General features: G+C 37.9%; 5 protein-coding genes across 6 annotated transcripts in view; 1 reads left to right on the top strand and 4 right to left on the bottom strand.

The window, feature by feature from the left end:
* The window catches only part of LOC130712615 (rhodanese-like domain-containing protein 11, chloroplastic), a 14444-nt gene extending 9176 nt beyond the window's left edge, over positions 1-5268 (bottom strand). The window contains exons 1-9 of one of the 2 annotated variants that reach the window (XR_009010897.1): positions 4997-5268; positions 4810-4902; positions 4328-4435; positions 3855-3951; positions 3693-3732; positions 3536-3610; positions 3218-3305; positions 3027-3094; positions 2547-2691 (exon numbers count right to left, since the gene is read on the bottom strand). Coding sequence is in view for 1 of the 2 variants with exons in the window: in XM_057562461.1 (XP_057418444.1) it covers positions 3027-3094; positions 3218-3305; positions 3536-3610; positions 3693-3732; positions 3855-3951; positions 4328-4435; positions 4810-4902; positions 4997-5134 (707 nt within the window). In the remaining variant the exon portion in view is untranslated. The remainder of the gene's footprint in view (positions 1-2546; positions 2692-3026; positions 3095-3217; positions 3306-3535; positions 3611-3692; positions 3733-3854; positions 3952-4327; positions 4436-4809; positions 4903-4996) is intronic. The other variant, XM_057562461.1, reaches the window with a different exon arrangement.
* Positions 5269-27223: 21955 nt separating this feature from the next.
* Positions 27224-29360, bottom strand: LOC130737925 (uncharacterized). The gene is made up of 3 exons (XM_057589802.1): positions 28828-29360; positions 27517-28717; positions 27224-27424 (listed from the first exon to the last, which is right to left on the bottom strand). Exons 1-3 carry the CDS (start codon positions 29358-29360, stop codon positions 27224-27226), a joined length of 1935 nt encoding a protein of 644 aa, XP_057445785.1.
* Positions 29361-29411: 51 nt separating this feature from the next.
* Positions 29412-30233, bottom strand: LOC130737919 (uncharacterized). The gene is made up of 2 exons (XM_057589794.1): positions 30084-30233; positions 29412-30005 (listed from the first exon to the last, which is right to left on the bottom strand). Exons 1-2 carry the CDS (start codon positions 30231-30233, stop codon positions 29412-29414), a joined length of 744 nt encoding a protein of 247 aa, XP_057445777.1.
* Positions 30234-31124: 891 nt separating this feature from the next.
* On the bottom strand, positions 31125-32420 carry LOC130737916 (protein MAINTENANCE OF MERISTEMS-like). Its single transcript, XM_057589779.1, has 3 exons — positions 32294-32420; positions 31451-32211; positions 31125-31370 (listed from the first exon to the last, which is right to left on the bottom strand). Exons 1-3 carry the CDS (start codon positions 32418-32420, stop codon positions 31125-31127), a joined length of 1134 nt encoding a protein of 377 aa, XP_057445762.1.
* Positions 32421-33355: 935 nt separating this feature from the next.
* LOC130737908 (remorin-like) lies at positions 33356-33987 on the top strand. The gene is made up of 4 exons (XM_057589769.1): positions 33356-33422; positions 33497-33584; positions 33733-33816; positions 33921-33987. The coding sequence occupies exons 1-4, from the start codon at positions 33356-33358 to the stop codon at positions 33985-33987; spliced, it is 306 nt and encodes a 101-aa protein (XP_057445752.1).
* The last annotated feature ends 37592 nt before the right edge of the window (positions 33988-71579 follow it).

The following is a 71579-nucleotide window of genomic DNA, read 5'->3' as shown; positions in this document are numbered from 1 at the left end:
CTCGTGTTTCAACTGATTTGACATTAAAAATCTTTGGTTGCATAGCCTTTGTTCATGAACATAAAAATGTTGGAAAACTTGAACCACGTGCTATAAAATGTGTTTTTGTTGGATACTCCCCAACCCAAAAGGGGTATAAATGTTTTGATCCAAAAAACAAGAAAATGTTTGTCACTATGGACGTTACGTTTTTTGAAAATAAACCTTTTTTTAATGACACTCATCTTCAAGGGGGGGATATAAAGGAAGACTCGTTTCAAATTGAGGACATGAGTTTTTTAAATAAATTATCTTTGCCTGTACCACAAAGCTCTAAGACTTATAGTTCTGCACCAACAGAAAATGGCCAAGATACTCTATCTGATCCTACTCCTGTTATGAGTAAGGAACTTGAGGAATCAGAGCCTACATTTTCTCATGAAGAAACCAATGAGAATCTTGACAATAGGGATGATGATGATCTAATTAAAATGCCACAAAATAATGAGTCACTTAAAGAGAACAGATTTGAAGTAGGAAACAGGACTTGGAAAGGGAAGGTTTATGTGAAAAAGCACCACAAAGAAAGGAATGAGTCCACATCTCAACACTGTCAGGAATCTGAACCGGGGAATGATCAACCTCCTAAGAAAATGAAAGGTAAGTCTATCTCTGTTTCTGAGAGTCGTATTTTGTATCCTGATATAGATGATCCTGTTGCCATTAGAAAACCTGTTAGATCTTGCACTAAACACCCTATTTCCAATTTTATATCATATTCAAATTTGTCTTCATCTCTGTCTGCCTTCACCTCAAAATTGTCTAGTGTAGAAATTCCAAAAAATGTCCAGGTTGCTCTAGAAATTCCAAAGTGGAGGGAAGCTGTACTTGAGGAGATGACAGCTCTTGAAAAGAACAAAACTTGGAGTGTTATGACACTACCAGATGGCAAGAAGACAGTTGGATGCAAATGGGTGTTTACTGTGAAGTATAATTCAGATGGGTCAATTGAAAGGTACAAGGCTCGCTTGGTGGCGAAGGGCTTTACTCAGACCTATGGTATAGACTACTCAGAGACATTTGCTCCTGTTGCAAAATTGAACACTGTCCGAATTCTCTTATCTCTTGCTGCCAACCTGGATTGGCCCCTACATCAATTGGATGTTAAGAATGCGTTTCTTAATGGTGATCTAGAAGAAGAAGTATATATGGAGATTCCTCCTGGCTTTGAAAGCAAATTTGGATCAAATGTATGCAAACTAAATAGGTCTTTGTATGGATTAAAGCAGTCCCCTAGAGCTTGGTTTGAAAAATTCACTCAGTCCATGAAGAAACAAGGGTACACTCAAGGACAGGCTGACCACACCTTATTCACAAAATTCTCCCATGATGGGAAAGTTGCTGCCCTGATTGTTTATGTTGATGATATTGTCCTTACTGGAGATGATACAGTTGAAATGGCAAGAGTAAAAGAGAAATTAGCAGTAGACTTTGAAATCAAGGACTTAGGACCCATGAGATATTTTCTTGGAATGGAGGTTGCTCGATCAAAGAATGGTATTGTGGTTTCACAGCAGAAATACATTCTAGACTTATTGAAAGAAACAGGAATGAGTGGATGTCGTCCAGCAGATACCCCTATGGATCCTAATGCTAAACTTTGGGAAGAAGGTAGTGTTCCCGTTGATACTGGAAGATACCAAAGATTGGTTGGGAAACTGATTTATTTGTCACACACTCGACCTGATATTGCTTTCTCAGTTAGTGCAGTGAGTCAGTTCATGCATTCTCCTTTTGAGGAACATCTTGAGGCAGTCTATAGGATACTGAGATATTTGAAGGGAAATCCCGGAAAAGGCTTATTTTTTAAGAAGACTAGTGAAAGAAATGTGTCTATCTTCACCGATGCTGATTGGGCAGGCTCAGTCACAGATAGAAGATCAACCTCTGGATATTGTACCTATGTTTGGGGTAATCTTGTGACATGGAGGAGCAAGAAACAAGGAGTTGTGGCAAGAAGTAGTGCAGAAGCTGAGTTTAGAGCTATGGCTCAAGGTATTTGTGAAGGATTATGGATTCATAGAGTCCTAGAAGAACTTAAGATGAAAATTGAGCTTCCATTGAAATTATACTCCGACAGTAAAGCTGCTATTAGCATAGCTCATAACCCAGTTCAACATGACAGAACCAAGCATATTGAGATTGATCGACATTTCATAAAGGAGAAGTTAGATGCTGGAATCATATGTCTACCTTTTGTGACTTCGAGTCAGCAAACTGCGGATATCCTGACCAAGAGCTTGGCAAGACCTACCTTTGAGCATTTGATAGGCAAGTTGGGCATGATAGATATCTATGCACCAACTTGAGGGGGGGTGTTGGAAAATATATCAGTATTTAGTGTTTTCCAGTCAATTCTAGAGATTCTATTATTGACTTTTTTATATGTAATAATTTTCTCCTTAATTCAAGGAGTAGTAATTCTCTCCTTAATTCAAGGAGTAATAATTGTATCCTCTCTATAAATACCAGCCTTTGGCTGAGGAATAAAATAGAACAGCATTTACCTATTATTTTTCAATATTCTGGATCTCGAATTCCAGAGGCTAGGGTTCTTGTTAGTGTTCTTGATTCTTCTGTGTAATTCCTGAGAATTCAACCTCAGTACTTGAGGATTGAGTCTCTGTTTTCTTCAATAAACCAGTAGCATTTCTGTGTGTTCATCAGGAGGTTAATCCAGATATAACAAAATCAATTCAGAAATGATAGTTACAGAGCAGACTTATTACCAGAAGAAATCACCAGAAAGTTTATCAACATATGAATAACATAAAATTTCTCTTTTGCCCTTGATTTTTTTTTAACTGTGAAGGAAGCATAATGTCCTAAGATGAATTCATAGTAAAAACATTGCAAAAAGTATAAATTATAAAATAATTTGTAAGTCATCCAGTAGAGAAAACTCCAACATACAATGCCAAAGTAGACTTCAATAACAATATTTACTACATGCATTAGAAGGAGAGAAAAAGTGATTGGATACTCACCCAAGAAACTCAGAAACGCCACCAATTCCAGCAAACTTAAGAGGCACTGGACCCTCTACAACGAGATCCTGCTCCACAGTAGTATTCGGGGTGAAAAAATAATAAGCTCACCGGATAAGCTAAACTTTATATTCCTACATTTGACAGTAAAGCACAATGGAAATTTCACACAAATGAATTGGAAAACATGCCTCATCTTCAGCAGCCTCTAAGCCTCCTTGAACCCAGAACAGATTTTTGTAGCCAGCATTATACAGTAGTTCACAGGCAGCTAGTGATCTGGTCAGAAAATGACGCTTAGAACAAAACAAGAGCTAAGTATTTTATTTCACACTGGTGAAACGATCAGATAATCTCTTTCATCCACCAGAATTAGACACACCAATGATTAGAAAATAGAAATAGGATTTAAACATCAGGGGAAGTACTGAATGCATTTAAAAGGAAACAGAAAATTAGAATTTGAAACAGCTCAATTCAGCATGCAATCAATTGAATGTACAGTTCACCTCACTCCCTTCTGGCATGCAACGATTAATTCTGTATCTTTGGGAAACTTCTCCTCAACTTTGGCCAAGAACTGGCTGTTAAAGAAAGCAGATAAATAGATTATAAAATTTATGTGTGCAAAGAAAGAATAAAAAAACTAATGAAAGTTGTTGATACCTTTCGTAAGACAGTGTAGGCATGCCACTCCACCAACCTCCTGTTCAACACAACATCAAGCCATATGTAGTAGATGTCAAACAAAATGTAGCTTATTGTTTTATGAATTTAGAATTATGGTGAAAACTAGTAATGAAATATCCAGGTCGGATCTTTTAATACCAATAACAAAATTTGTGATTTTTCTGGGAATGGTTCCAGCATCTAGTGTATGATCAACATCAAATATTGGAATCCAAGTTGAACCTCTCACCCATGCCTTCAAAACATTCAAATAGAGTAATCAAAGAACACAACAATGAATATTACACTGTGCAGATTGTTTACTAGAAGATCAAGTGAAAGAGTCGGATTACTTATTTGTAATAAGAACTAGTATTACAAAAGTTAAATAAAATCAAATGTATAGAAAACGCCCATTTGATGCTTTCAACAGCCACCAATATAAATTACTCAAGATAAGTGATAACTAGCAACACAAATATCTGACCACAACAATTACATGTTTAAAATGTCAAAGTGCTACCCTTATCCCCTCATACAAGAGGTTTAAATAACTAAATTATGTGAGCAGTATACTTGCAAAGGTTAAGAAAAAAAAAAGAAGAAAGCAACAGCTGCATTAGAAGAAAAACCTTGTAGTGTTCATTTGAGGGGCGAACATCAAGAAGGGGCTTGTTAGAAAGTTGAACTGCATACCCAGCTTCCCTTGGGGTAAGAACTTTAACTTTTCCATCCCTGATCTACAACACAAGCAAGCAAACCCCATTAAAATCCTAATGCAACATAGATAAGAGAACATAGATAACATACATGTGAATCCACATCATGGCCTAAAAGGGGGTTGATCATAGATAAGAGAACATCCTCCAATAATATACACTTCATTATACATGTTATTATAGATGCTCAAGCCAAAGCTGTCAAGAAATCTCCATAACCACTATGTATACCACTAATAAATTAGCTCAACTGAGTAGTCAATTTAAAGCAGGATAAATAATTATGAAAATTCACTTCAACATGGAACTCTAAACCTGAATTTTACTCATAGCAGACATAAAGCTTCAAAGTCAAGAACGTTACCAAAAAGTTGAATGATATTGAATTGACATACCAGAGCTTCCCATCTCTTTCTGGCAGCAGCCATGTCCCTCATTTGCTTCAATTCAAAATCCTCACTCTCAGCTTGAACTCGAACAACACCCTTCTGCAAAGGAAGCTCATTTAACAGAAGGACATAGAAAACCACAAGCCCATCAATTATTACAACAGTAATAAAAAAAGAGGAAAAGAATGAATACCCAACATAGGGGTGTGGATGTGGAAGAAGGAGAGAGTTGTAAGGAAGAGAGTGAGGCATAATTAGTAGAAGCAGTCAGAGAAATGTAGTTAGCTTTGGAATTGATAAGAGTGTTTATGGGAAAGGATAGTGTTTCCATCACTGCAGAGCTCAGAATGCAGAAACAAAGTCGAATTCTTCCGATTCCTATCCTCTGCACTCACTCTACCCATTACCCAATCTCCCCATCATGCAATCTCAAACGGCTAAGTCAGTTCTTACTCTTATCTCCAAGTAAATATGCTCATTGTATTATTTTTTTTAGTCTACTTTTTTTTTCAAATGAGTCTGCTTTACTTTAAAAGGAATCTAATTATTTTCCGATTTATATAAAAAAAAAAGGAATCTAATCTATATCTATATAATAATAATATACTAAAACAAGTTTTTTTTTAGAATGTTCTGTCACGTAGCACTCATATATATCATCCCAATTCCCTCCAAAACAAAAAATCTTATATAAAAAAACTTAATTCTTAAAACTAATTAAATCAGACAGCAAATAATATTCTAATTAATTGATTACACTTTTTCTACTTATATTTTTACTAAATAATATAAATTCTTTAAAAAAAAACAAAATAGGAAATATATACCCATTATTTAATAAATAAAAAAACCTATATGCAAAGGTAAAATCACTTTTTTTTTATGAGAAACAAACAAGTGCTATATTTATTAATGTGGGTGGAAAGACGTCACCAAAAGCGACAGAGACGGAGAACTTGTACGACAAAGGAAAGCTGGCGATGGAGTATGCGAATGGAAACTCTCTGCTGCCAAAGATCCATATTGCTAAATCTGTACTATTTGATATGACTATGTTTGGCATGCCATTTCAGCTAGCTTATAACTTATTTGACTAGCTTAAAGCTTATTTGAGCTTATTTGACTAGCTTAAAGCTTATTTGACTAGCTTAAAAGCTCTATAAAAATGTTTGGTGAAGGAGTTTATTTCAGTAGCTTAAAGCTTTAAGTTATAAGCTATCTCAAGTAGCTTAAAGCTTAAAGCTTATAGCTTATTAAATATATTCTCATTTTATCATTATTATTTTATCAAAATTTCACCTTTAGCCTTATATGTTTTTTACTAAACCTACCTACTCATTTTCTGATGTACCAAAAAAAAATTTATTTATTTATCAGTTATCACACTTGTCTCATATGTACATCGTTCCCGCACAGAAATAATTACTACTTCAGAATAAAATAAATAATTTTATGTTACAAATTACAAATTATTTGTTTTATTCTATTTAATTTAATAAGAATATAGAAAATTAAATAAGTAAAAATTAATATTATATTTTTAAGATGATAAATAATCTGAGTGAAATTAAAATATTTATAATAACTTTAATATTAATATCATATATGTATTAATGTGAAAATAAAGTAATGTTAAATATAAAAAGAATTATACAAGTATGTCAATTTACAATTTCAGCTTGTTCAACAACTAGTTTTACCAAACACTTCTGTTCAAATTACATAGCTTTTCAGCTATCAGCTTTCAGCTTTCAGCTAGCTTTTCAGCTATCAGCTAGCTTTTCAACTTTCAGCTAGCTTATCAGGTAAACGTGTCAAACATAGCCGATATCTTAATTGTGCAAATTTATGTTGATGATATTATATTTGGATCTGCTAATCCATCTCTTTGCAAGGAATTTTCTGAGATGATGCAAGCTGAATTTGAAATGAGTATGATGGGAGAACTTAAGTATTTTCTGGGAATACAAGTTGATCAAAAACCAGAAGCAACTTATATCCATCAGAGCAAGTACACAAAGGAACTTCTTAAGAAGTTCAATATGACAAAATCTACAATTGCTAAGACTCCAATGCATCCTACATGCATTATGGAGAAAGAAGATGCTAGTAGCAAAGTGTGTCAGAAGCTCTATCGTGGTATGATAAGTTCACTTCTATACTTAACTGCATCTAGACCAGATATTCTGTTTAGTGTACACTTATGTGCTCGATTCCAATCAGATTCGAGAGAAACTCACTTAACTGCTGTTAAGAGAATTCTCAGATATCTGAAAGGTACCACTAACCTTGGCTTGATATATAAGGAAACATCAGAGTATAAGCTTTTAGGTTACTGTGATGCTGATTATGCTGGAGATAGGACTGAAAGGAAAAATACTTCTGAAAATTGTCAATTTCTACGAAGTAATTTAGTCTCATGGGCAAGCAAGAGGCAATCTACAATTGCACTATCCACTGCAGAGGCAGAATATATTTCAGCAGCTATTTGCAGCACTCAGATGCTCTAGATGAAACATCAGCTAGAGGATTATCAAATCCTTGAGAGCAATACAATGCTGCTGCTATCTCACTCAGTAAGAATCCAATCTTACATTCAAGGGCAAAACACATTGAGGTAAAGTATCATTTTATTAGAGATTATGTTCAGAAGGGCGTACTTCTTCTGAAGTTTGTTGATACTGACCATCAATGGGCAGATATCTTTACAAAGCCCTTAGCAGAGGATAGATTTAATTTCATACTGAAAAATATGAATATGGACTTTTGTCCAGTATGAGGATGGATCAGAACCTTTGACTATGATGCTTCTTTATCAGAAGATGTCTAGTTCAGAAGGTAACTTTGTCAGATGCTGAGTACCCATTGGTGCTTACTCCGAGACAAGACAGCAAACGTGTGTCGGTCTTCTCTGATGCCTCGTTCCTTGTGCCCCTCCGGACAATCTGTTGTAATGAGTGTAGATGTGCTTATTCTCCACCGTGTGTTTTGTGTATTAACTGTTCATAATCATGTCTTTAATTTCTAACCGTTGATTTTACTTTTGCTTTACAACCACCAACGTTTACCTTCAAAACCACTACGCACACACGTTCTCCACAACTCTCTATTTTCGCCTCTCTCTTATTTGCAAAAACCTAAAAACCTCCCTGTTTCATTTTCTCTTCTCTCTTTCGTTCAACCATTTTTCTACCCAAACCTTCATCACCATGGATAGATCAGAAAGGGCTGATTTTGCTGATGGAAGAGTGTTTCCAAATTTGGTAGTGGGTCTTCCAACCGGTCAAGTTGGTCCTGCTCCTCCTTCAAGATCCACTGAGTCTACTCAAGCCGTGAATCAAGAAACTGGGAATGTTATTCCAATTGCTCAGAGAGGTTGTGCAGTTACCTGCAATTCTCCTCCAGAAGAACTTCAAGTTCTTTCTGGGATGCGTTTTGACCTCAACAACATAGCAACAAATGAGTTTGATCTTCGTCCTGCAGTACAAGCTCAAGGCTGGGAAGGGTACTTCTCTAGACGTACCAGTCCAGTCTACTACAAATTGGTGAAGGAATTCTGGAAACATGCTGATTGTGATGATCTTCAAGTGGTCTCCTACGTGCTGGGCAAAAAGATCATCATCACTGAGAGATCTATTGCTCTGCTTCTGGGTGCAGAAACCATCAATGGCTTCAGGTTTCAGACAAGCGAACCCAAGACAAAGGGAACCAAAGAAAAAATCAACAAGGCGTTGTACTCTACCTGGAAACCGGGTAAAGGTGATTGCAAGACAAAGGATCTTCATCCTGATTTAAGAATTTGGCACAAGATAATATTGAAGTGTTTCAATCCCAGACCAAAGGGAAGTTCTCCAGACTATATCAACTTCAATCATAAGGTGATGCTGTACTTCATTAAGGCTCACAAGAAAATTTGTCTTCCTTGTTTCTTGTTCACCTATCTCAAGGACTGCATCAGAAAGTTGAGAACAACTGCAGCCTCAACCAAGCCCTCAATCAAGTACATTCCTTTTGGAAGGCTACTATCTGATATCTTCATTGAGAGCAAGTTGATAGAAGCTCTGACCAAAGCAGGATGCTCTGAAGATCTCTCAACTACTGTTGGAGATGCCTTCGCTCCTACATCAGTGAAGAAGATGGGTTTGATAGATATGAAAGTTGAAGCTGAATCTGCTGCCACAACTGATGAAGTCAAAAAAAGAAGAGTCCCTTTCACAGACTACCCCCTCTGGTCAAAGGCTGATGATCCAGAGGCAATCATGTTCTATCTTGATGATCTAAAGAGGCAAGGCTTTGAAATTGATGTGGATGAATTCTTCAGAGTTCTGCCAGAAGCTCCTGATTTTGAATCACCCAAGAAGAAGAAAACCAAGAGGAAGCAAGAGGATACTGCTGAAACAAATGATGACTCTGATGGTGATGATGATCAGTAACCACCTCAGAAGAAGAAAAAGAAGGTCATAATTGCTACAAAGGTTATTCATCTGGATCCTACTCGAGCAGCAATTACCTCCAGAGTTACCAGATCTTCAGTTAGGAATTCAAGTAAGTTCATTGTTCCTACTGATGAAGATGAATCTGATGTTGTTGATGCTATGTCTAATCCCACTCCAACCTTAGCTTTACATTCTCCTATTCCTGAATCCACACCAGTTGTCCAAACAACCACTCACATCTCACCACCTAGACCCTCATTCTTTCAGCCATCCATTGAGGAAGAACCCCTCTGGCAAATGCTTCAAAATCCCAAACCCTCTGAACCAACCTCACCCATTATACTTCCATATAATCCACCAACCTCTAAAACACAAGCTTTTGAAACACAAACCTCTGAAAAGCCATGCTCTGAACCAAAATCACCTGATCACTCTGATCGAGAAAATATCTCTCCCGCTCCATCTATTTCCTTTCCTACCAATACTCAAATTTCCTCACCATCCAACAAATCTGAATCTAATCGCCAATTCATTCAAATTGCAAGTGAAAGGATCTCAGAGATCCCTGAGCATTTCATCCAAGTTCCTAGTCTAAACCGCTATCCTGGACCTAGACCAGAACCTCTGGTTGCTCCTGATTTTCCAATCAATGTGGTCCCTGTGAACTCCGCACCACCTCCTCCTCCCTCTCCTCCTTTTTCTCCTCCTCCTCAGAAGGAAAAGGATCACTCCAAAGTGTCCCTTTCAAATCTCTCTTCAGTCAAGTCTGCTGATTTTGATTTTCCAAATGTTGACACTGGCACTTCAAACCAAAACCCAGAGACCAATACCACTGCTCCTAAGACTCTGGATATTGGTTTTCTCAAGGTACCTCTGAAGCCACTAGTAGTAATCATCCTCCCTCACCTGAAACCAATCTGTCCATCATCCCATACACTTACCCTAAACCAGACACTCTGCTTGATTGCCTACACCTATTTCATGATCAAGCATCAACACGCATTCGCAACCTGTATGGTCAGACTGACCACAGTGAGAAACCCAACTTGGTTGCTGAAGACTGGAGTCGTCTGTGCAATTGGATGCACAACCAGATTGATGAGATGAACTCTACAATGAAGAAAGAGAGGCCAAAATTAATGCTGCCAGATAGAGATTTGAAGCCAGAACCAGGAGAAGACAAGCTCTACATGAAAGACGCTTAAGGGAAAAGCTCTACACTAATATAGAGGAAACAAGAAAGAAGAAAGAGGAAGCAGAAGTCGCTGCAAGGCATGAAGCAGCTCTACGTAAGTCTGCTAGGCTTGATGCTCTGGAGTCCAAGAGTAAGATGGCTCTAAAGACCAAGTTCTTTCTACTCTGAGGTCCAGAAGCAGAAGTTACGAAGGTCAGAGGATCCAAGCTTCCCTCTGACTCTGATCACCAAGCTTCACAAGTTCCAACATGAAGCATCGCTCTGATCAGAAGTCAACTAGGATAAAGGTCACGTCGCTGTCCAAGTACAAAAGCAATTGTACTATCCTGACGACCTTACCTAAGATATTTCAGCCACAGTAGAATCTGGAAGTTACAGATTTGCCCTCCAACGGTAGCAATCCATGCAACGGATACAACCCTAAACCTTGGAGTATATAAAGAGGCTGAAGATGAAAGATGCCGTCTAAGAAACTTTGTTCAAGCTCAAGCAATATTTTTATTCTCTTAGCAATCTTTCTTCAAACCGATCTTATTGTGTTTACCTTAGCTTTCTGAGAAGCATTTCATTGTAAATCCAAACATTCAAACAGTTAGTTTGTTTTTCCTTAAGGGACTGAGGTTGGTCAGATCCTTGAGAAGACTAAGAGAGTGATGTAAGATCAAGTTTTGATCAAGTAGTACAACTCTATGTTTTGATGATTACATGTTAACTATTTGTGTATGAACAATTATGGTACTCTAACGTTGTTTTCTGAGTGTTTTAATGACAGACTCTGACTCTGATCTAACTACACATAAATCAGAAGCACTATGATCAAAGAGTAACCTCCGCAACGCTTTCGCACTCACTATGTTCAATCTGAACAGTAGAATAAGCTTCAGAAGATCTGAAGATAGTAAAGCTCTGATATGGATTCAGATCACTTGAAGTTCTGAAGGTCTAGAAGCTCTGAAGGTCCAGAAGCTCTGAAGGTCTAGAGGCTCTGAAGGTCCAGAAGCTCTGTAGGTCTAGAGGCTCAGAAGGTCCAGAAGCTCTGAAGGTCTAGAGGCTCTGAAGGTCCAGAAGTTCTGAAGGTCCAGAAGTGGAGAAGTGAAGACTCTGAAGTCCAAGAGTAAGCTGGCTCTGAAGACCAAGTACTTCTCCTCTGAGTCCAGAAGCAGAAGTTACAAAGGTCAGAGGATCCAAGCTTCCCTCTGACTCTGATCACCAAGCTTCACAAGTTCCAACATGAAGCGTCGCTCTAATCAGAAATCATCTAGGTTAAAGGTCAAGTCGCTATCCAAAGTACAAAAGCAACTGTACTATTCCTGACGACCTTACCTAACTTATTTAGCCACAGCAGAACCTGGAAAACCCAGATCTGCCCTCCAACGGTAGCATTCCATGCAACGTCTAAACCCTAATCCTTGGAGTATATAAAGATGCTGAAGATGAAAGATGCCGCCTAAGAAACTTTGTTCAAGCTCACGCAATATTCAAATATTCTATTAGTTATCTTTCTTCAAACTGTTCTTATTGTGTTTACTTTAGCTTTCTGAGAAGCAAGTTGATAGCTAAGTAAGTATTGTTAGTCACTTTGCAGGTTGCAAGTGCAGGGTTAATAAAATCTGATTAGTGGATTGCCTTCATTCTAAGAAGGAAGAAATAATCTTAACGGGTGGACTGGATTAGCTTGAGGGATTTATCTAGTGAACCAGGATAAAATCATTGTGTGCTTTCCTCAACTCTTATCTTAGCACTTTTATCTTCCGTGTTTAAAGAGATTTGTTAAAATCTCAAGTGGGAAAAGTTTTAGATTGAAAACGCTATTCAAACCCCGGGCCGATGTGAAAAACTGAGATGGCTACCACCATTGAAGCGCAAAAAGATGTTTACAGTGCAAAGCCTCCTATGTTTGATGGTCAAAGGTTTGAGTACTGGAAAGACAGAATCGAAAGTTTTTTTCTGGGCTTTGATGCAGATCTCTGGGATATCATAGTGGATGGCTACGAGCGTCTAGTTGATGGTGATGGCAAGAAGATCTCCAAAACAGAGATGACTGCTGAGCAGAAAAAGCTTTACTCACTGCATCACAAAGCTAGAACTATTCTTCTCAGTGCTATTTCTTATGAAGAATACCAAAAGATAACAGATCGTGAGTATGCTAAGGGTATCTTTGACTCCTTGAAGATGACCCATGAAGGAAACAAGAAGGTGAAAGAATCAAAGGCGTTGTCTTTGATCAGGAAGTATGAATCCTTCCAAATGGAACCCAGTGAGTCCATTGAGGATATGTTTTCCAGATTCAGTTGTTCATTGCTGGAATAAGACCCCTCAACAAAAGCTACACCACTGCTGATCATGTCATGAGGATCCTTAGAGGTCTTCCTGAAAGCTGGATGCCTTTGATAACTTCCTTGGAGCTCACAAGAGATGTTGAGCAGATGAGTTTGGAAGAACTCATAAGCATACTGAAGTTTCAAGAACTGAAGCGTGTTGAACATCAGGATCAGAAGAAGAAGTCTATAGCCTTGAAATCCAAATCTGAAAAGGCTAAAGCTCTCCAAGCTGAAGCAGAAGAATCTAAAGAAGCCTCTGAAGATTCTGATGAAGATGAGCTAACCTTGATCTCCAGAAAGCTCAACCGCATCTGGAAGCACAGACAGAGCAAGTACAGAAGCTCTGGAAAGAATGAATCCTCTTCTGGTCAGAAGAAGTCTTCATCAAAGGAAGTCACATGTTTTGAATGCAAAGAATCAGGGCACTACAAGAGTGATTGTCCAAAGCTGAAAAAGGACAAGAAGCCACAGAAGCATTTCAAAGCTAAGAAAGGTCTCATAGTGACTTTTGATGAATCAGAGTCAGAGGATGTTGACTTTGATGGAGAAGTTGTTGAAGGACTCATGGCTATTGTCAAGGACAAGGAAGCAGAGTCAAAAGAAGCAACTAACTCTGAATCTGCATCAGAGGAAGATCTAAACTCTGACGATGAAAATGAGGTATTCGCTTCCTTCTCAACCTCTGAACTTAAATGTGCTTTGTCTGAAATCATGGATAAATATAACTCTCTCCTGACTAAGCATAAAAAGTTGAAAAAGGATCTCTCTGCTTTTTCTAAGACTTCTACTGAACATGAGAAAAACATTTCTGAGTTAAAAGAGAATAATCATGCTTTAGTAAACTCTAACTCTGTGCTCAAAAACCAGATTATTAAGTTAGAAGAAGTTGTTGCTTGTGATGCCTCTGATATTAAGAATGAATCTAAATATGAAAAATCTTTTCAAAGATTCCTAGCTAAAAGCGTAGACAGAAGCTTGATGGCTTCAATGATCTATGGCGTAAGCAGAAATGGAATGTGTGGCATTGGCTATTCTAGACCCAGTAGAAATGAGCCTCCTATGCCTAAGGTTAAACCTCTGCATGAACATTTTGTACCCTCTGGTACTATATTGCCTGAACCATTGCCTGTTAAAGTTGTTGACCCCCCTCTCAAAAAGGGAACCTTCTCTATGCTTAAATATCATGCTCAAATTCCGTTACATTATCATGTTGAGAAACCCAAGGTTGTCAGAACCTCTGAGGTAACTAACAAGAAAGGACCCAGAAAATGGGTACCTAAGGATAAGATTATCTATGTTGCAGATATCCTTGATCGCTCTCCACTGAAACACCAATCATGGTATCTGGACAGTGGATGATCGCGTCACATGACGGGAGAAAGGCGTATGTTCCAAGAGCTAAAACTTAAGCCTGGAGGCAAAGTTGGCTTTGGTGGCAACAAGAAGGGTAAAATTGTTGGTTCTGGTACTATTGGTGTTGATAATAGTCCATGCATTGATAATGTTCTGTTTGTAGATGGTTTAACTCACAACTTATTGTCAATAAGTCAATTAGCTGACAAGGGTTATGATGTTATTTTAAATCAAAAGTCTTGCAGGGCTGTAAGTCAGATCGATGGCTCTGTTCTGTTTAACAGCAAGAGGAGGAACAACACTTATAAGATCATATTATCTTAGTTGGAAACTCAGAATGTAAAGTGCCTTCTTTCTGTTAATGAGGTGCAATGGGTATGGCATAGACGGCTAGGGCATGCCAGTATGAGAAAGATTTCTCAGCTGAGTAAGCTTGACCTTGTCAGGGGCTTACCCACTCTGAAGTTCTCTTCAGACGCTCTTTGTGAAACATGTCAGAAAGGCAAATTTACAAAAGTCCCTTTCAAGGCAAAGAATGTTGTTTCCACCTCAAGGCCGTTGGAACTTCTGCATATTGACCTTTTTGGACCAGTGAAAACTGAGTCTATAGGTGACAAGAGATATGGGATGGTCATTGTTGACGACTATAGCCGCTGGACATGGGTAAAATTTCTCCCCCGCAAGGATGAGTCTCATTCTGTGTTCTCTACCTATATTGCCCAAGTGCAAAACGAGAAGGCTTGTAGGATTGTGCGTGTCAGAAGTGATCATGGTGGAGAGTTTGAGAATGACAAGTTTGAGAGTCTGTTTGATTCCTATGGAATTGCACATGATTTCTCTTGTCCTAAAACTCCTCAACAGAATGGTGTTGTTGAGAGGAAGAATAGAACTCTTCAAGAGATGGCTAGAACCATGCTTCAAGAAACTGACATGGCAAAGCACTTATGGGCTGAGGCAGTAAACACAACATGTTACATTCAGAACAGGATCTCTATAAGACCAATTCTGAATAAGACTCCTTATGAATCGTGGAAGAAAATAAAGCCCAACATTTGTTACTTTCATCCTTTTGGTTGTGTTTGCTATGTTTTGAATACTAAGGATAGATTGCATAAGTTTGATTCTAAATCTTCTAAATGTCTATTACTTGGTTACTCTGATCGTTCTAAAGGCTTTAGAATTTATAATACTGATGCTAAAACTATTGAGGAATCTATTCATGTTAGATTTGATGATAAGCTTGACTCTGATCAGTCAAAGCTAGTTGAAAAGTTTGCAGATATGAGTATAAATGATTCTGGTAAAGGCAAAGCTCCAGAGGAAGCTGAGCCAGAGGAAGAATCTCCAGAGGAAGTTGGTCCCTCTGATTCACAGCCTCAGAAGAAGAGCAGAATTGTTGCCTCTCATCCTAAGGAGTTGATTCTGGGAAACAAAGATGAACCAGTCAGAACCAGATCAGCATTCAGACCCTCTGAAGAGACTCTGCTTAGTCTGAAAGGATTGGTATCCTTAGTTGAACCAAAGTCAATTGATGAAGCTCTTCAAGACAAAGACTGGATTCTGGCAATGGAAGAAGAACTGAATCAATTCTCCAAGAATGATGTTTGGAACCTTGTCAGGAAACCTCAAGGTGCTCACATCATTGGAACCAAATGGGTCTTCAGAAACAAGCTGAATGAAAAAGGAGATGTAGTCAGAAACAAAGCAAGGCTAGTTGCTCAAGGCTACAGTCAGTAAGAAGGAATAGATTATACTGAAACATTTGCTCCAGTAGCAAGATTGGAAGCTATTAGACTGCTGATCTCATTCTCAATGAATCACAACATAATTCTTCATCAGATGCCTTCCTGAATGGATACATCTCAGAGGAAGTGTATGTGCACCAACCTCCTGGTTTTGAAGATGAGAGGAACCCTGACCATGTTTTCAAATTGAAGAAATCTCTATATGGTCTGAAGCAAGCTCCCAGAGCATGGTATGAGAGCTTTAGCTCATTCCTTCTGGAAAATGAGTTTGTAAGGGGTAAAGTAGATATTATAATTGTGCAAATTTATGTTGATGATATTATATTTGGATCTGCTAATCCATCTCTTTGCAAGGAATTTTCTGAGATGATGCAGGCTGAATTTGAAATGAGTATGATGGGAGAACTTAAGTACTTTCTGGGAATACAAGTTGATCAAAAACCAGAAGCAACTTACATCCATCAGAGCAAGTACACAAAGGAACTTCTGAAGAAGTTCAATATGACAGAATCAACGATTGCTAAGACTCCTATGCATCCTACATGCATTCTGGAGAAAGAAGATGCCAGTGGAAAAGTATGTCAGAAGCTGTATCGTGGTATGATAGGTTCACTCCTATACTTAACTGCATCTAGGCCAGATATTCTGTTTAGTGTACACTTATGTGCTCGATTCCAATCAGATCCTAGAGAAACTCACTTAACTGCTGTTAAGAGAATTCTCAGATATCTGAAAGGTACCACTAACCTTGGCTTGATGTATAAGAAAACATTAGAGTATAAGCTTTCAGAGTACTGTGATGCTGATTATGCTGGAGATAGAACTGAAAGGAAGAGTACTTCTGGAAATTGTCAATTTCTGGGAAGTAATTTTGTCTCATGGGCAAGCAAGAGGCAGTCTACTATTGCACTATGCACTGCAGAGGCAGAATATATCTCAGAAGCTATTTGCAGTACTCAGATGCTCTGGATGAAACATCAATTAAAAGATTATCAAATCCTTGAGAGCAATATCCTAATCACCTTTGACAATACTGCTGCAATCTCACTCAGTAAGAATCCAATCTTACATTCAAGGGCAAAACACATTAAGGTAAAGTATCACTTTATTAGAGATTATGTTCAGAAGGGCGTACTTCTTCTGAAGTTTGTTGATACTGACCATCAATGGGCAGATATCTTTACAAAGCCGGACAAAAAGATAAAGAGGCCTACATAAAGCTTTTGAGTGGAAAAATGCCTCTTCAATGACCAAAACCGTCTCTGTAGCCAAAAACAAGTTTAAGCTCATGGTATTCCTCCATCGAATGTGTTACGAGTTCGTAGAGCTCAACCTACACATACTACAAATCGAGAATTGAAACGAAAAAAGTAGAGTAGGACCAAATGATAAATAGGTCTTAAACGAAACTTTTGAGTGGAGCAATTCCTCTCTTAAGATCAGGACCGTCTCTATAGCCCAAAATAAGTTTAAGATCAAGATATTAATCGATCGAATGTCATACGAGTTCGTAGAGCTGAGCTTAAACTTACTATAAATGGAGAATTGCAACGAAAGAAGCAGAGTAGGACAACATATAGCTTTTAAGTGGAGGAATTCCTCTCTAACGAGCAAAACCATCTTGTTGTCCCAAAATAAGATCAAGGTTATGATATTCCTCCATCGAATGTGATATGAGTTCGTAGAGCTCAATTAAAACTTAATAGAAATTGAGAATAGTAACGAATGAAGTAGAGTAGGACAAAAGGACAAAGAGGTAGATAAAGCTTTTTTAGAAATGGAGAATTGTAACAATTGATGTAGAGTAGGACAAAGAGATAAAGAGGCCTACATAAAGCTTTTGAGTGGAGAAATGCCTCTCCAAAGACCAAAACCGTCTCTATAGCCTAAAACAAATTTAAGCTCATGATATTCCTCCATTGAATGTGTTACGAGTTCGTAGAGCTCAACTTACACATACTACAAATCGAGAATTGAAACGAAAGAAGTAGAGTAGGACCAAATGATAAATAGGTCTTAAACGAAACTTTTGAGTGGAGCAATTCCTATCTTAAGATCAGGACCGTCTCTATAGCCCAAAATAAGTTTAAGCTCATGATATTAATCGATTGAATGCCATACGACTTCGTAGAGCTGAGGTTAAAATTACTATAAAAGGAGAATTGCAACGAAAGAAGCAGAGTAGGGACAACATATAGCTTTTGAGTGGAGGAATTCCTCTCTAATGAACAAAACCATCTTGTTGTCCCAAAATAAGTTCAAGGTAATGATATTCCTCCATCGAATGTGATACGAGTTCCTAGAGCTCAAGTAAAACTTACTTGAAATGGAGAATTACAAGGAATGAAGTACAGGAGGATAAAAGGATAAAGAGGCCAGGAAATAGCTTTTGAGTGGAGAGATTCTTCTCTAATTACAAAAGCCGCCTAGTTGAACCAAAATAAGTTTAAGCACATGATATTCCTCCATCGAATGTGATACGAGTTCGTAGAGCTCAATTAAAACTTAATAGAAATTGAGAATAGTAACGAATGAAGTAGAGTAGGACAAAAGGACAAAGAGGTAGATAAAAGGTTTTTAGAAATGGAGAATTGTAACGAATGATGTAGAGTAGGACAAAAAGATAAAGAGGCCTACATAAAGCTTTTGAGTGGAAAAATGCCTCCCCAATGACCAAAACAGTCTCTGTAGCCTAAAACAAGTTTAAGCTCATGGTATTCCTCCATCGAATATGTTACGAGATCGTAGAGCTCAACCTACACATACTACAAATCGAGAATTGAAACGAAAGAAGTAGAGTAGAACCAAATGATAAATAGGTCTTAAACGAAACTTTTGAGTGGAGCAATTCCTCTCTTAAGATCAGGACCGTCTCTATAGCCCAAAATAAGTTTAAGATCATGATATTAATCGATCGAATGTCATACGACTTCGTAGAGCTGACCTTAAACTTACTATAAATGGAGAATTGCAATGAAAGAAGCAGAGTAGGACAACATATAGCTTTTAAGTGGAGGAATTCCTCTCTAACGAGCAAAACCATCTTGTTGTCCCAAAATAAGATCAAGGTTATGATATTCCTCCATCGAATGTGATATGAGTTCGTAGAGCTCAATTAAAACTTAATAGAAATTGAGAATAGTAACGAATGAAGTAGAGTAGGACAAAAGGACAAAGAGGTAGATAAAGCTTTTTTAGAAATGGAGAATTGTAACAATTGATGTAGAGTAGGACAAAGAGATAAAGAGGCCTACATAAAGCTTTTGAGTGGAGAAATGCCTCTCCAATGACCAAAACTGTCTCTATAGCCTAAAACAAATTTAAGCTCATGATATTCCTCCATTGAATGTGTTACGAGTTCGTAGAGCTCAACTTCCACATACTACAAATCGAGAATTGAAACGAAAGAAGTAGAGTAGGACCAAATGATAAATAGGTCTTAAACGAAACTTTTGAGTGGAGCAATTCCTCTCTTAAGATCAGGACCGTCTCTATAGCCCAAAATAAGTTTAAGATCATGATATTAATCGATGAATGTCATACGACTTCGTAGAGCTGAGCTTAAACTTACTATAAATGGAGAATTGCAACGAAAGAAGCAGAGTAGGACAACATACAGCTTTTAAGTGGAGGAATTCCTCTCTAACGAGCAAAACCATCTTGTTGTCCCAAAATAAGATCAAGGTTATGATATTCCTCCATCGAATGTGATACGAGTTCGTAGAGCTCAATTAAAACTTAATAGAAATTGAGAATAGTAACGAATGAAGTAGAGTAGGACAAAAGGACAAAGAGGTAGATTAAAGGTTTTTAGAAATGGAGAATTGTAACGAATGATGTAGAGTAGGACAAAAAGATAAAGAGGCCTACATAAAGCTTTTGAGTGAAAAAATGCCTCCCCAATGACCAAAACAGTCTCTGTAGCCTAAAACAAGTTTAAGCTCATGGTATTCCTCCATCGAATATGTTACGAGATCGTAGAGCTCAACCTACACATACTACAAATCGAGAATTGAAACAAAAGAAGTAGAGTAGGACCAAATGATAAATAGGTCTTAAACGAAACTTTTGAGTGGAGCAATTCCTCTCTTAAGATCAGGACCGTCTCAATAGCCCAAAATAAGTTTAAGCTCATGATATTAATCGATTGAATGCCATACGACTTCGTAGAGCTGAGGTTAAAATTACTATAAAAGGAGAATTGCAACGAAAGAAGCAGAGTAGGGACAACATATAGCTTTTGAGTGGAGGAATTCCTCTCTAATGAACAAAACCATCTTGTTGTCCCAAAATAAGTTCAAGGTAATGATATTCCTCCATCGAATGTGATACGAGTTCGTAGAGCTCAATTAAAACTTACATGAAATGGAGAATTACAAGGAATGAAGTACAGGAGGATAAAAGGATAAAGAGGCCAGGAAATAGCTTTAGAGTGGAGAAATTCTTCTCTAATTACAAAAGCCGCCTAATTGAACCAAAATAAGTTTAAGCACATGATATTCCTCAATCGAATGTGATACGAGTTCATAGAGCTCAATTAAAACTTACTAGAAATTGAGAATAGTAAGGAATGAAGTAGAGTAGGACAAAAAGATAATTAGGCCTACATAAAGCTTTTGAGTGGAAAAATGCCTCTCCAATGACCAAAACCGTCTCTGTAGCCTAAAACAAGTTTAAGCTCATGGTATTCCTCCATCGAATGTGTTACGAGTTCGTAGAGCTCAACCTACACATACTACAAATCGAGAATTGAAACGAAAGAAGTAGAGTAGGACCAAATGATAAATAGGTCTTAAACGAAACTTTTTAGTGGAGCAATTCCTCTCTTAAGATCAGGACCGTCTCTATAGCCCAAAATAAGTTTAAGATCATATTAATCGATCGAATGTCATACGGCCTCGTAGAGCTGAGGTTAAAATTACTATAAAAGGAGAATTGCAACGAAAGAAGCAGAGTAGGACAACATATAGCTTTTGAGTGGAGGAAATCCTCTCTAATGAACAAAACCATCTTGTTGTCCCAAAATAAGTTCAAGACATTCCTCCATCGAATGTGTTACGAGTTCCTAGAGCTCAATTAAAACTTACTTGAAATGGAGAATTACAAGGAATGAAGTACAGGAGGATAAAAGGATAAAGAGGCCAGGAAATAGCTTTTGAGTGGAGAAATTCTTCTCTAATTACAAAAGCCGCCTAGTTGAACCAAAATAAGTTTAAGCACATGATATTCCTCCATCGAATGTGATACGAGTTCGTAGAGCTCAATTAAAACTTAATAGAAATTGAGAATAGTAACGAATGAAGTAGAGTAGGACAAAAGGACAAAGAGGTAGATAAAAGGTTTTTAGAAATGGAGAATTGTAACGAATGATGTAGAGTAGGACAAAAAGATAAAGAGGCCTACATAAAGCTTTTGAGTGGAAAAATGCCTCCCCAATGACCAAAACAGTCTCTGTAGCCTAAAACAAGTTTAAGCTCATGGTATTCCTCCATCGAATATGTTACGAGATCGTAGAGCTCAACCTACACATACTACAAATCGAGAATAGAAACGAAAGAAGTAAAGTAGGACCAAATGATAAATAGGTCTTAAACGAAACTTTTGAGTGGAGCAATTCCTCTCTTAAGATCAGGACCGTCTCTATAGCCCAAAATAAGTTTAAGATAATGATATTAATCGATCGAATGTCATACGACTTCGTAGAGCTGAGCTTAAACTTTCTATAAATGGAGAATTGCAATGAAAGAAGCAGAGTAGGACAACATATAGCTTTTAAGTGGAGGAATTCCTCTCTAACGAGCAAAACCATCTTGTTGTCCCAAAATAAGATCAAGGTTATGATATTCCTCCATCGAATGTGATATGAGTTCGTAGAGCTCAATTAAAACTTGATAGAAATTGAGAATAGTAACGAATGAAGTAGAGTAGGACAAAAGGACAAAGAGGTAGATAAAGCTTTTTTAGAAATGGAGAATTGTAACAATTGATGTAGAGTAGGACAAAGAGATAAAGAGGCCTACATAAAGCTTTTGAGTGGAGAAATGCCTCTCCAATGACCAAAACTGTCTCTATAGCCTAAAACAAATTTAAGCTCATGATATTCCTCCATTGAATGTGTTACGAGTTCGTAGAGCTCAACTTACACATACTACAAATCGAGAATTGAAACGAAAGAAGTAGAGTAGGACCAAATGATAAATAGGTCTTAAACGAAACTTTTGAGTGGAGCAATTCCTCTCTTAAGATCAGGACCGTCTCTATAGCCCAAAATAAGTTTAAGATCATGATATTAATCGATCGAATGTCATACGACTTCGTAGAGCTGAGCTTAAACTTACTATAAATGGAGAATTGCAATGAAAGAAGCAGAGTAGGACAACATACAAGCTTTTAAGTGGAGGAATTCCTCTCTAACGAGCAAAACCATCTTGTTGTCCCAAAATAAGATCAAGGTTATGATATTCCTCCATCGAATGTGATATGAGTTCGTAGAGCTCAATTAAAACTTAATAGAAATTGAGAATAGTAACGAATGAAGTAGAGTAGGACAAAAGGACAAAGAGGTAGATAAAGCTTTTTAGAAATGGAGAATTGTAACAATTGATGTAGAGTAGGACAAAGAGATAAAGAGGCCTACATAAAGCTTTTGAGTGGAGAAATGCCTCTCCAATGACCAAAACCGTCTCTATAGCCTAAAACATATTTAAGCTCATGATATTCCTCCATTGAATGTGTTACGAGTTCGTAGAGCTCCACCTACACATACTACAGATCGAGAATTGAAACGAAAGAAGTAGAGTAGGACCAAATGATAAAAAAGGCTTAAACGAAACTTTTTAGTGGAGCAATTCCTCTCTTAAGATCAGGACCGTCTCTATAGCCCAAAATACTTTAAGCTCATGATATTAATCGATTGAATGTCATACGACTTCGTAGAGCTGAGGTTAAAATTACTATAAAAGGAGAATTGCAACGAAAGAAGCAGAGTAGGACAACATATAGCTTTTGAGTGGAGGAATTCCTCTCTAATGAACAAAACCATCTTGTTGTCCCAAAATAAGTTCAAGGTAATGATATTCCTCCATCGAATGTGATACGAGTTCGTAGAGCTCAATTAAAACTTACATGAAATGGAGAATTACAAGGAATGAAGTACAGGAGGATAAAAGGATAAAGAGGCCAGGAAATAGCTTTTGAGTGGAGAAATTCTTCTCTAATTACAAAAGCCGCCTAGTTGAACCAAAATAAGTTTAAGCACATGATATTCCTCAATCGAATGTGATACGAGTTCATAGAGCTCAATTAAAACTTACTAGAAATTGAGAATAGTAAGGAATGAAGTAGAGTAGGACAAAAAGATAATTAGGCCTACATAAAGCTTTTGAGTTTAAAAATGCCTCTCCAATGACCAAAACCGTCTCTGTAGCCTAAAACAAGTTTAAGCTCATGGTATTCCTCTATCGAATGTGTTACGAGTTCGTAGAGCTCAACCTACACATACTACAAATCGAGAATTGAAACGAAAGAAGTAGAGTAGGACCAAATGATAAATAGGTCTTAAACGAAACTTTTTAGTGGAGCAATTCCTCTCTTAAGATCAGGACCGTCTCTATAGCCCAAAATAAGTTTAAGATCATGATATTAATCGATCGAATGTCATACGACTTCGTAGAGCTGAGCTTAAACTTACTATAAATGGAGAATTGCAATGAAAGAAGCAGAGTAGGACAACATACAAGCTTTTAAGTGGAGGAATTCCTCTCTAACGAGCAAAACCATCTTGTTGTCCCAAAATAAGATCAAGGTTATGATATTCCTCCATCGAATGTGATATGAGTTCGTAGAGCTCAATTAAAACTTAATAGAAATTGAGAATAGTAACGAATGAAGTAGAGTAGGACAAAAGGACAAAGAGGTAGATAAAGCTTTTTAGAAATGGAGAATTGTAACAATTGATGTAGAGTAGGACAAAGAGATAAAGAGGCCTACATAAAGCTTTTGAGTGGAGAAATGCCTCTCCAATGACCAAAACCGTCTCTATAGCCTAAAACATATTTAAGCTCATGATATTCCTCCATTGAATGTGTTACGAGTTCGTAGAGCTCCACCTACACATACTACAGATCGAGAATTGAAACGAAAGAAGTAGAGTAGGACCAAATGATAAAAAAGGCTTAAACGAAACTTTTTAGTGGAGCAATTCCTCTCTTAAGATCAGGACCGTCTCTATAGCCCAAAATACTTTAAGCTCATGATATTAATCGATTGAATGTCATACGACTTCGTAGAGCTGAGGTTAAAATTACTATAAAAGGAGAATTGCAACGAAAGAAGCAGAGTAGGACAACATATAGCTTTTGAGTGGAGGAATTCCTCTCTAATGAACAAAACCATCTTGTTGTCCCAAAATAAGTTCAAGGTAATGATATTCCTCCATCGAATGTGATACGAGTTCGTAGAGCTCAATTAAAACTTACATGAAATGGAGAATTACAAGGAATGAAGTACAGGAGGATAAAAGGATAAAGAGGCCAGGAAATAGCTTTTGAGTGGAGAAATTCTTCTCTAATTACAAAAGCCGCCTAGTTGAACCAAAATAAGTTTAAGCACATGATATTCCTCAATCGAATGTGATACGAGTTCATAGAGCTCAATTAAAACTTACTAGAAATTGAGAATAGTAAGGAATGAAGTAGAGTAGGACAAAAAGATAATTAGGCCTACATAAAGCTTTTGAGTTTAAAAATGCCTCTCCAATGACCAAAACCGTCTCTGTAGCCTAAAACAAGTTTAAGCTCATGGTATTCCTCTATCGAATGTGTTACGAGTTCGTAGAGCTCAACCTACACATACTACAAATCGAGAATTGAAACGAAAGAAGTAGAGTAGGACCAAATGATAAATAGGTCTTAAACGAAACTTTTTAGTGGAGCAATTCCTCTCTTAAGATCAGGACCGTCTCTATAGCCCAAAATAAGTTTAAGATCATATTAATCGATCGAATGTCATACGGCCTCGTAGAGCTGAGGTTAAAATTACTATATAAGGAGAATTGCAACGAAAGAAGCAGAGTAGGACAACATATAGCTTTTGAGTGGAGGAAATCCTCTCTAATGAACAAAACCATCTTGTTGTCCCAAAATAAGTTCAAGACATTCCTCCATCGAATGTGATACGAGTTCCTTGAGCTCAATTAAAACTTACTTGAAATGGAGAATTACAAGGAATGTAGTACAGGAGGATAAAAGGATAAAGAGGCCAGGAAATAGCTTTTGAGTGGAGAAATTCTTCTCTAATTACAAAAGCCGCCTAGTTGAACCAAAATAAGTTTAAGCACATGATATTCCTCCATCGAATGTGATACGAGTTCGTAGAGCTCAATTAAAACTTAATAGAAATTGAGAATAGTAACGAATGAAGTAGAGTAGGACAAAAGGACAAAGAGGTAGATTAAAGGTTTTTAGAAATGGAGAATTGTAACGAATGATGTAGAGTAGGACAAAAAGATAAAGAGGCCTACATAAAGCTTTTGAGTGGAAAAATGCCTCCCCAATGACCAAAACAGTCTCTGTAGCCTAAAACAAGTTTAAGCTCATGGTATTCCTCCATCGAATATGTTACGAGATCGTAGAGCTCAACCTACACATACTACAAATCGAGAATTGAAACGAAAGAAGTAGAGTAGGACCAAATGATAAATAGGTCTTGAACGAAACTTTTGAGTGGAGCAATTCCTCTCTTAAGATCAGGACCGTCTCTATATCCCAAAATAAGTTTAAGATCATGATATTAATCGATCGAATGTCATACGACTTCGTAGAGCTGAGCTTAAACTTACTATAAATGGAGAATTGCAACGAAAGAAGCAGAGTAGGACAACATATAGCTTTTAAGTGGAGGAATTCCTCTCTAACGAGCAAAACCATCTTGTTGTCCCAAAATAAGATCAAGGTTATGATATTCCTCCATCGAATGTGATATGAGTTCGTAGAGCTCAATTAAAACTTAATAGAAATTGAGAATAGTAACGAATGAAGTAGAGTAGGACAAAAGGACAAAGAGGTAGATAAAGCTTTTTTAGAAATGGAGAATTGTAACAATTGATGTAGAGTAGGACAAAGAGATAAAGAGGCCTACATAAAGCTTTTGAGTGGAGAAATGCCTCTCCAATGACCAAAACCGTCTCTATAGCCTAAAACAAATTTAAGCTCATGATATTCCTCCATTGAATGTGTTACGAGTTCGTAGAGCTCAACTTACACATACTACAAATCGAGAATTGAAACGAAAGAAGTAGAGTAGGACCAAATGATAAATAGGTCTTAAACGAAACTTTTGAGTGGAGCAATTCCTCTCTTAAGATCAGGACCGTCTCTATAGCCCAAAATAAGTTTAAGCTCATGATATTAATCGATTGAATGTCATACGACTTCGTAGAGCTGAGGTTAAAATTACTATAAGAGGAGAATTGCAACGAAAGAAGCAGAGTAGGACAACATATAGCTTTTGAGTGGAGGAATTCCTCTCTAATGAACAAAACCATCTTGTTGTCCCAAAATAAGTTCAAGGTAATGATATTCCTCCATCGAATGTGATACGAGTTCGTAGAGCTCAATTAAAACTTACTTGAAATGGAGAATTACAAGGAATGAAGTACAGTAGGATAAAAGGATAAAGAGGCGAGGAAATAGCTTTTGAGTGGAGAAGTTCTTCTTTAATTACAAAAGCCGCCTAGTTGAACCAAAATAAGTTTAAGCACATGATATTCCTCCATCGAATGTGATACGAGTTCATAGAGCTCAATTAAAACTTACTAGAAATTGAGAATAGTAAGGAATGAAGTAGAGTAGGACAAAAAGATAATTAGGGAGATTTGGATTTCCCACCCCAAGTATTAGATTTGCCACCCAGCATTTTAAAAAAAATGCCAGGAGTACCCTTCGGAACATAAACTTCCGAAATATGTTATGTTCAAAAGATAAAGTTCCGAAACTCTTCGGAACATAATCTTCCGAAATATGTTATGTTCAAAAGATAAAGTTCCGAAACCAACACTATTTCAGAAGATTAACTCCCGAAACTATTATTCACAGCAAACGTTGGATTTTTAAGATTCGGATCATTAAGATTCGAAACCAATCAAAATAAGTTTCGGTAGATAAACTTCCGAACCTGTTTAACAGATGCACACACAGTAGCAGAACACAAACCAGAAACACCTCAATGAAGCAATGAAACAAATAAAGCAATTGAACCACATTATGAATCAAAATACCTTAAATTAATAATTAGAGGTCTTAAACATAGTCTTGAACATAGGAAAATTTACATAAATCTCATTCATTGACACCAATTTACAAACATCAATCATTAGTCTTTTGTGATGTCTATGTAGTCATTCACATTTGGAACAAGAGGTCCACCAATAGCAGCCCTCCAAGCAGTGTGTTCAAGCGCAAATCTGGCCATACGGTCTTGATTTGGGTTAATCCATTCGGTCGTGGGTGGTAGGACGTTGTATGGCCATTGGGGAGCAATATACGGAATAGGATGTCCATGCAACAACTTAAGCTACATTTGAGAGAGTATAACAATAAAATTAGATAACTAACATAAATTATCTAGCAATAAAAATAAATTAGGGTACATAACAAAAGATATACCTGTACATAGTGGTTGGGCACATGACCAACAGCTATAACTGTGTGTACCTCTGGTGGGGCGCCTATCAATGGAAGGTAAGTGTAACTTGATCTTTCCGAAATGGAGATAAATACCACCTGAAACCTTGTAGCAATGAGATACCCCATCTCCGGTAAGGGCATCCATTTGTCGTCAGTGGCCATCTGATCATGAGGGAGGGTGAGACGAAAGTGCAAGGCCTGAACTATATCAAAACCCCACATTGTGTTATATAAATACTGATGATGTTCGAGTTCTTCCATCAACTTTTCCCTAATCGAATGCCAACCATTCTGCCCTTCCGGATGCCCCAGCAATGCAGCGACCGCTCTATAGCCACAATTACCATCTCCAACAACATCTATCACTTCATCTATATATGGTAGGAAAAAAGATGGCAAGTACCCCAAGTAGATGCTGGGGGGTGGAGACTTCCCGATAGAATTCTTGTTCTTTGACTTACTAGCTTGTGATGAACGATTCCTAGACCGTATAGTTGGTGGAGGACATTTGGCAAGCGTAGGTGTTGCGTTGCTCTCATTAAGTTCCCAATGTGAAGGCTCCCGCCTCAAGGATCCTATTGGTTCACATGTAGGTGGCTTACTCCCCTTGGCTTTGGATGACTGCTTGGTTTTTATCTTCACTTCAGGAGGACATAGTGAACTACTCTGAGGACAATACAACTCTTTAACCTTCCTCCTCAGCATACTTTGGCCTGCATCATCCAGAGTACTGTAATGAGCAACCAAGGCCTCAATGTCATACTGAATGTCTCCACGGTTTGAGGTTTGTCTATCCGGAACAGGCACTTGTTCCCAAGAAAGTATCTTCCAGAACGGATCCACTACCTTATACGGAATTGAAACATAACTCTGAAGTGCACAGGTGCAAGGTAGTCCATGAGTGACTTTCATCAAGCAACCACATACCTCATCCCGACCCCACCCTCTGTTTTGTTCATCATGCATGAGCTGAAGGGCTTTTTCAGCCACGAACCCCCTTACATTCACATACATTTTAGACTTGAAACGGTGCTCTACAATGTTAATGCTGCGCTCAAAAGATGCTACAATTTCATTGTGCCTCACAGTTGTCAACCTATCCACTGCATCCCATGAATCGCACAAGTTACCCTTGCTGTTCCTTAGCATCTTCTTGAAGGCTGCATGTGCACTTTCAGCCCTGCATACAAACATTGTAACTCTGAATTGCCCATTTTCAAACATGAAACAATAAATGAAGTCGTTTAACAAATGTAAAACATATCACAAGTAATAAACTGTGTGTATTACCTGTTACTTGTTGTGTTTCCAAAATGCATCACATTGTTTGTCCATGCCTTCACAAACTTCTCCTTGTGAGTTAACCATGTCTCAGAAATGTACTTTGTGAACTTTGGGTGATCTTTACACATGGCACACATGTTCCTCCATTCCTTCTCATATTGTTGCTCTGTTTCCGCATTCACCAAATCTGTCCATTGCTCCATTACTATATCTTTGAAATCGTCTTTGGCAACCCACAATTTGCACTTTGCCTCAACAGCCTTCTTTATGTGGAACAAACATAATAAATTGCAAGAGGTGGGAAAAGTTTGCGAAACCGCATTCATTAAAGCCAATTCTTTGTCAGTGACAATAACACCAGGTAATCTGACAGGGTCGGTAAGCAGAGATTTCATGTAGTCCAAGGCCCAAACATAGTCATGTGTGCGCTCTTGAGTCATGTAGCAAAATGCTATGGAGAAAGTCTTACCAGTAGAAGTCAAGCCAACCATCTCAAGCAAGGGGATCCGGTATTTATTTGTCTTATACGTGCAATCCATGACGACCACATGAGGGAATGTGTTGAAGAGTTTGATAGCATCAGGATGAGCCTAGAAAACATCTCTAATGACATCCGAATCGTCAGCTTGTCTTTCAAAGTGAACATAGTTGGCTTCTGTCAGCTTCTTCATCAAAAATTGCATTTCTGTCAATGGTCCCTGGGCTTCTTTCTTGATTGTTTTGCAGCAAGTGTACACTTGAGTGATTGTAGTCAAGTTACCTAGATTTTGTTCCTTCAAAGCCAGTAGCATGTGTCTCGGTGCAACCCAAGACTTATGCATAGTTGACAACTGCCCCTTCTCTTCCCCCGTTAGTCGACCAACGTAGGAGTGGCCAACTAGTGATCTAGCTGGTTCATGGTTGTGCTTCCCCCACATCACTTTCAGCCACCAATTTCTATCACCCTCCGTAGGTTGTCCTTTTAGTGTAAAAGGACAATTGCACTTTTTTGATCCGGTGGTGTTGTACTTGAACGTTTTCGGGTCCTTATAGGGCACGTACACACCATTCCTCCCGCACAACAAAATAACTTTTATAGCTCCGCCTTTTGTTCCTTTGTTGGACCTTCCGATCACTATCTCGTATCCATTCTCCTTTCCAACATTCCGAACCCAATTCAGAAGGTCATCACGTGTATCAAATATCTGTTCAAAAGTAAGACATATCATATCTATCACTTCAGATTCGCTAAACAATACTGTCATACTATATTCAATCAATACCTGATCAGTTGTAAATAAATGTGTGGTATCCACACTTATAGTTGGTGGCACAAACGGAGTGATACTTGTAGGTTCAACATTCCCAGCATCATATGCATCATATGCAGCTTGAAGCAGCACTACTTCATCAAAAATGAATGGGTCTGTCATCTGCCTGCAAAATGCCACTGCCACGGGTTTAATTACATAGTTTCGGCAGTTTATGTTCCAAAGCCATTCGGCAGTTTAAGTTCCAAAGCCATTCGGCAGTTTAAGTTTTGAAACATCTTGGAACTTTATGTTTTGAAACATATGTGCAGATGAAGCACGATACAGAAATAAATAAAGAACATACATTAAAATAAAAAATGTGGTGGGAAATTTAAACAACTGTGTGTAAATCTGGTGGGAGAGAAAGAGAACTTACCAACCAACAACCTTGAAACTTGAAGATCTGGAACTTGGTGGTGGTGGCACAATGGTGAAATGGTGGTGGTGGTGTGTTGTGGTGGTGCAATGATGGTGGTTGGGAAGAAGGCAGGAAGAATAAAGAGAGAAGTAGAGAGGGTTGGTGGTGGAGGAGGGTAGTAATAAATCAGTAGAGTAGTAGGATAGGTGGAGGAGTGTGGGAGAAGGCATGGTGGCAGGGTGGCAGGGTGGCAGAGTGCACCTTTAATTTCGGAACTTTAAGTTCTGTATGCTTCCGGTGATTTATGTTCCGAAACAGTAAAAATGTAGATTTGCCACCCCTTATTTGTAAGGTTTTGGAACTTTATGTATCGAAAGGTTTTGGAACTTTAAGTACCGAAAGGTTATGGAACTTTAAGTACCGAAAGGTTTGGAACTTTAAGTACCGAAAGGTTTGGAACATTAGAAAGTGAAACTTATAATGTCTGAAAACTGATGTTGTCCCAGAATATCACCTGCTTCTTAATTGAAAAACTAAACTCAGAAATTATGAATACCGGTGATCATAAAACTCATAAGTCATGAAATAATAACGTGAAATACAATAAAAGTACTACATCTCATAAAAGTACTAAACATAATGTCAAAGCTACACTATCCCCTACCCCTACGGCCTCCTCTACCCCTACGACCTCCCCCTCCTCTACCGCCTGCCCTGCCTCTAACTCTGGCTCTGACGCCTAGTCTCTCAGCAGCAAAAGCAACGCCTTGGGTCCCGGCCAAGTTTCGGAAGACCTCGAGTGCCCGATCAACTAAAGTGCGGGAGACTGAGTCTACTGAGGGAGCATCATCAACCTCGAGTGACTGCTCAAGCAAGTCCACACCCCTACGCAGAGCAGCCTGAAAATAAATAAATACACATGTTAGTAAATGACATACACAAAATCGCAAGTGTAAAAGAAAATAGTTTTCATACTTACAACGGCACTGAGTTCCGCCCTCTTCGTATCCGGGATGATGAACCGATGAGAAACCATGCTGTACCAGTCCATGTAATTTGACGATGTCTGTCCACCTACAGTAGCAGGGACGCCCTCAGGAACTAGGTACTGCTCATAGGCCGCGAACGCTGCATCAACATCCTCAGCACTAGGAGATCTCTCCATCACGACAGAAGGGTGCCTCGGGACGGTCTGCACGGATCCAAACTGCCACAACACCCGCTCCGGAAGATGAGGTCGCACAGCCGGCTCGTAGGGAGTCCGGATGTATCCCGAGAACAAAGCCCTCGCATCCTGCGGTCGCACAGACCTGTGCGCCTCATATGGAGTCCAGATGACGTCAGCTGACGTCATCTCATCAAATAGGACTCGCCTCTCCTGCAACCTAGCATGTCCCGTCCGTGACTCGATCCACCTGCACGCTCTAGGCTCGGTCTCCACGTAATCCCGGTTCTGATACCGGCGTACAAGGGCGTCAGGGAAGTGCTCGTAGGCCCATGCTAACAACAAGGATGTGTAACCGCTCATCTGTCTGGTAGCGCTGCGTGAGGACCGACCAAGCTGGTCGTACAAAGTGGCAAGCGCAATGGCGCCCCACGCAAACTCATGTACCCGATCAAGATGCTCCAGCATGCCAATCCAGTGGATCGTGGTGTAGTGTCCTCCACTCTTGCAGGCGAACAACGTCGCACCGAGGAGATTCAGTAGGTACAACCTGGCTGCATGGTGGTACCGCCTCTCTACAATGCATAAAACAAACAGTTATCATTAAGTAAACTGAGATAAAAAAAAGAGACAAATTAAATAATTATTAAGACAAACCTGTAACAGCGACCTCATAACTCTTCTGCAAGAAGCAGAACCGCAGCCCCTGAGTATTGCATGCATCAAACTCCTCGCTGTAATAAAAGCTCTGCCCCCCCAGCAACCGCACGCAGGTCTCAGCCATCTCTAGTCTACTAAGAGCTGCCGGAGTATAGAACCTCCCACTGGTCGGGAGATGAAGAAGGGCCGACACGTCGTCCAGGGTCACAGTCATCTCCCCAAACGGCATGTGGAAGCTGCTGGTCTCCTCGTGCCACCTCTCCACAAGGGCCGAGACAAGTCCAGAGTCTGTCTCCTGATAACTGGACCTGACGAGATGAAGCAGTCCGGTCGCCGCCACAAGTGTCAGTACATCCCTATGAGCATCGCCCTCCAATGGCATTTTCGCCAGCTTTAACCCAACAGTGGACACCTTCAACTCAAGTCGTCCTCGTAACGATCGTCAGTGGTGCCTAAAATGGAATGCCACGTCCACGGCGCTATGTGGTCCGGGTAACGGTGTAAGAGAGACAGCTCAAGCGGCCCGCCAGCAAACGGTGGCTGTCTGTGGATGGTCGGCTTCGTCTTAACCTGGGGAGCCTCCAACTCTACAGCAACATCCTCTGACTCGCTACCACTGTCAGACATAGACTCACTGCCAGACCCAAACTCACTGCCTGACCTAGACTCACTGCCAGACTCCTCAGGAGTAGGGAGGGGAGGAACCTCATGAGTCTGCTGAGGAGAAAGCTCAGGAGTAGGGAGGGGAGGAACCTCAGCAGTCTGCTGAATAGAAGACTGAGGAGTAGGGAGGGGAGGAACCTCCGGAGGCGAAGCAGCCCTCTTAGCTCCCTTCTTAGATCCCTTCGTAGCTCCCTTCCGAGGTCGCTTCCGAGAACTCAAAACATCCTCATCATGCTCACCTCGCCTATGAGAAGCGTGGAGATAGGCACGGCGATCGACAACTTGTTGTTTCGTTACCCGGTTGCTCCCCTTCGTCCTCGGCATCTATTAAAACAAAAAGGACATAAGGCAAATTAGTGATATGTCAAAATTAGAGCAAATTTTAACTTGAACAATATGGAAGTTAATCAAATGCAAAGCAAATCCAATGAAACAGACAATACAAATACTTCAATTGATAGAGGTTGTTTTCCAAAACGTTTGCAAGGCCTTGATTTAAAAAAAAAATAGATTATAACTTAAACTTTCCATCATCAGATGCTGTTCTTGCAAGGGTTGAATCACAGAAAAGATTGGCTTTGATTAAAGCATGGGAAGAAAATGAGAAGACAAAAGTAGATAACAAGTAAGATGACATCTTATGGTTTGCTAATTCTATGATTATCTTCTAAAAAAATATAAACCATTCAATTTGAGAAGATGTGTTAATTAATAGCTTGCTTATATAAATTTTATATCATGTTGAACTTGATGTATGTAATGCTGTCAAACAGGGCATATAAGTTGCAATGTGCTGTTGATATATGTGGGAGAAAACTAAGAAAGCATCTACTCAAGCAAAAATCAAAAAAATTCAGGTCACATAAGCTTCCAGCAATTCCCTTTATATGTATGGGAAAGACCTGCACTATGGAAATGATCTATATCTATGACACAATCTAACCCTTTTCTTTTCTCACAGGGCAAAACTACAAACTCTAGGATTAAACAAAACAAATAGTTACTCCAAAATTCTGGAAGCACAGTAATTTGTACAGTGCTACATCCCTAGGAGGGCCGGAACAAACCATAGGCTTAGCCTATGGATATACTCATATCATGTCATAGTTAACTAAAGTTCAATCCCTAATGCAGCAGGCAAGACATTCCTTCATTATGTTACCCAAAAATGGCAACAGAAGAAAGATATATCTCTGCCTGTATAAGAATCCCATGCATATGTTCATTAGAAAGGGTACCTACAGCTATATTAACACGAAACAAGACTTGAAAGTGCTGTGGTAAATTTTAAATGTTAGTAAATCAACAAGCCAAAGGGTACAAAATGAATATCTTCCCACATAAAATTACTAATGTTCAATATACCTGAGAAAAATTGACTATGACAGGAAGAATATGTGCTACACATTCTTGAACTCCAAAGCTTGTATAAACTACTAAATCAAAACAGCAAAAAACTAAAAAAGACTTTGTATTCAGAACAGTTGAATCAATTTTGAACGAACCCTAGAAATGAAATTGGTCGATTCTGGAACAAAAACCGAACCTTTCTTTCTGTGAGAAAGCAACAAAATAAATTTCCTTCTGAAAGTGAGAATGAATGGGAGGAAGTGGAATTGGCACTGGGAAGTGGAACGAGGAGGAGATAAAAATGCTGGTGCAACCTTGAGGTAACGCGGAGCCTAGTCACGACAACCATGACATGGAAACAACGAAACATATCCAAATTGTCTTAACATGATTATGGTTCGTTGGATGAAGAGGATAAGGAAACCGAATGAATAAAGATTGACCGGAGAATGGTTTGAAAAGGCAGATGATGCATCATAGCATAGCATAGCAGACAGTAAATGTTGTAAATAACAAAAACCCCAAAATGCAAGAACCCTAATCTACGAAATTTGATGAAGGTAGGGTTCAACTCACCTCTACACTTGATTTCTGACGAAGATGATGAGGCTCGATGATGAGAAACCTCCCCGCTGATGATGAAAGTTGAAGAGGTCGAATGGAGCTCGCCGGAATCTCCTCCTTTCAAGGTCGGAAAGTCGAAGAGGGAGAGGATGTCGAAGAGGAAGACGATGGGGGGAACTGGTTTGGAATTGAAATGAAATTGAATGGTTTGGAACTGGGAATTATAAAACCGATTAGTTTCGGAACTTAAAATACCGAAACCTTTCGAATATTTATCTCCCATAAAATAACACGGACATTTTAGTAATTCCCCACTTTAAGTGGGGTGGCAAATCTAAATCTAGGAGTGGGAAATCCAGTTCTCATAATTAGGCCTACATAAAGATTTTGAGTGGAAAAATGCCTCTCCAATGACCAAAACCGTCTCTGTAGCCTAAAACAAGTTTAAGCTCATGGTATTCCTCCATCGAATGTGTTACGAGTTCGTAGAGCTCAACCTACACATACTACAAATCGAGAATTGAAACGAAAGAAGTAGAGTAGGACCAAATGATAAATAGGTCTTAAACGAAACTTTTTAGTGGAGCAATTCCTCTCTTAAGATCAGGACCGTCTCTATAGCCCAAAATAAGTTTAAGATCATATTAATCGATCGAATGTCATACGACTTCGTAGAGCTGAGCTTAAAATTACTATAAAAGGAGAATTGCAACGAAAGAAGCAGAGTAGGACAACATATAGCTTTTGAGTGGAGGAATTCCTCTCTAATGAACAAAACCATCTTGTTGTCCCAAAATAAGTTCAAGACATTCCTCCATCGAATGTGATACGAGTTCCTAGAGCTCAATTAAAACTTACTTGAAATGGAGAATTACAAGGAATGAAGTACAGGAGGATAAAAGGATAAAGAGGCCAGGAAATAGCTTTTGAGTGGAGAAATTCTTCTCTAATTACAAAAGCCGCATAGTTGAACCAAAATAAGTTTAAGCACATGATATTCCTCCATCGAATGTGATACGAGTTCGTAGATCTCAATTAAAACTTAATAGAAATTGAGAATAGTAACGAATGAAGTAGAGTAGGACAAAAGGACAAAGAGGTAGATAAAAGGTTTTTAGAAATGGAGAATTGTAAAGAATGATGTAGAGTAGGACAAAAAGATAAAGAGGCCTACATAAAGCTTTTGAGTGGAAAAATGCCTCCCCAATGACCAAACCAGTCTCTGTAGCCTAAAACAAGTTTAAGCTCATGGTATTCCTCCATCGAATGTGTTACGAGTTCGTAGAGCTCAACCTACACATACTACAAATCGAGAATTGAAACGAAAGAAGTAGAGTAGGACCAAATGATAAATAGATCTTAAACGAAACTTTTGAGAGGAGCAATTCCGCTCTTAAGATCAGGACCGTCTCTATAGCCCAAAATAAGTTTAAGATCATGATATTAATCGATCGAATGTCATACGACTTCGTAGAGCTGAGCTTAAACTTACTATAAATGGAGAATTGCAATGAAAGAAGCAGAGTACGACAACATATAGCTTTTAAGTGGAGGAATTCCTCTCTAAAGAGAAAAACCATCTTGTTGTCCCAAAATAAGATCAAGGTTATGATATTCCTCCATCGAATGTGATATGAGTTCGTAGAGCTCAATTAAAACTTAATAGAAATTGTGAATTGTAAGGAATGAAGTAGAGTAGGACAAAAGGACAAAGAGATAAAGCTTTTTAGAAATGGAGAGTTGTAACAATTGATGTAGAGTAGGACAAAGAGATAAAGAGGCCTACATAAAGCTTTTGAGTGGATAAATGCCTCTCCAATGACCAAAACCGTCTTTATAGCCTAAAACAAATTTAAGCTCATGATATTCCTCCATTGAATGTGTTACGAGTTCGTAGAGCTCAACTTACACATACTACAAATCGAGAATTGAAACGAAAGAAGTAGAGTAGGACCAAATGATAAATAGGCTTGCACGAAACTTTTGAGTGGAGCAATTCCTCTCTTAAGATCAGGACCGTCTCTATAGCCCAAAATAAGTTTAAGCTCATGATATTACTCGATTGAATGTCATACGACTTCGTAGAGCTGAGGTTAAAATTACTATAAAAGGAAAATTGCAACGAAAGAAGCAGAGTAGGACAACATATAGCTTTTGAGTGGAGGAATTCCTCTCTAATGAACAAAACCATCTTGTTGTCCCAAAATAAGTTCAAGGTAATGATATTCCTCCATCGAATGTGATACGAGTTCGTAGAGGTCAATTAAAACTTACTTGAAATGGAGAATTACAAGGCATGAAGTACAGGAGGATAAAAGGATAAAGAGGCCAGGAAATAGCTTTTGAGTGGAGAAATTCTTCTCTAATTACAAAAGCCGCCTAGTTGAACCAAAATAAGTTTAAGCACATGATATTCCTCCATCGAATGTGATACGAGTTCATAGAGCTCAATTAAAACTTACTAGAAATTGAGAATAGTAAGGAATGAAGTAGAGTAGGACAAAAAGATAATTAGGCCTACATAAAGCTTTTGAGTGGAAAAATGCCTCTCCAATGACCAAAACCGTCTCTGTAGCCTAAAACAAGTTTAAGCTCATGGTATTCCTCCATCGAATGTGTTACGAATTTGTAGAGCTCAACTTACACATACTACAAATCGAGAATTGAAACGAAAGAAGTAGAGTAGGACCAAATGATAAATAGGCTTAAACGAAACTTTTGAGTGGAGCAATTCCTCTCTTAAGATCAGGACCGTCTCTATAGCCCAAAATAAGTTTAAGCTCATGATATTAATCGATTGAATGTCATACGACTTCGTAGAGCTGAGGTTAAAATTACTATAAAAGGAGAATTGCAACGAAAGAAGCAGAGTAGGACAACATATAGCTTTTGAGTGGAGGAATTCCTCTCTAATGAACAAAACCATCTTGTTGTCCCAAAATAAGTTCAAGGTAATGATATTCCTCCATCGAATGTGATACGAGTTCGTAGAGCTCAATTAAAACTTACTTGAAATGGAGAATTACAAGGAATGAAGTACAGTAGGATAAAAGGATAAAGAGGCCAGGAAATAGCTTTTGAGTGGAGAAATTCATCTTTAATTACAAAAGCCGCCTAGTTGAACCAAAATAAGTTTAAGCACATGATACTCCTCCATCGAATGTGATACGAGTTCATAGAGCTCAATTAAAACTTACTAGAAATTGAGAATAGTAAGGAATGAAGTAGAGTAGGACAAAAAGATAATTAGGCCTACATAAAGCTTTTGAGTGGAAAAATGCCTCTCCAATGACCAAAACCGTCTCTGTAGCCTAAAACAAGTTTAAGCTCATGGTATTCCTCCATCGAATGTGTTACAAGTTCGTAGAGCTCAACCTACACATACTACAAATCGAGAATTGAAACGAAAGAAGTAGAGTAGGACCAAATGATAAATAGGTCTTAAACGAAACTTTTTAGTGGAGCAATTCCTCTCTTAAGATAAGGACCGTCTCTATAGCCCAAAATAAGTTTAAGATCATATTAATCGATCGAATGTCATACGACTTCGTAGAGCTGAGCTTAAACATACTATAAATGGAGAATTGCAACGAAAGAAGCATAGTAGGACAACATATAGCTTTTAAGTGGAGGAATTCCTCTCTAAGGAGCAAAACCATCTTGTGGTCCCAAAATAAGTTCAAGGTTATATGATATTCCTCCATCGAATGTGATACGAGTTCGTAGAGCTCAATTAAAACTTTATAGAAATTGTGAATGTTAAGGAATGAAGTAGAGTAGGACAAAAGGACAAAGAGGTAGATCTAGCTTTTTAGAAAAGGAGAATTGTAAAAATTGATGTAGAGTAGGACAAAACGATAAAGAGGCCTACATAAAGCTTTTGAGTAGAGAAATGCCTCTCCAATGACCAAAACCGTCTCTATAGCCTAAAACAAATTTAAGCTCATGATATTCCTCCATTGAATGTGTTACGAGTTTGTAGAGCTCAACTTACACATACTACAAATCGAGAATTGAAACGAAAGAAGTAGAGTAGGACCAAATGATAAATAAGCTTAAACGAAACTTTTGAGTGGAGCAATTCCTCTCTTAAGATCAGGACCGTCTCTATAGCCCAAAATAAGTTTAAGCTCATGATATTAATCGATCGAATGTCATACGACTTCGTAGAGCTGAGCTTAAACTTACTCTAAATGGAGAATTGCAAACAAAGAAGCAGAGTAGGACAACATATAACTTTTAAGAGGAGGAATTCCTCTCTCGGAAGCAAAACCATCTTGTTCTCCCAAAATAAGTTCAAGGTTATATGATATTCCTCCATCGAATGTGATACGAATTCGTAGAGCTCAATTAAAACTTTATAGAAATTGTGAATTGTAAGGAATGAAGTAGAGTAGGACAAAAGGACAAAGAGGTAGATCTAGGTTTTTAGAAAAGGAGAATTGTAAAAATTGATGTAGAGTAGGACAAAACGATAAAGAGGCCTACATAAAGCTTTTGAGTAGAGAAATGCCTCTCCAATGACCAAAACCGTCTCTATAGCCTAAAACAAATTTAAGCTCATGATATTCCTCCATTGAATGTGTTACGAGTTCGTAGAGCTCAACTTACACATACTACAAATCGAGAATTGAAACGAAAGAAGTAGAGTAGGACCAAATGATAAATAGGTCTTAAACGAAACTTTTGAGTGGAGCAATTCCTCTCTTAAGATCAGGACCGTCTCTATAGCCAAAAATAAGTTTAAGCTCATGATATTAATCGATCGAATGTCATACGACTTAGTAGAGCTGAGCTTAAACTTACTCTAAATAAAGAATTGCAACGAAAGAAGCAGAGTAGGACAACATATAGCTTTTAAGTGGAGGAATTCCTCTCTAACGAGCAAAACCATCTTGTTGTCCCAAAATAAGTTCAAGGTTATGATATTCCTCTATCGAATGTGATATGAGTTCGTAGAGCTCAATTAAAACTTACTTGAAATGGAGAATTACAAGGAATGAAGTACAGGAGGATAAAATGATAAAGAGGCCAGGAAATAGCTTTTGAGTGGAGAAATTCTTCTCTAATTACAAAAGCCGCCTAGTTGAACCAAAATAAGTTTAAGCACATGATATTTCTCCATCGAATGTGATACGAGTTCATAGAGCTCAATTAAAACTTACTAGAAATTGAGAATAGTAACGAATGAAGTAGAGTAGGACAAAAAGATAATTAGGCCTACATAAAGCTTTTGAGTGGAAAAATGCCTCTCCAATGACCAAAACCGTCTCTGTAGCCTAAAACAAGTTTAAGCTCATGGTATTCTTCCATCGAATGTGTTACGAGTTCGTAGAGCTCAACCTACACATACTACAAATCGAGAATTGAAACGAAAGAAGTAGAGTAGGACCAAGTGATAAATAGGTCTTAAACGAAACTTTTTAGTGGAGCAATTCCTCTCTTAAGATCAGGACCGTCTCTATAGCCCAAAATAAGTTTAAGATCATATTAATCGATCGAATGTCATACGACTTCGTAGAGCTGAGCTTATAATTTCTATAAAAGGAGAATTGCAACGAAAGAAGCAGAGTAGGACAACATCTAGCTTTAGAGTGGAGGAATTCCTCTCTAATGAACAAAACCATCTTGTTGTCCTAAAATAAGTTCAAGGTTATATGATATTCCTCCATCGAATGTGATACGAGTTCGTATAGCTCAATTAAAACTTAATAGAAATTGTGAATTGTAAGGAATGAAGTAGAGTAGGACAAAAGGACAAAGAGGTAGATAGAGCTTTTTAGAAATGGAGAATTGTAACAATTGATGTAGAGTAGGACAAAAAGATAAAGAGGCCTACATAAAGCTTTTGAGTGGAGAAATGCCTCTCCAATGACCAAAACCGTCTCTATAGCCTAAAACAAATTTAAGCTCATGATATTCCTCCATTGAATGTGTTACGAGTTCGTAGAGCTCAACTTACACATACTACAAATCGAGAATTGAAACGAAAGAAGTAGAGTAGGACCAAATGATAAATAGGTCTTAAACGAAACTTTTGAGTGGAGCAATTCCTATCTTAAGATCAGGACCGTCTCTATAGCCCAAAATAAGTTTAAGCTCATGATATTAATCGATTGAATGTCATACGACTTCGTAGAGCTGAGGTTAAAATTACTATAAAAGGGGAATCGCAACGAAAGAAGATGAGTAGGACAACATATAGCTTTTGAGTGGAGGAATTCATCTCTAATGAACAAAACCATCTTGTTGTCCCAAAATAAGTTCAAGGTAATGATATTCCTCCATCGAATGTGATACGAGTTCGTAGAGCTCAATTAAAACTTACTTGAAATGGAGAATTACAAGGAATGAAGTACAGGAGGATAAAAGGATAAAGAGGCCAGGAAATAGCTTTTGAGTGGAGAAATTCTTCTCTAATTACAAAAGCCGCCTAGTTGAACCAAAATAAGTTTAAGCACATGATATTCCTCCATCGAATGTGATACGAGTTCGTAGAGCTCAATTAAAACTTACTAGAAATTGAGAATAGTAAGGAATGAAGTAGAGTAGGACAAATAGATAATTAGGCCTACATAAAGCTTTTGAGTGGAAAAATGCCTCTCCAATGACCAAAACCGTCTCTGCAGCCTAAAACAAGTTTAAGCTCATGGTATTCCTCCATCGAATGTGTTACGAGTTCGTAGAGCTCAACCTACACATACTACAAATCGAGAATTGAAACGAAAGAAGTAGAGTAGGACCAAATGATAAATAAGTCTTAAACGAAACTTTTTAGTGGAGCAATTCCTCTCTTAAGATCAGGACCGTCTCTATAGCCCAAAATAAGTTTAAGCTCATAATATTAATCGATTGAATGTCATACGACTTCGTAGAGCTGAGCTTAAACTTACTCTAAATGGAGAATTGCAACGAAAGAAGCAGAGTAGGACAACATATAGCTTTTAAGTGGAGGAATTCCTCTCTAACGAGCAAAACCATCTTGTTGTCCCAAAATAAGTTCAAGGTTATGATATTCCTCCATCGAATGTGATATGAGTTCGTAGAGCTCAATTAAAACTTAATAGAAATTGAGAATAGTAACGAATGAAGTAGAGTAGGACAAAAGGACAAAGAGGTAGATAAAAGGTTTTTAGAAATGGAGAATTGTAACGAATGATGTAGAGTAGGACAAAAAGATAAAGAGGCCTACATAAAGCTTTTGAGTGGAAAAATGCCTCTCCAATGACCAAAACCGTCTCTGTAGTCTGAAAGAAGTTTAAGCTCATAGTATTCCTCCATCGAATGTGTTACGAGTTCGTAGAGCTCAACCTACACATACTACAAATCGAGAATTGAAACGAACGAAGTAGAGTAAGACCAAATGATAAATAAGTCTTAAACGAAACTTTTGAGTGGAGCAACTCCTCTCTTAAGATCGGACCGTCTCTATAGCCAAAAATAAGTTTAAGCTCATGATATTAATCGATCGAATGTCATACGACGTCGTAGAGCTGAGCTTAAACTTACTCTAAATGGAGAATTGCAACGAAAGAAGCAGAGTAGGACAACATATAGCTTTTAAGAGGAGGAATTCCTCTCTAGGAAGCAAAACCATCTTGTTCTCCCAAAATAAGTTCAAGGTTATATGATATTCTTCCATCGAATGTGATACGAGTTCGTAGAGCTCAATTAAAACTGTATAGAAATTGTGAATTGTAAGGAATGAAGTAGAGTAGGACAAAAAGACAAAGAGGTAGATAAAGCTTTTTAGAAAAGGAGAGTTGAAACAATTGATGTAGAGTAGGACAAATCGATAAAGAGGCCTACATAAAGCTTTTGAGTGGAGAAATGCCTCTCCAATGACCAAAACCGTCTCTATAGCCTAAAACAAGTTTTAAGCTAATGAGTTCCTCCATCGAATGTGTTACGAGTTCGTAGAGCTCAACCTACACATACAACAAATCGAGAATTGAAACGAAAGAAGTAGAGTAAGACCAAATGATAAATAGGTCTTAAACGAAACTTTTGAGTGGAGCAATTCCTCTCTTAAGATCGGACCGTCTCTATAGCCCAAAATAAGTTTAAGCTCATGATATTAATCGATCGAATGTCATACGACTTCGTAGAGCTGAGCTTAAACTTACTATAAATGGAGAATTTCAACGAAAGAAGCAGAGTAGGACAACATATAGCTTTTAAATGGAGGAATTCCTCTGATGGGAGCCAAACCACCTTGTTCTCCCAAAATAAGTTCAAGGTTATATGATATTCTTCCATCGAATGTGATACGAGTTCGTAGAGCTCAATTAAAACTGTATAGAAATTGTGAATTGTAAGGAATGAAGTAGAGTAGGACAAAAAGACAGAGGTAGATAAAGCTTTTTAGAAAAGGAGAGTTGAAACAATTGATGTAGAGTAGGACAAAAAGATAAAGAGGCCTACATAAAGCTTTTGAGTGGAGAAATGCCTCTCCAATGACCAAAACCGTCTCTATAGCCTTAAACATGTTTAAGCACATGATATTCCTCCATCGAATGTGATACGAGTTCGTAGAGCTCAATTAAAACTTAATAGAAATTGTGAATTGTAAGGAATGAAGTAGAGTAGAACAAAAGGACAAAGAGGTAGATAATACTTTTTAGAAATGGAGAATTGTAACAAATGATGTAGAGTAGGCCAAAAGGATAAAGAGGCCTACATAAAGCCTTTGAGTGGAGAAATGCCTCTCCAATGACCAAAACCGTCTCTATAGCCTAAAACAAATTTAAGCTCATGATATTCCTCCATCGAATGTGTTACGAGTTCGTAGAGCTCAACCTACACATACTAAAAATCGAGAATTGAAACGAAAGAAGTAGAGTAGGACCATATGATAAAAAGGCTTAAACGAAACTTTTGAGTGGAGCAATTCCTCTCTTAAGATCAGGACCGTCTTTATAGTCCAAAATAAGATAAAGCTCATGATATTAATCGATCGAATGCCATACGACGTCGTAGAGCTGAGCTTAAACTAACTCTAAATGGAGAATTGCAACAAAAGAAGCAGAGTAGGACAACATATATCTTTTAAGAGGAGGAATTCCTCTCTAGGAAGCAAAACTATCTTGTTCTCCCAAAATAAGTTCAAGGTTATATGATATTCCTCGATCGAATGTGATACGAGTTCGTAGAGCTCAATTAAAACTTTATAGAAATTGTGAATTGTAAGGAATGAAGTAGAGTAGGACAAAAGGACAAAGAGGTAGATCTAGCTTTTTAGAAAAGGAGAATTGTATAAATTGATGTAGAGTAGGACAGAACGATAAAGAGGCCTACATAACGCTTTTGAGTAGAGAAATGCCTCTCCAATGACCAAAACCGTCTCTATAGCCTAAAACAAATTTAAGCTCAAGATATTCCTCCATTGAATGTGTTACGAGTTCGTAGAGCTCAACTTACACATACTACAAATCGAGAATTGAAACGAAAGAAGTAGAGTAGGACAAAATGATAAATTGGTCTTAAACGAAACTTTTGAGTGGAGCAATTCCTCTCTTAAGATCAGGACCGTCTCTATAGCCAAAAATAAGTTTAAGCTCATGATATTAATCGATCGAATGTCATACGACTTAGTAGAGCTGAGCTTAAACTTACTCTAAATGGAGAATTGCAACGAAAGAAGCAGAGTAGGACAACATATAGCTTTTAAGTGGAGGAATTCCTCTCTAACGAGCAAAACCATCTTGTTGTCCCAAAATAAGTTCAAGGTTATGATATTCCTCCATCGAATGTGATATGAGTTCGTAGAGCTCAATTAAAACTTAATAGAAATTGAGAATAGTAACGAATGAAGTAGAGTAGGACAAAAGGACAAAGAGGTAGATAAAAGGTATTTAGAAATGGAGAATTGTAACGAATGATGTAGAGTAGGACAAAAAGATAAAGAGGCCTACATAAAGCTTTTGAGTGGAAAAATGCCTCCCCAATGACCAAAACAGTCTCTGTAGCCTAAAACAAGTTTAAACTCATGGTATTCCTCCATCGAATGTGTTACGAGTTCGTAGAGCTCAACCTACACATACTATGATACGCCCCAAGTTGATGCAAGGGCTGCAATGGATCGTCTAGGATCGATCTTGGATGATGAGAACTCTGAAATGTGAGAGAGAAGAAGAAGAATTTCGTGATGGAAGGGAAATGGACAGAAAAGAGGGGAAGTTTTAGTGAAATGGAAGATGAAGACTTCACACAAAGGTGGTGACAAACCCTTGATAAGCCTAATTCTTGAATCACTCAAGAACTATGAGAATCACTCTCACAAATCTGAATCACTCAGAAAAGAAAATACTAATTCATTCATAATCTGTCTATTACATTGAAGGAGTGGTCCTTATAAAGAAGAAGGAAATTCAGCCTAGTTACAAAAAAATGATGAGGTGTAATTTCTCTAGAAGAATCCTAGGCTAGGAGTTACAAATTAAAAGAGGAAGATAGTGATATGCTTCAGCCCTGAACGTGTTTTTAGTGGCTGATTGCTTCATGTAACTCCCTTTCTTGATTGTTATTCTGACCAGGGAATATAGCATTCAATGCTCTTTATGAACTTAATTTCCCTTTCTTTGTAACTCCATTCTTGGCTTTGAAAGCTCTTCAATCCTTTGACTTTGCTGATGTAACTCCTCCATTCAGAACTTATTGAAATTCAAACACAGTCAAAGAGTTTTAAGAAAGGAATGGATCCCTCCTTTAAGCCCTTCATGCGCCACATGCAAACACACACCACTTGAAGTGGATTAAACACACTAAAATAAAATTCAGCAACATAATGCATTTGGATCCAACTTATTCAATTGGTCCTTTGCATTTTTATTGAAATAAAATAAAACAGAACATCACATGGCAGCCCCTATGCGTGGGCTGGCTCTTCTTCTTGGGCCTGAATGATCATCATGATTTTTGGTTCCATCTCTTCTACCACTTTGTCTTCAAGAATGGTTGCCACTACTTGCTGAAGAGTCTCTTTGGCCTTTTTAGCTCTAGCCCTTGTCATTGGTCCTCCAAGTCCTTTTAGTGCTCCATGACCCTTGTCCTTGTCCTTGTCCTCATCATTCCCTCCCTCTTGAAAAGGATTTGACCTCAAATCAAATTCTCCGCCATCTGCATCAAAGAGAGATAAATCAGAGACATTAAAGGTTGAGCTGATGTTATACTCACCTGGAAGCTCTATTTTGTAGGCATTGTTATTGATTCTCTCAAGCACTTGAAAAGGTCCATCCCCTCTAGGTTGGAGTTTGGATTTCCTTTGTTCTGGAAACCTTTCCTTCCTCATGTGCACCCAAACCCAATCTCCGGGTTGGAACACCACCTCCTTTCTTCCCTTGTTAGCTTGCCTAGCATAACTCTCATTCTTTCTCTCAATTTGAGCCTTCACACGCTCATGCATCTTCTTGACATATTCAGCTTTGCCCTGTCCTTCCTTGTGCTTGAAAACAGAAATGTTAGGCATAGGCAACAAATCAAGAGGAGTCAAAGGGTTAAACCCATACACTACTTCAAATGGAGAGCAATTGGTAGTGCTATGGACAGCCCTATTGTAAGCAAATTCAACATGAGGCAAACACGCCTCCCAAGCCTTTAAATTGGCCTTAAGGACAGTCCTAAGCAAGGTGCCTAGGGTCCTATTAACCACCTCAGTTTGCCCATCAGTTTGTGGGTGGCAAGTGGTAGAGAACAAAAGTTTGGTGCCTAACTTCCCCCATAAAGTCCTCCAGAAGTGACTTAGGAACTTGGTGTCCCTATCACTAACTATGCTTCTAGGCATCCCATGAAGTCTTACAACTTCTTTAAAGAACAAATCAGCAACGTGACAAGCATCATCAGCTTTCCTGCAAGGAATAAAGTGAGCCATTTTTGAAAACCTATCAACAACCACAAAAATGGAATCCTTACCATTCTTTGTTCTAGGGAGGCCTAAAACAAAGTCCATAGACAAGTCAACCCAAGGGTATTCAGGGATTGGCAAAGAAGTATACAAACCATGTGGCATCACCTTAGACTTAGCCTTCTTGCAAACAATGCAATGTTCACAAAACTTGATCACATCATGTTTCATTTTGGGCCAATAGAAATGTTCCTGTAAAGTTTCTAGAGTCTTTTGGACTCCAAAATGACCCATTAATCCCCCAGCATGGGATTCTTTAACAAGCAGTTCTCTAATGGAACTTTTAGGCACACACAACCTGTTTTCCTTAAATAAAAATCCATTGTGCCTATAAAATCCATTTTGAGAAACTTTCTCACAAGCCACAAAAATTTCAGCAAAGTTATCATCTTTTTCATACATTTCTTTCACATGTTCAAGTCCTAGCAATTTAGTCTCTAACATGGAAAGCAACACGTGTCTCCTGGATAAAGCATCAGCCACAATGTTACTTTTCCCTTTTTTGTGTTTTATGACATAGGGAAATTGTTCCAAAAATTCAACCCATTTGGCATGCCTTTTGTTCAACTTACCTTGCCCCTTCAAGTATTTCAGCGACTCATGATCACTATGAATCACGAATTCCTTGGGCAAAAGATAATGCTGCCAAGTCTTCAAAGCTCTCACCAAAGCATACAATTCCTTATCATAAGTAGAATAGTTAAGGGCAGCTCCGCTTAACTTTTCACTAAAATAAGCAATTGGGTGGCCTTCTTGAAGCAACACAGCACCAATACCTACATTTGAAGCATCACATTCAAGTTCAAAAGATTTAGCAAAGTTAGGTAAAGCAAGTATAGGTGCATGGGTAAGCTTATGCTTTAGGGCAGCAAAGGCCTCTTCTTGATTCTTTCCCCAATGAAAACCCACATTCTTTTTCACCACTTCATTTAGGGGTGCTGCCAAGGTACTAAAGTCCTTTACAAACCTCCTGTAGAAACTGGCCAAGCCATGAAAACTTCTTACATCACCCACGGATTTAGGAGTGGGCCACTCTTGAATGGCTTTGATCTTTTCCTCATCAACCTGCACTCCTTTCGAACTCACAACAAAACCAAGAAACACAACATGGTCAGTGCAAAAAGTGCATTTCTCAAGATTGGCAAACAATTGTTCCTTTCTAAGCATACTCAAGACGGATCTTAAGTGCTCAACATGCAGCTCAAGAGTAGTGCTATAGACCAAAATATCATCAAAGTACACAACCACAAATTTCCCAATGAATTTCCTCAAAACATGGTTCATTAGTCTCATAAAAGTACTAGGTGCATTAGTTAAACCAAAAGGCATAACCAACCATTCATACAAACCATATTTAGTTTTGAAAGCAGTTTTCCATTCATCCCCTTCTTTAATCCTTATCTGATTGTAACCACTTTTCAAATCAATTTTAGAAAAATAACATGCTCCATGCAATTCATCAAGCAAATCATCAAGTCTAGGAATAGGGTGCCTATACTTAATGGTGATGTTATTCAAGGCTCTACAATCAGAGCACATTCTCCAAGTCCCATCTTTCTTTGGTACCAAAATCACCGGTACAGCACAAGGACTCATGCTATTTCTTACCCACCCTTTGTTCAAGAGTTCTTCCACTTGTCTTTGAATTTCAGTGGTTTCTTGTGGGTTGCTTCTATATGCTGGCCTATTAGGCAAAGAAGCTCCCGGAATGAGATCAATTTGATGCTCAATTCCTCTCAGTGGTGGTAGACCACTTGGAACACTTGTTGGAAACACATCCTCATAATCCTGCAAAAGAGATTTAACACTAGAAGGCAGCTCAAAATTTTCAAAAGTGTTAGTGTTCAAAATCTGATTTTTGCAAAACATCAAGTATAGGATCTGTTTTGAAGCTATCATCCTTTTCACCTCTCTCTTTTTGATCAAACAAATTTCTTTTCTCTCAAGTATTTCACTCTTTTCTTTTTGCTCTCTCTCAAGTGTTTCACTCTTTTCTTTTTGCTTTCTCTCAAGTGTCTCACTCTTTTCTTTTCTCTCTTGTTCAATCTTTTCTCTCATTTTCTTTTGATCCTCACGCACCTCCCTAGGGCTCAAAGGTTTGAGCGTAATTTTCTGGCCATGATGTTGGAATGAGATCTTGTTGGTGCTTCCATTATGATCAGAGTTGGTGTCATATTGCCATGGTCTTCCCAGCAGTATGTGACTAGCCTCCATGGGAACAACATCACAAAGAACCTTATCCCTGTATTTGCCAATGGAAAAGTCAACTTCAACTTGCTTACTTACTTGTATTTCTCCATAGTGGCTGAGCCATTGAAGTTTGTATGGCCAAGGATGTGGTTTTGTGACCAGGTTCAGCTTCTCCACCATTCTTTCACTAGCCACATTAGTACAGCTTCCGCCATCAACAATCATCAAGCAAATCTGCCCATTGACAGAACATCTTGTGTGAAAGATATTCTCTCTTTGGCTTTCTTTCTTTGGCTTTTGTTGGCTACCAAGCATTCTTCGGATCATCAACAGTTCACCATTCATGGCTGCCTCCTCTTCTTCTTCACTTTGTTCTCCTTCGGACTCACTGGTGTAGTCTCCATCATCCTTAAGAATCATGGTCTTTTTGGAGGCACATTCATAAGCATAATGTCCCATACCTTGGCATTTGAAGCACTTGACCTCTTTGCTCTTTTTGGATGGTTGTTCAAGAGGTTTTGAAGAAGCTGAAGCTTGTGGTTTGGTGGCTGGTTTGCTAAGGGTGCTCGGCCCTTCATTCTTCATTCTGTCTCTCCAAGATGAATTGGAATTGGTAGAACTCTTCCTTGCAAGCCCTTTCCTTTTGAGTTGTTGCTCAACTTTAGTGGCCTTGTGCAGCAATTCTTCCATGTCTACATATTCCTGAAGTTCTACAATATCTCTAACATCATTAGATAAACCATTAATAAATCGAATCATGGTTACCTCTTCATCCTCCTCAAGATTGGCTTGCAACATAAGCACCTCAAGTTCTTTGTAATACTCCTCAACACTCTTGCTGCCTTGGGTAAGTTTTTGAAGTTTAAATTTTACATCCCTAGCATGGCTTGAAGGGACATATCTTTTCCTCATGATTCGTTTCATTTCAGCCCATGTTTCCACCGCTGGCTCCTCATTTCTCAATCTCTCTTTTGCAAACTTATTCCACCAAACAAGAGCATAGTCTGAAAAGTGAGCAGCTGCAAGTTTCACCTTTTGGTCCTCCTCATAGTTGTTGCAAGCAAAGACATGCTCTATTTTGAGTTCCCACTCCAAGTATGCCTCTGGATCACTCTTTCCCTTAAAAGGAGGAATTTGGAATTTGACTCCTTCAATCCGAGCAGGTCTAGGATTTTCATGAATTCGTCGTGGCCTCCCGCCTTCACTGTCACTATTGTTCCGGTTCTCCATTTGATCCAGCCTTTCGTGGATCTCTTCAGTTTGCCTCCTCATTAAGTTTTCCAGATGTTGTGTAAGAGCCCGCATTTCGATGGTCGAGAGCCGCACTGCTGGTTGCTCCTCCTCTTCTCCTGACATCTTTGACAAATGAAAAGATTCAAGTAGAACAAACAAATGTTAGTGTTTACCTCACTTCTCTCGTGTTTCCCTCAAATTGGCTTTTCTATGATGTGCACTCTTGCCTTTTTCCACTCAAAAATTCTCACAATCTCTTGAGTAAATCAAAGTTAAGACACACAAAGAATTATGCCACCAAATTTGTGTAGAGTCACACAGATTAGAATAGACTTTAGAATATGAAACAAAAGAAGACAAGACAAATCACCACAGAAATGGAAAGGACTCCAAATATTTAGAGACTAAAGAAGAATTCAAGAACAAACAGAAAGAAGAAAATAAATTGGAATGCTAGCAACAAAATTACCTTGAACAATTGAATTTGGCTAATTAAACAAGAACCATTCAGCCATTTTTTTTTTGAATTTTCGTTTTTTTTTTTTTTTGAATTTTCGTTTTGTAATTTGTTTTTGATTCTGAACAATTAACAAGGCTTAACTTTTGCAATGGTTCAGCCAAAAGAAACAAAAACTAAAATCAAGGTAACAAGAAATGACAAAGAGTTGCTAACCAGAATTCCAGATAAGAAAAGAAACCAAAATCCTAGAACCGGAGCTCTGATTACCAAATGATACGCCCCAAGTTGATGCAAGGGCTGCAATGGATCGTCTAGGATCGATCTTGGATGATGAGAACTCTGAAATGTGAGAGAGAAGAAGAAGAATTTCGTGATGGAAGGGAAATGGACAGAAAAGAGGGGAAGTTTTAGTGAAATGGAAGATGAAGACTTCACACAAAGGTGGTGACAAACCCTTGATAAGCCTAATTCTTGAATCACTCAAGAACTATGAGAATCACTCTCACAAATCTGAATCACTCAGAAAAGAAAATACTAATTCATTCATAATCTGTCTATTACATTGAAGGAGTGGTCCTTATAAAGAAGAAGGAAATTCAGCCTAGTTACAAAAAAATGATGAGGTGTAATTTCTCTAGAAGAATCCTAGGCTAGGAGTTACAAATTAAAAGAGGAAGATAGTGATATGCTTCAGCCCTGAACGTGTTTTTAGTGGCTGATTGCTTCATGTAACTCCCTTTCTTGATTGTTATTCTGACCAGGGAATATAGCATTCAATGCTCTTTATGAACTTAATTTCCCTTTCTTTGTAACTCCATTCTTGGCTTTGAAAGCTCTTCAATCCTTTGACTTTGCTGATGTAACTCCTCCATTCAGAACTTATTGAAATTCAAACACATTCAAAGAGTTTTAAGAAAGGAATGGATCCCTCCTTTAAGCCCTTCATGCGCCACATGCAAACACACACCACTTGAAGTGGATTAAACACACTAAAATAAAATTCAGCAACATAATGCATTTGGATCCAACTTATTCAATTGGTCCTTTGCATTTTTATTGAAATAAAATAAAACAGAACATCACATGGCAGCCCCTATGCGTGGGCTGGCTCTTCTTCTTGGGCCTGAATGATCATCATGATTTTTGGTTCCATCTCTTCTACCACTTTGTCTTCAAGAATGGTTGCCACTACTTGCTGAAGAGTCTCTTTGGCCTTTTTAGCTCTAGCCCTTGTCATTGGTCCTCCAAGTCCTTTTAGTGCTCCATGACCCTTGTCCTTGTCCTTGTCCTCATCATACTACAAATCGAGAATTGAAACGAAAGAAGTAGAGTAGGACCAAATGATAAATAGGTCTTAAACGAAACTTTTGAGTGGAGCAATTCCTCTCTTAAGATTAGGACCGTCTCTATAGCCCAAAATAAGTTAAAGATCATATTAATCGATCGAATGTCATACGACTTCGTAGAGCTGAGCTTAAACTTACTATAAACGGAGAATTGCAAAGAAAAAAGCAGAGTAGGACAACATATAGCTTTTAAGAGGAGGAATTCCTCTCTAGGAAGCAAAACCATCTTGTTCTCCCAAAATAAGTTCAAGGTTATTTGATATTCTTCCATCGAATGTGATACTAGTTCGTAGAGCTCAATTAAAACTTTATAGAAATTGTGAATTGTAAGGAATAAAGTAGAGTAGGACAAAAAGACAAAGAGGTAGATAAAGCTTTTTAGAAAAGGAGAGTTGAAACAATTGATGTAGAGTAGGACAAAACGATAAAGAGGCCTACATAAAGCTTTTGAGTGGAGAAATGCCTCTCCAATGACCAAAACCGTCTCTATAGCCTAAAAAAAGTTTTAAGCTAATGAGTTCCTCCATCGAATGTGTTACGAGTTCGTAGAGCTCAACCTACACATACTACAAATCGAGAATTGAAACGAAAGAAGTAGAGTAAGACCAAATGATAAATAGGTCTTAAACGAAACTTTTGAGTGGAGCAATTCCTCTCTTAAGATCAGACCGTCTCTATAGCCCAAAATAAGTTTAAGCTCATGCAAGTTCGTAGAGCTCAACTAATGACAAAAAGTTTCGTGTTGTACCACAATAAGTTTAAGCTCGTGATATTCCTCCACCGAATGTGATGCAAGTTCGTAGAGCTCAACTAAATATGGGTGTTTAGGGTTTAGGGTTTAAGGTTTAGGATTTAGAGTTGGACAAAAGGATAAAGAGGCCAACATATAGCTTTTGAGAGGACATAAATTTAAAATCGATTTTAACAATCCATTGTTTGTCATGAGGTCGTAGAGCTCAATTGAAACTTAATACAAATGTAGAATTGTAACGAAATAAGTACGGTAGAACCAAAGGAGAATGAGGCCAACATAAAGCTTTTGAGTGGAAAAATTACTCTCTAATGACAAAAAATCGTGTTGTACCACAATAAGTTTAAGCTCGTGATATTCCTCCACCGAATGTGATGCGAGATCGTAGAGCTCAACTAAATATGGGTGTTTAGGGTTTAGGGTTTAAGGTATAGGGTTTAGAGTTGGACAAAAGGATAAAGAGGCAAACATATAGCTTTTGAGAGGACATAAATTTAAAATCGATGTTATTAATCCATTTTATGTCATGAGTTCGTTGAGCTCAATTGAAACTTACTAGAAATGGAGAATTGTAACGAAATAAGTTCGATAGAACCAAAGGAGAAGAGGCCAACATATAGCTTTTGAGTAGAGAAATTACTCTCTAATGACAAAAAGTATCTTGTTGTACCACAATAAGTTTAAGCTCATGATATTGCTCCACCGAATGTGATGCAAGTTCGTAGAGCTCAACTAAATGTGGGTGTTTAGTGTTTAGGGTTTAGGGTTTAGGGTACGATAAAAGGATAAAGTGGCCAACATATAGCTTTTGAGAGGACATAAATTTAAAATCGATGTTATTAATCCATTGTATGTGACACGAGTTCGTAGAGATCAACTGAAACTTACTACAAATGGAGAATTGTAACGAAATAAGTTCGGTAGAACCAACAGGGAATGAGGCCAACATATAGCTTTTGAGTGGAGAAATTACTCTCTATTGACAAAAAGTGTCTTGTTCTACCACAATTAGTTTAAGTTCAAGATATTGCTCCACCGAATGTGATAAAAGTTCGTAGAGCTCAACTAAATGTGTGTGTTTAGGGTTTAGGGTTTAGGGTTTAGGGTAGAACAAAAGTATAAATAGGCCAACAAATAGTTTTTGAGAGGCTTAAATTTAAAATCGATGTAATTAATCCATTGTATGTGAGACGAGTTCGTAGAGCTCAACTGAAACTTAATACAAATGGAGAATTGTAACGAAATAAGTACGGTAGAACAAAAGGAGAATGAGGCCAACATATAGCTTTTGAGTGGAGATATTACTCTCTAATGACAAAAAGTGGACAAGGACAAGGGTCATGGAGCCCTAAAAGGACTTGGAGGACCAATGACAAGGGCTAGAGCTAAAAAGGCCAAAGAGACTCTTCAGCAAGTAGTGGCAACCATTCTTGAAGACAAAGTGGTAGAAGAGATGGAACCAAAAATCATGATGATCATTCAGGCCCAAGAAGAAGAGCCAGCCCACGCATAGGGGCTGCCATGTGATGTTCTGTTTTATTTTATTTCAATAAAAATGCAAAGGACCAATTGAATAAGTTGGATCCAAATGCATTATGTTGCTGAATTTTATTTTAGTGTGTTTAATCCACTTCAAGTGGTGTGTGTTTGCATGTGGCGCATGAAGGGCTTAAAGGGAGGGATCCATTCCTTTCTTAAAACTCTTTGAATGTGTTTGAATTTCAATAAGTTCTGAATGGAGGAGTTACATCAGCAAAGTCAAAGGATTGAAGAGCTTTCAAAGCCAAGAATGGAGTTACAAAGAAAGGGAAATTAAGTTCATAAAGAGCATTGAATGCTATATTCCCTGGTCAGAATAACAATCAAGAAAGGGAGTTACATGAAGCAATCAGCCACTAAAAACACGTTCAGGGCTGAAGCATATCACTATCTTCCTCTTTTAATTTGTAACTCCTAGCCTAGGATTCTTCTAGAGAAATTACACCTCATCATTTTTTTGTAACTAGGCTGAATTTCCTTCTTCTTTATAAGGACCACTCCTTCAATGTAATAGACAGATTATGAATGAATTAGTATTTTCTTTTCTGAGTGATTCAGATTTGTGAGAGTGATTCTCATAGTTCTTGAGTGATTCAAGAATTAGGCTTATCAAGGGTTTGTCACCACCTTTGTGTGAAGTCTTCATCTTCCATTTCACTAAAACTTCCCCTCTTTTCTGTCCATTTCCCTTCCATCACGAAATTCTTCTTCTTCTTTCTCACATTTCAGAGTTCTCATCATCCAAGATCAATCCTAGACGATCCATTGCAGCCCTTGCATCAACTTGGGGCGTATCAGTCTTGTTGTACCACAATTAGTTTAAGTTCATGATATTGCTCCACCGAATGTGATGCAAGTTCGTAGAGCTCAACTAAATGTGGGTGTTTAGGGTTTAGGGTTTAGGGTTTAGGGTAGGACAAAAGGATAAATAGGCCAACATATAGTTTTTGAGAGGACATAAATTTAAAATCTATGTTATTAATCCGTTTTATGTCATAAGTTCGTAGAGCTAATTGAAACATACTAGAAATGGAGAATTGTAACGAAATAAGTTCGGTAGAACCAAAGGAGAATGAGGCCAACACATAGCTTTTGAGTGGAGAAATTACTCTCTAATGACAAAAAGTGTCTTGTTGTACCACATTAAGTTTAAGCTCATGATATTCCTCCACCGAATGTGATGCAAGTTCGTAGAGCTCAACTAAATGTGGGTGTTTAGGGTTTAGGGTTTAGGGTTTAGGGTAGGACAAAAGGATAAATAGGACAACATATAGCTTTTGAGAGGACATAAATTTAAAATCGATGTTATTAATCCATTGTATGTGAGACGAGTTCATAGAGCTCAACTGAAACTTACTACAAATGGAGAATTGTAACGAAATAAGTTCGATAGAACCAAAAGAGAATGAGGCCAACATATAGCTTTTGAGTGGAAAAGTTACTCTCTAATGACAAAAAGTTTCGTGTTGTACCACAATAAGTGTAAGCTCGTGATATTCCTCCACCGAATGTGATGCAAGTTCGTAGAGCTCAACTAAATATGGGTGTTTAGGGTTTAGGGTTTAAGGTTTAGGGTTTAGAGTTGGACAAAAGGATAAAGAGGCCAACATATAGCTTTTGAGAGGACATAAATTTAAAATCGATGTTATTAATCCATTTTATGTCATGAGTTCGTAGAGCTCAATTGAAACTTACTAGAAATGGGGAATTGTAACGAAATAAGTTCGGTAGAACCAAAGGAGAATGAGGCCAACATATAGCTTTTGAGTGGAGAAATTACTCTCTAATGACAAAAAGTGATGAGGACAAGGACAAGGACAAGGGTCATGGAGCACTAAAAGGACTTGGAGGACCAATGACAAGGGCTAGAGCTAAAAAGGCCAAAGAGACTCTTCAGCAAGTAGTGGCAACCATTCTTGAAGACAAAGTGGTAGAAGAGATGGAACCAAAAATCATGATGATCATTCAGGCCCAAGAAGAAGAGCCAGCCCACGCATAGGGGCTGCCATGTGATGTTTTGTTTTATTTTATTTCAATAAAAATGCAAAGGACCAATTGAATAAGTTGGATCCAAATGCATTATGTTGCTGAATTTTATTTTAGTGTGTTTAATCCACTTCAAGTGGTATGTGATTGCATGTGGCGCATGAAGGGCTTAAAGGGAGGGATCCATTCCTTTCTTAAAACTCTTTGAATGTGTTTGAATTTCAATAAGTTCTGAATGGAGGAGTTACATCAGCAAAGTCAAAGGATTGAAGAGCTTTCAAAGCCAAGAATGGAGTTACAAAGAAAGGGAAATTAAGTTCATAAAGAGCATTGAATGCTATATTCCCTGGTCAGAATAACAATCAAGAAAGGGAGTTACATGAAGCAATCAGCCACCAAATACACGTTCAGGGCTGAAGCAAATCACTATCTTCCTCTTTTAATTTGTAACTCCTAGCCTAGGATTCTTCTAGAGAAATTACACCTCATCATTTTTTGTAACAAGGCTGAATTTCCTTCTTCTTTATAAGGACCACTCCTTCAATGTAATAGACAGATTATGAATGAATTAGTATTTTCTTTTCTGAGTGATTCAGATTTGTGAGAGTGATTCATAGAATTTAGGCTTATTCAAGAAGGCTTATCAAGGGTTTGTCACCACCTTTGTGTGAAGTCTTCATCTTCCATTTCACTAAAACTTCCCCTCTTTTCTGTCCATTTCCCTTCCATCACGAAATTCTTCTTCTTCTTTCTCACATTTCAGAGTTCTCATCATCCAAGATCAATCCTAGACGATCCATTGCAGCCCTTGCATCAACTTGGGGCGTATCATTTGGTAATCAGAGCTCCGGTTCTAGGATTTTGGTTTCTTTTCTTATCTGGAATTCTGGTTTGCAACTCTTTATCATTTCTTGTTACCTTGATTTTAGTTTTTGTTTCTTTTGGCTGAACCATTGCAAAAGTTAAGCCTTGTTAATTGTTCAGAATCAAAAACAAATTACAAAACGAAAATTCAAAAAAAAAAAAACGAAAATTCAAAAAAAAAATGGCTGAATGGTTCTTGTTTAATTAGCCAAATTCAATTGTTCAAGGTAATTTTGTTGCTAGCATTCCAATTTATTTTCTTCTTTCTGTTTGTTCTTGAATTCTTCTTTAGTCTCTAAATATTTTGAGTCCTTTCCATTTCTGTGGTGATTTGTCTTGTCTTCTTTTGTTTCATATTCTAAAGTCTATTCTAATCTGTGTGACTCTACACAAATTTGGTGGCATAATTCTTTGTGTGTCTTAACTTTGATTTACTCAAGAGATTGTGAGAATTTTTGAGTGGAAAAAGGCAAGAGTGCACATCATAGAAAAGCCAATTTGAGGGAAACACGAGAGAAGTGAGGTAAATACTAACATTTGTTTGTTCTACTTGAATCTTTTCATTTGTCAAAGATGTCAGGAGAAGAGGAGGAGCAACCAGCAGTGCGACTCTCGACCATCGAAATGCGGGCTCTTACACAACATCTGGAAAACTTAATGAGGAGGCAAACTGAAGAGATCCACGAAAGGCTGGATCAAATGGAGAACCGGAACAATAGTGACAGTGAAGGCGGGAGGCCACGACGAATTCATGAAAATCCTAGACCTGCTCGGATTGAAGGAGTCAAATTCCAAATTCCTCCTTTTAAGGGAAAGAGTGATCCAGAGGCATACTTGGAGTGGGAACTCAAAATAGAGCATGTCTTTGCTTGCAACAACTATGAGGAGGACCAAAAGGTGAAACTTGCAGCTGCTCACTTTTCAGACTATGCTCTTGTTTGGTGGAATAAGTTTGCAAAAGAGAGATTGAGAAATGAGGAGCCAGCGGTGGAAACATGGGCTGAAATGAAACGAATCATGAGGAAAAGATATGTCCCTTCAAGCCATGCTAGGGATGTAAAATTTAAACTTCAAAAACTTACCCAAGGCAGCAAGAGTGTTGAGGAGTATTACAAAGAACTTGAGGTGCTTATGTTGCAAGCCAATCTTGAGGAGGATGAAGAGGTAACCATGATTCGATTTATTAATGGTCTGTCTAATGATGTTAGAGATATTGTAGAACTTCAGGAATATGTAGACATGGAAGAATTGCTGCACAAGGCCACTAAAGTTGAGCAACAACTCAAAAGGAAAGGGCTTGCAAGGAAGAGTTCTACCAATTCCAATTCATCTTGGAGAGACAGAATGAAGAATGAAGGGCCGAGCACCCTTAGCAAACCAGCCACCAAACCACAAGCTTCAGCTTCTTCAAAACCTCTTGAACAACCATCCAAAAAGAGCAAAGAGGTCAAGTGCTTCAAATGCCAAGGTATGGGACATTATGCTTATGAATGTGCCTCCAAAAAGACCATGATTCTTAAGGATGATGGAGACTACACCAGTGAGTCCGAAGGAGAACAAAGTGAAGAAGAAGAGGAGGCAGTTGATGATCCGAAGAATGCTTGGTAGCCAACAAAAGCCAAAGAAAGAAAGCCAAAGAGAGAATATCTTTCACACAAGATGTTCTGTCAATGGGCAGATTTGCTTGATGATTGTTGATGGCGGAAGCTGTACTAATGTGGCTAGTGAAAGAATGGTGGAGAAGCTGAACCTGGTCACAAAACCACATCCTTGGCCATACAAACTTCAATGGCTCAGCCACTATGGAGAAATACAAGTAAGTAAGCAAGTTGAAGTTGACTTTTCCATTGGCAAATACAGGGATAAGGTTCTTTGTGATGTTGTTCCCATGGAGGCTAGTCACATACTGCTGGGAAGACCATGGCAATATGACACCAACTCTGATCATAATGGAAGCACCAACAAGATCTCATTCCAACATCATGGCCAGAAAATTACGCTCAAACCTTTGAGCCCTAGGGAGGTGCGTGAGGATCAAAAGAAAATGAGAGAAAAGATTGAACAAGAGAGAAAAGAAAAGAGTGAGACACTTGAGAGAAAGCAAAAAGAAAAGAGTGAAACACTTGAGAGAGAGCAAAAAGAAAAGAGTGAAATACTTGAGAGAAAAGAAATTTGTTTGATCAAAAAGAGAGAGGTGAAAAGGATGATAGCTTCAAAACAGATCCTATACTTGATGTTTTGCAAAAATCAGATTTTGAACACTAACACTTTTGAAAATTTTGAGCTGCCTTCTAGTGTTAAATCTCTTTTGCAGGATTATGAGGATGTGTTTCCAACAAGTGTTCCAAGTGGTCTACCACCACTGAGAGGAATTGAGCATCAAATTGATCTCATTCCGGGAGCTTCTTTGCCTAATAGGCCAGCATATAGAAGCAACCCACAAGAAACCACTGAAATTCAAAGACAAGTGGAAGAACTCTTGAACAAAGGGTGGGTAAGAAATAGCATGAGTCCTTGTGCTGTACCGGTGATTTTGGTACCAAAGAAAGATGGGACTTGGAGAATGTGCTCTGATTGTAGAGCCTTGAATAACATCACCATTAAGTATAGGCACCCTATTCCTAGACTTGATGATTTGCTTGATGAATTGCATGGAGCATGTTATTTTTCTAAAATTGATTTGAAAAGTGGTTACAATCAGATAAGGATTAAAGAAGGGGATGAATGGAAAACTGCTTTCAAAACTAAATATGGTTTGTATGAATGGTTGGTTATGCCTTTTGGTTTAACTAATGCACCTAGTACTTTTATGAGACTAATGAACCATGTTTTGAGGGAATTCATTGGGAAATTTGTGGTTGTGTACTTTGATGATATTTTGGTCTATAGCACTACTCTTGAGCTGCATGTTGAGCACTTAAGATCCGTCTTGAGTATGCTTAGAAAGGAACAATTGTTTGCCAATCTTGAGAAATGCACTTTTTGCACTGACCATGTTGTGTTTCTTGGTTTTGTTGTGAGTTCGAAAGGAGTGCAGGTTGATGAGGAAAAGATCAAAGCCATTCAAGAGTGGCCCACTCCTAAATCCGTGGGTGATGTAAGAAGTTTTCATGGCTTGGCCAGTTTCTACAGGAGGTTTGTAAAGGACTTTAGTACCTTGGCAGCACCCCTAAATGAAGTGGTGAAAAAGAATGTGGGTTTTCATTGGGGAAAGAATCAAGAAGAGGCCTTTGCTGCCCTAAAGCATAAGCTTACCCATGCACCTATACTTGCTTTACCTAACTTTGCTAAATCTTTTGAACTTGAATGTGATGCTTCAAATGTAGGTATTGGTGCTGTGTTGCTTCAAGAAGGCCACCCAATTGCTTATTTTAGTGAAAAGTTAAGCGGAGCTGCCCTTAACTATTCTACTTATGATAAGGAATTGTATGCTTTGGTGAGAGCTTTGAAGACTTGGCAGCATTATCTTTTGCCCAAGGAATTCGTGATTCATAGTGATCATGAGTCGCTGAAATACTTGAAGGGGCAAGGTAAGTTGAACAAAAGGCATGCCAAATGGGTTGAATTTTTGGAACAATTTCCCTATGTCATAAAACACAAAAAAGGGAAAAGTAACATTGTGGCTGATGCTTTATCCAGGAGACACGTGTTGCTTTCCATGTTAGAGACTAAATTGCTAGGACTTGAACATGTGAAAGAAATGTATGAAAAAGATGATAACTTTGCTGAAATTTTTGTGGCTTGTGAGAAAGTTTCTCAAAATGGATTCTATAGGCACAATGGATTTTTATTTAAGGAAAACAGGTTGTGTGTGCCTAAAAGTTCCATTAGAGAACTGCTTGTTAAAGAATCCCATGCTGGGGGATTAATGGGTCATTTTGGAGTCCAAAAGACTCTAGAAACTTTACAGGAACATTTCTATTGGCCCAAAATGAAACATGATGTGATCAAGTTTTGTGAACATTGCATTGTTTGCAAGAAGGCTAAGTCTAAGGTGATGCCACATGGTTTGTATACTTCTTTGCCAATCCCTGAATACCCTTGGGTTGACTTGTCTATGGACTTTGTTTTAGGCCTCCCTAGAACAAAGAATGGTAAGGATTCCATTTTTGTGGTTGTTGATAGGTTTTCAAAAATGGCTCACTTTATTCCTTGCAGGAAAGCTGATGATGCTTGTCACGTTGCTGATTTGTTCTTTAAAGAAGTTGTAAGACTTCATGGGATGCCTAGAAGCATAGTTAGTGATAGGGACACCAAGTTCCTAAGTCACTTCTGGAGGACTTTATGGGGGAAGTTAGGCACCAAACTTTTGTTCTCTACCACTTGCCACCCACAAACTGATGGGCAAACTGAGGTGGTTAATAGGACCCTAGGCACCTTGCTTAGGACTGTCCTTAAGGCCAATTTAAAGGCTTGGGAGGCGTGTTTGCCTCATGTTGAATTTGCTTACAATAGGGCTGTCCATAGCACTACCAATTGCTCTCCATTTGAAGTAGTGTATGGATTTAACCCTTTGACTCCTCTTGATTTGTTGCCTATGCCTAACATTTCTGTTTTCAAGCACAAGGAAGGACAGGGCAAAGCTGAATATGTCAAGAAGATGCATGAGCGTGTGAAGGCTCAAATTGAGAGAAAGAATGAGAGTTATGCTAGGCAAGCTAACAAGGGAAGAAAGGAGGTGGTGTTCCAACCCGGAGATTGGGTTTGGGTGCACATGAGGAAGGAAAGGTTTCCAGAACAAAGGAAATCCAAACTCCAACCTAGAGGGGATGGACCTTTTCAAGTGCTTGAGAGAATCAATCACAATGCCTACAAAATAGAGCTTCCAGGTGAGTATAACATCAGCTCAACCTTTAATGTCTCTGATTTATCTCTCTTTGATGCAGATGGCGGAGAATTTGATTTGAGGTCAAATCCTTTTCAAGAGGGAGGGAATGATGAGGACAAGGACAAGGACAAGGGTCATGGAGCACTAAAAGGACTTGGAGGACCAATGACAAGGGCTAGAGCTAAAAAGGCCAAAGAGACTCTTCAGCAAGTAGTGGCAACCATTCTTGAAGACAAAGTGGTAGAAGAGATGGAACCAAAAATCATGATGATCATTCAGGCCCAAGAAGAAGAGCCAGCCCACGCATAGGGGCTGCCATGTGATGTTTTGTTTTATTTTATTTCAATAAAAATGCAAAGGACCAATTGAATAAGTTGGATCCAAATGCATTATGTTGCTGAATTTTATTTTAGTGTGTTTAATCCACTTCAAGTGGTATGTGATTGCATGTGGCGCATGAAGGGCTTAAAGGGAGGGATCCATTCCTTTCTTAAAACTCTTTGAATGTGTTTGAATTTCAATAAGTTCTGAATGGAGGAGTTACATCAGCAAAGTCAAAGGATTGAAGAGCTTTCAAAGCCAAGAATGGAGTTACAAAGAAAGGGAAATTAAGTTCATAAAGAGCATTGAATGCTATATTCCCTGGTCAGAATAACAATCAAGAAAGGGAGTTACATGAAGCAATCAGCCACCAAATACACGTTCAGGGCTGAAGCAAATCACTATCTTCCTCTTTTAATTTGTAACTCCTAGCCTAGGATTCTTCTAGAGAAATTACACCTCATCATTTTTTGTAACAAGGCTGAATTTCCTTCTTCTTTATAAGGACCACTCCTTCAATGTAATAGACAGATTATGAATGAATTAGTATTTTCTTTTCTGAGTGATTCAGATTTGTGAGAGTGATTCTCATAGTTCTTGAGTGATTCAAGAATTAGGCTTATCAAGGGTTAGTCACCACCTTTGTGTGAAGTCTTCATCTTCCATTTCACTAAAACTTCCCCTCTTTTCTGTCCATTTCCCTTCCATCACGAAATTCTTCTTCTTCTTTCTCACATTTCAGAGTTCTCATCATCCAAGATCAATCCTAGACGATCCATTGCAGCCCTTGCATCAACTTGGGGCGTATCAAAAAGTGGCGTGTTGTACTACAATAAGTTTAAGCTCGTGATATTCCTCCACCGAATGGGATGCAAGTTCGTAGAGCTCAACTAAATATTGGTGTTTAGGGTTTAGGGTTTAAGGTTTAGGGTTTAAGGTTTAGGATTTAGAGTTGGACAAAAGGATAAAGAGGCCAACATATAGCTTTTGAGAGGACATAAATTTAAAATCGATTTTAATAATCCATTGTATGTCATGAGGTCGTAGAGCTCAATTGAAACTTACTAGAAATGGAGAATTATAACGAAATAAATTTGGTAGAACCAAAGGAGAATGAGGCCATCATATAGCTTTTGAGTGGAGAAATTACTCTCTAATGACAAAAAGTGTCTTGTTGTACCACAATAAAATTAAGCTCATGATATTCCTCCACCGAATGTGATGCAAGTTCCTAGAGCTCAACTAAATGTGGGTGTTTAGGGTTTAGGGTTTAGGGTTTAGGGTAGGAAAAAAGGATAAATAGGCCAACATATAGTTTTTGAGAGGACATAAATTTAAAATCGATGTTATTAATCCATTTTATGTTATAAATTCGTAGAGCTCAATTGAAACTTACTAGAAATGGAGAATTGTAACGAAATAAGTTCGGTAGAACCAAAGGAGAATGAGGCCAACATATAGCTTTTGAGTGGAGAAATTACTCTCTAATGACAAAAAGTGTCTTGTTGTACCACAATAAGTTTAAGCTCATGATATTCCTCCACCGAATGTGATGCAAGTTCGTAGAGCACAACTAAATGTGGGTGTTTAGGGTTTAGGGTTTAGGGTTTAGGGTAGGACAAAAGGATAAATAGGACAACATATAGCTTTTGAGAGGACATAAATTTAAAATCGATGTTAGTAATCTATTGTATGTGAGACGAGTTCATAGAGCTCAACTGAAACTTACTATAAATGGATTATTGTAACGAAATAAGTTCGATAGAACCAACAGGGAATGAGGCCAACATATGGCTTTTGAGTGGAGAAATTACTCTCTAATGACAAAAAGTGTCTTGTTGTACCACAATAAAATTAAGCTCATGATATTCCTCCACCGAATGTGATGCAAGTTCCTAGAGCTCAACTAAATGTGGGTGTTTAGGGTTTAGGGTTTCGGGTTTAGGGTAGGACAAAAGGATAAATAGGCCAACATATAGTTTTTGAGAGGACATAAATTTAAAATCGATGTTATTCATCCATTTTATGTCATAAGTTCGTAGAGCTCAATTGAAACTTACTAGAAATGAAGAATTGTAACGAAATAAGTTCGGTAGAACCAAAGGAGAATGAGGCCAACATATAGCTTTTGAGTGGAGAAATTACTCTCTAATGACAAAAGAGTCTTGTTGTACCACAATAAGTTTATGCTCATGATATTCCTCCACCGAATGTGATGCAAGTTCGTAGAGCTCAACTAAATGTGGGTGTTTAGGGTTTAGGGTTTAGGGTTTAGGGTAGGACAAAAGGATAAATAGGACAACATATAGCTTTTGAGAGGACATAAATTTAAAATCGATGATATTAATCCATTGTATGTGAGACGAGTTCATAGAGCTCAACTGAAACTTACTACAAATGGAGAATTGTAACGAAATAAGTTCGATAGAACCAAAATAGAATGAGGCCAACATATAGCTTTTGAGTGGAAAAGTTACTCTCTAATGACAAAAAGTTTCGTGTTGTACCACAATAAGTATAAGCCCGTGATATTCCTCCACCGAATGTGATGCAAGTTCGTAGAGCTCAACTAAATATTGGTGTTTAGGGTTTAGGGTTTAAGGTTTAGGGTTTAGAGTTGGACAAAAGGATAAAGAGGCCAACATATAGCTTTTGAGAGGACATAAATTTAAAATCGATTTTAATAATCCATTGTATGTCATGAGGTCGTAGAGCTCAATTGAAACTTACTAGAAATGGAGAATTATAACGAAATAAGTTTGGTAGAACCAAAGGAAAATGAGGCCAACATATAGCTTTTGAGTGGAGAAATCACTCTCTAATGACAAAATGTGTCTTGTTGTACCACAATAAGTTTAAGCTCATGATATTCCTCCACCGAATGTGATGCAAGTTCGTAGAGCACATCTAAATATGGGTGTTTAGGGTTTAGGGTTTAAGGTATAGGGTTTAGAGTTGGACAAAAGGATAAAGAGGCCAACATATAGCTTTTGAGAGGACATAAATTTAAAATCGATGTTATTAATGCATTTTATGTCATGAGTTTGTAGAGCTCAATTGAAACTTACTAGAAATGGAGAATTGTAACATAATAAGTTCGGTAGAACCAAAGGAGAATGAGGCCAACATATAGCTTTTGAGTGGAGAAATCACTCTCTAATGACAAAATGTGTCTTGTTGTACCACAATAAGTTTAAGCTCATGATATTCCTCCACCGAATGTGATGCAAGTTCGTAGAGCTCAACTAAATATAGGTGTTTAGGGTTTAGGGTTTAAGGTATAGGGTTTAGAGTTGGACAAAAGGATAAAGAGGCCAAAATATAGCTTTTGAGAGGACATAAGTTTAAAATCGATGTTATAAATTCATTTTATGTCATGAGTTCATAGAGCTCAATTGAAACTTACTAGAAATGGAGAATTGTAACGAAATAAGTTCGGTAGAACCAAAGGAGAATGAGGCCAACATATAGCTTTTGAGTGGAGAAATTACTCTCTAATGACAAAAAGTGTCTTGTTGTACCACAATAAGTTAAAGCTCATGATATTCCTCCACCGAATGTGATGCAAGTTTGGAGAGATCAACTAAATGTGGGTGTTTAGGGTTTAGGGTTAAGAGTTTAGGGTAGGACAAAAGGATAAATAGACCAACATATAGCTTTTGAGAAGACATAAATTTAAAATCGATGTTATTAATCCATTTTATGTCATGAGTTCGTAGAGCTCAATTGAAACTTACTAGAAATGGAGAACGAAATAAGTTCGATAGAACCAACAGGGAATGAGGCCAACATATGGCTTTTGAGTGGAGAAATTACTCTCAAATGACAAAAAGTGTCTTGTTGTACCACAATTAGTTTAAGTTCATGATATTGCTCCACCGAATGTGATGCAAGTTCGTAGAGCTCAACTAAATGTGTGTGTGGGTTTAGGGTTTAGGGTTTTGGGTAGGACAAAAGGATAAATAGGCCAACATATAGCTTTTGAGAGGTCATAAATTTAAAATCGATGTTATTAATCCATTGTATGTGATACGAGTTCGTAGAGCTCAACTGAAACTTAATACAAATGGAGAATTGTAACGAAATAAGTACGGTAGAACCAAAGGAGAATGAGGCCAACATATAGCTTTTGAGTGGAGAAATTACTCTCTAATGACAAAAAGTGTCTTGTTGTACCACAATAAGTTAAAGCTCATGATATTCCTCCACCGAATGTGATGCAAGTTTGTAGAGCTCAACTAAATGTGGGTGTTTAGGGTTTAGGGTTTAGGGTTTAGGGTTTAGGGTTTAGGGTTTAGGGTAGGACAAAAGGATAAATAGGACAACATATAGCTTTTGAGAGGACATAAATTTAAAATCGATGTTATTAATCATTGTATGTGAGACGAGTTCATAGAGCTCAACTGAAACTTACTACAAATGGAGAATTGTAACGAAATAAGTTCGATAGAACCAACAGGGAATGAGGCCAACATATAGCTTTTGAGTGGAGAAATTACTCTCTGATGACAAAAAGTGTCTTGTTGTACCACAATAGGTTTATGTTCATGATATTGCTCCACCGAATGTGACGCAAGTTCGTAGAGCTCAACTAAATGTGGGTGTTTAGGGTTTAGGGTTTAAGGTATAGGGTTTAGAGTTGGACAAAAGGATAAAGAGGCCAACATATAGCTTTTGAGAGGACATAAATTTAAAATCGATGTTATTAATGCATTTTATGTCATGAGTTCGTAGAGCTCAATTGAAACTTACTAGAAATGGAGAATTGTAACGAAATAAGTTCGGTAGAACCAAAGGAGAATGAGGCCAACATATAGCTTTTGAGTGGAGAAATTACTCTCTAATGACAAAAAGTGTCTTGTTGTACCACAATTAGTTTAAGTTCTTGATATTGCTCCACCGAATGTGATGCAAGTTCATAGAGCTCAACTAAATGTTTGTGTTTAGGGTTTAGGGTTTAGGGTAGGAACAAAGGATAAATAGGCCAACATATAGCTTTTGAAAGGCATAAATTTAAAATAGATGTTTTTAGTCAATTGTATGTGAGACGAGTTCGTAGAGCTCAACTGAAACTTACTACAAATGGAGAATTGTAACGAAATAAGTTTGGTAGAACCAAAGGAAAATGAGGCCAACATATAGCTTTTGAGTGGAGAAATCACTCTCTAATGACAAAATGTGTCTTGTTGTACCACAATAAGTTTAAGCTCATGATATTCCTCCACCGAATGTGATGCAAGTTCGTAGAGCACATCTAAATATGGGTGTTTAGGGTTTAGGGTTTAAGGTATAGGGTTTAGAGTTGGACAAAAGGATAAAGAGGCCAACATATAGCTTTTGAGAGGACATAAATTTAAAATCGATGTTATTAATGCATTTTATGTCATGAGTTTGTAGAGCTCAATTGAAACTTACTAGAAATGGAGAATTGTAACGAAATAAGTTCGGTAGAACCATAAGAGAATGAGGCCAACATATAGCTTTTGAGTGGAGAAATTACTCTCTAATGACAAAAAGTGTCTTGTTGTACCACAATAAGTTTAAGCTCATGATATTCCTCCACCGAATGTGATGCAAGTTCGTAGAGCTCAACTAAATGTGGGTGTTTAGGGTTTAGGGTTTAGGGTTTAGGGTAGGACAAAAGGATAAATAGGACAACATATAGCTTTTGAGGGGACATAAATTTAAAATCGATGTTATTAATCCATTGTATGTGAGACGAGTTCATAGAGCTCAACTGAAACTTACTACAAATGGAGAATTGTAACGAAATAAGTTCGATAGAACCAAAAGAGAATGAGGCCAACATATAACTTTTGAGTGGAAAAGTTACTCTCTAATGACAAAAAGTTTCGTGTTGTACCACAATAAGTTTAAGCTCGTGATATTCCTCCACCGAATGTGATGCAAGTTCGTAGAGCTCAACTAAATATGGGTGTTTAGGGTTTAGGGTTTAAGGTATGGGGTTTAGAGTTGGACAAAAGGATAAAGAGGCCAACATATAGCTTTTGAGAGGACATAAATTTAAAATCGATGTTATTAATGCATTTTATGTCATGAGTTCGTAGAGCTTAATTTAAACTTACTAGAAGTGGAGAATTGTAATGAAATAAGTACGGTAGAACCAAAGGAGAATGAGGCCAACATAAAGCTTTTGAGTGGAAAAATTACTCTCTAAAGACAAAAAGTGTCGTGTTGTACCACAATAAGTTTAAGCTCGTGATATTCCTCCACCGAATGTGATGCAAGTTCGTAGAGCTCAACTAAATATGGGTGTTTAGGGTTTAGGGTTTAAGGTATAGGGTTTAGAGTTGGACAAAAGGATAAAGAGGCCAACATATAGCTTTTGAGAGGACATAAGTTTAAAATCGATGTTATTAATCCATTTTATGTCATGAGTTCGTAGAGCTCAATTGAAACTTACTAGAAATGGAGAATTGTAACGAAATAAGTTCGGTAGAACCAAAAGAGAATGAGGCCAACATATAGCTTTTGAGTGGAGAAATTACTCTCTAATGACAAAAAGTGTCTTGTTGTACCACAATAAGTTTAAGCTCATGATATTCCTCCACCGAATGTGATGCAAGTTCGTAGAGCTCAACTAAATGTGGGTGTTTAGGGTTTAGGGTTAAGGGTTTAGGGTAGGACAAAAGAATAAATAGGCCAACATATAGCTTTTGAGAGGACATAAATTTAAAATCGATGTTATTAATCAATTTTATGCCATGAGTTCGTAGAGCTCAATTGAAACTTACTAGAAATGGAGAACGAAATAAGTTCGATAGAACCAACAGGGAATGAGGCCAACATATGGCTTTTGAGTGGAGAAATTACTCTCAAATGACAAAAAGTGTCTTGTTGTACCACAATTAGTTTAAGTTCATGATATTGCTCCACCGAATGTGATGCAAGTTCGTAGAGCTCAACTAAATGTGTGTGTGGGTTTAGGGTTTAGGGTTTTGGGTAGGACAAAAGGATAACATATAGCTTTTGAGAGGTCATAAATTTAAAATCGATGTTATTAATCCATTGTATGTGATACGAGTTCGTAGAGCTCAACTGAAACTTAATACAAATGGAGAATTGTAACGAAATAAATACGGTAGAACCAAAGGAGAATGAGGCCAACATATAGCTTTTGAGTGGAGAAATTACTCTCTAATGACAAAAAGTGTCTTGTTGTACCACAATAAGTTAAAGCTCATGATATTCCTCCACCGAATGTGATGCAAGTTTGTAGAGCTCAACTAAATGTGGGTGTTTAGGGTTTAGGGTTTAGGGTTTAGGGTTTAGGGTTTAGGGTAGGACAAAAGGATAAATAGGACAACATATAGCTTTTGAGAGGACATAAATTTAAAATCGATGTTATTAATCATTGTATGTGAGACGAGTTCATAGAGCTCAACTGAAACTTACAACAAATGGAGAATTGTAACGAAATAAGTTCGATAGAACCAACAGGGAATGAGGCCAACATATAGCTTTTGAGTGGAGAAATTACTCTCTGATGACAAAAAGTGTCTTGTTGTACCACAATAGGTTTATGTTCATGATATTGCTCCACCGAATGTGACGCAAGTTCGTAGAGCTCAACTAAATGTGGGTGTTTAGGGTTTAGGGTTTAAGGTATAGGGTTTAGAGTTGGACAAAAGGATAAAGAGGCCAACATATAGCTTTTGAGAGGACATAAATTTAAAATCGATGTTATTAATGCATTTTATGTCATGAGTTCGTAGAGCTCAATTGAAACTTACTAGAAATGGAGAAATGTAACGAAATAAGTTCGGTAGAACCAAAGGAGAATGAGGCCAACATATAGCTTTTGAGTGGAGAAATTACTCTCTAATGACAAAAAGTGTCTTGTTGTACCACAATTAGTTTAAGTTCTTGATATTGCTCCACCGAATGTGATGCAAGTTCATAGAGCTCAACTAAATGTTTGTGTTTAGGGTTTAGGGTTTAGGGTAGGAACAAAGGATAAATAGGCCAACATATAGCTTTTGAAAGGCATAAATTTAAAATAGATGTTTTTAGTCAATTGTATGTGAGACGAGTTCGTAGAGCTCAACTGAAACTTACTACAAATGGAGAATTGTAACGAAATAAGTTTGGTAGAACCAAAGGAAAATGAGGCCAACATATAGCTTTTGAGTGGAGAAATCACTCTCTAATGACAAAATGTGTCTTGTTGTACCACAATAAGTTTAAGCTCATGATATTCCTCCACCGAATGTGATGCAAGTTCGTAGAGCACATCTAAATATGGGTGTTTAGGGTTTAGGGTTTAAGGTATAGGGTTTAGAGTTGGACAAAAGGATAAAGAGGCCAACATATAGCTTTTGAGAGGACATAAATTTAAAATCGATGTTATTAATGCATTTTATGTCATGAGTTTGTAGAGCTCAATTGAAACTTACTAGAAATGGAGAATTGTAACGAAATAAGTTCGGTAGAACCAAAAGAGAATGAGGCCAACATATAGCTTTTGAGTGGAGAAATTACTCTCTAATGACAAAAAGTGTCTTGTTGTACCACAATAAGTTTAAGCTCATGATATTCCTCCACCGAATGTGATGCAAGTTCGTAGAGCTCAACTAAATGTGGGTGTTTAGTGTTTAGGGTTTAGGGTAGGACAAAAGGATAAATAGGACAACATATAGCTTTTGAGGGGACATAAATTTAAAATCGATGTTATTAATCCATTGTATGTGAGACGAGTTCATAGAGCTCAACTGAAACTTACTACAAATGGAGAATTGTAACGAAATAAGTTCGATAGAACCAAAAGAGAATGAGGCCAACATATAACTTTTGAGTGGAAAAGTTACTCTCTAATGACAAAAAGTTTCGTGTTGTACCACAATAAGTTTAAGCTCGTGATATTCCTCCACCGAATGTGATGCAAGTTCGTAGAGCTCAACTAAATATGGGTGTTTAGGGTTTAGGGTTTAAGGTATGGGGTTTAGAGTTGGACAAAAGGATAAAGAGGCCAACATATAGCTTTTGAGAGGACATAAATTTAAAATCGATGTTATTAATGCATTTTATGTCATGAGTTCGTAGAGCTTAATTTAAACTTACTAGAAGTGGAGAATTGTAATGAAATAAGTACGGTAGAACTAAAGGAGAATGAGGCCAACATAAAGCTTTTGAGTGGAAAAATTACTCTCTAAAGACAAAAAGTGTCGTGTTGTACCACAATAAGTTTAAGCTCGTGATATTCCTCCACCGAATGTGATGCAAGTTCGTAGAGCTCAACTAAATATGGGTGTTTAGGGTTTAGGGT

The sequence above is a fragment of the Lotus japonicus genome, chromosome 1 (genome assembly GCF_012489685.1).
Source record: "Lotus japonicus ecotype B-129 chromosome 1, LjGifu_v1.2".
NCBI classification, from domain to species: Eukaryota; Viridiplantae; Streptophyta; class Magnoliopsida; order Fabales; family Fabaceae; genus Lotus; species Lotus japonicus.
The sequence above is the reverse complement of the archived record's forward strand: the minus strand, read 5'-3'. Positions and strand labels throughout refer to the sequence as shown.

Coding starts and splice junctions, on each gene's coding strand:
- LOC130737925 (XM_057589802.1), bottom strand. CDS start 29,360: ATGGATTGCACGTATAAGACAAATAAATACCGGATCCCCTTGCTTGAG. Junction 28,718..28,827: donor GGAAACACAACAAGTAACAG/GTAATACACACA, acceptor GTTTGTATGCAG/GGCTGAAAGTGCACATGCAG. Junction 27,425..27,516: donor TGCCCAACCACTATGTACAG/GTATATCTTTTG, acceptor TCTCAAATGTAG/CTTAAGTTGTTGCATGGACA.
- LOC130737919 (XM_057589794.1), bottom strand. CDS start 30,233: ATGACAGACCCATTCATTTTTGATGAAGTAGTGCTGCTTCAAGCTGCA. Junction 30,006..30,083: donor ATTTATTTACAACTGATCAG/GTATTGATTGAA, acceptor ACTTTTGAACAG/ATATTTGATACACGTGATGA.
- LOC130737916 (XM_057589779.1), bottom strand. CDS start 32,420: ATGGCTGAGACCTGCGTGCGGTTGCTGGGGGGGCAGAGCTTTTATTAC. Junction 32,212..32,293: donor TTATGAGGTCGCTGTTACAG/GTTTGTCTTAAT, acceptor TATGCATTGTAG/AGAGGCGGTACCACCATGCA. Junction 31,371..31,450: donor GGGCGGAACTCAGTGCCGTT/GTAAGTATGAAA, acceptor ATTTATTTTCAG/GCTGCTCTGCGTAGGGGTGT.
- LOC130737908 (XM_057589769.1), top strand. CDS start 33,356: ATGGAAGTTAATCAAATGCAAAGCAAATCCAATGAAACAGACAATACA. Junction 33,423..33,496: donor AAATACTTCAATTGATAGAG/GTTGTTTTCCAA, acceptor TTCCATCATCAG/ATGCTGTTCTTGCAAGGGTT. Junction 33,585..33,732: donor AAGACAAAAGTAGATAACAA/GTAAGATGACAT, acceptor GCTGTCAAACAG/GGCATATAAGTTGCAATGTG.